Here is a 72,089-nt window from a genome sequence, read left to right as displayed (position 1 = left end):
TATTTTTAATTAGGTTTGAACTGTGTTCTTATTTGCTTTAGATGTTTGCAGTATGGATCACTACTCTTATTCTTCTTGATGCAGCCAGAGGTAAGATACATAGTTGAGATAAAATCTATAAAAAGTAAATACTGTTGTGTGCAGCTTATAGCAGAATAACTATATTGTAGAAAAAGGATGTGCTTTGGAATGGATTTAACAGATTTTTTCATTAGGAGCATTGAGTTATGTCATGCCTTTCCCACATTTAACTTATTAATTTTTAATTCTGTAAAGTTTTTTGCAGCTAGAAACAGAATGGGGATTAGAAAAGTATTTTTATACATGAATTGATACTAAAATTCTCCCAGAGCAGTTTCCCCCACCTATCCTCAACCCACACGACGATACTTGTCATGCCAGCCTAGGCACTTATTCTTCACAGCACTATGCAGAGAACAGGAAAATAGTCCCAGTCCAAAACGCCTCTTTACCTACAAGAAAGAATAGTTCAACAGGGATGGACACACACACAGAGCAGAGAGAAACAAAAAGGCACAGCCCAACAGTTTGCTGGCATCAGAGGAAAGACCCCTGTGAAAATGCCTGGATCGCTTGTGGAGTCTCTAGCTGCTGCTCCACAATTAAATCTTCTCTTTCTCTAGACATATTTCCAGTACATATCACTCTACCCATGTGTTTTGTGCAGAGTAACGAACAGAGTAAGTCACAGTCTGATGTAGTATGAATCTGCCACCTACCCTAGGTTACAACAGCGTCTCATTGTTTTCAGTATCTTTTAATAGCAATTAAAATTATTTGGGATTTCACAACTGTTGTGCTATAATAGTGGGTAAGGATGACATTTAATGGCAACACCCATGCGTCATATTTGCATCATTACTGTATTAAAGCCACAATAGAAATTGGAAAACTCTAGTCCTTCAGGCACAGACCACACTTCCCGAGTCTGTGCTTTCCTCTAGGCTTCCACTCAAATTCCACTTTATTGCTTCCACTAAAATGTTATGGTGATAAAAAAATAAAGGAGGTGTTTAACGTATTTTGTGGAGCAACCAGAGGTATCTATTTTAATGTTTTGGTTTTGTTTTGTTCCTTCATGAATTGTTGTACAAGAAATAAGAATTTAGATAATCCCTGGAGCATTAGGACTAATTTGAAGGACTTCTCTGGGCTGGCAGAAAATACTGGCTTGTTCTCTGGATCCATAAAGGATCAAGATTTTATTGTCTTTTTCCGATGGCTGTGTGAACAGCATGTTTGACAAAATAAGTCATGAGTCCACAAAACTGAGCTCTACACTATGTTTACAACAGGAATTGGTCTTGAAGTTCAAGTTCCTGCCACACGCACGAGGCACAGTAGCACAACTGAGCCCCTTAATGAAAAATGAACACAGGTGCCATCCTAATCTGACCAGCCATTTTCCACTTCCCTGGTATAAACACAATCCTGCCAGCTTCTCGTAGAGTGGTGGCAGCCTAACCTGCTACGTCCCCAGAACACTAACGTTCTTCTTTGCGTACCCCAGGAAGGCAAGTTTGCTACAAAAGGCTTGGATGCTTTACAGATAGTCCCCCTTGGTCTGGGATCCCAGGGAGACAGCTGGCAGGCTTGCCCAGCTCTCCCGAAGCTGTGAACACCAACTTCCTCCTTTACACTAGAGACAACATCAGGAAATATCAAGTAAGAAACTGCTTTGTTTTAACAACTTATAGTATACTACACATTCAACAAATTATACAGTTTCTTTTCTCCCTTATTTTTACTCATAAGTCTCCCAGGAAAAGCCTGAATTCTATATTACACACTCCATGACCAGGCCATCCTAATTTTCTTCCATCTCATTTCTTTTTCCTCATTTCAGCTCTCTGATGAGCCAGATATATTTACAACATATTAATTGCAGCCTTCTAATGCAAGTAATCGGAGATATTTTGGATATATTTTATATACTTCTCTCCACTAAGCTAGTGGTCCAAATTCAGTTTCAGGTTTAGCATTATGAAGCCAGAGGTAGAGAAGGCAGTACAAAAGGAAAGCTCAATTTTGTCTCCTGTATGTCTCCAGATTAAAAACACATTTCAGGTCCATACACACAACTCAGAGATGTGGTTCATACAGACGGTTTGTAGGTCCTCTGAACTACCTACGGTTGGTCTCAGAGGCTCTGCTTATGTGGTGGCCAACACTGAACTCTAAGAGCAGGTAGATAGTTAAGAGTGAAGATCAGAAGAGAAAGTATCCATGTTCACCAGAGAGGGGGAGGAAAATAGGACAAAAAATTAAAGGAAAGCTTAGAAAGGAAAATAGGACACTAAAGAAAAAATGGAGAGAATGAAACCATATGTGGAAAAAGAAGGAAACGACCAAAAAGAGAATGAAATGGTGATGGCTAAAGATAATCAACAAATATTAAACATTTATTTGAAGAATAGGACTGAGGAAAAATGAAGACTAAGTCTAAATAAAATTACTTGGTAAGATATACCTTAGAGAGAGCTTGGAGGTTTCTCTTACAGAGAGTTGAACCAGGTTATCCCTCATGAAAACACATCAGGTAGAGAAGCTATAGAGACAGCAGGCTGGAGCTGTATGGAAGCAAAAAAGTGAAAAGGTGAGGTTATCTACATCTGCAAACTAGCGGCAGCGAGAGGAAGCTCTGGACCGTGACAGAGTGACAAATGGAAGTAGCTAAAAGGAGCCTGCAGGACTGTTTAGGATGGATCAAATGGGAACGTACTGAAAGACACCAGCAGTGTGTCAGCCCTTGCCCCTGAAGATCAGCAAGTACTGGGGAAAGCTCACAGCAGGATGCTCAAGGTGGAGGTGTCTGGGCTGGGCTTGTCCATAGCATGAAGCAGTTTTGTGGAGCTATAGACTATTCTGATGAGAGAAAAGAAATGACCACCAGAGAGTGTGAATTTTACTTGGACAAAGAGCAAGAAAAATGAAACAAATGGGGGGCGGGGGGGGGAGAAATTTGTTGCTGTTGTTGGCTTACATTACATGAAAAAGATTTCATAGCTTTTTTAATATCTATATAAATGGCAATCACAAACAGTGGAGGTGTTTAAGGATTTCTCCTGTTTGAGTCACCTCAGAACAAGTATAACATCTCTAGCTGAGAGGCACTGTGAGGTTTTAACTTTAATCTGTCTTTGACCGAAGATGAGATGTGTGCTAATTGGTACATGACATCCCCTTTTAAGCTTCAACTGTAACAAAAAGTAAGAGCCAAGTTTTAAAACAACTTAGTATTCAGAATTTCTTTCAAAGAATAATGCCCTCTTTCTCAATAAACCCCAAAACACCTACAGCCTCTGATGTTGTAAGCCTGGTGGGCTTTCTCATAAAATATAAATAAGCTTAGTGTTGAAGGTCTTATCTTCAAAGAAAAAAGAGAAAAGGGTACAAATTCAAAGTCAACCACATGATACCTTGCAGAAGATGCTATCTTTGTATTTCTATGGCCAAGTTTGATAAAATCTTGTATTTGCATGACATGTTGCATCAGTATATCAAAGCATTGTGTAAAGGATGCCAGTATCATTAGTTCAATTAACTAAAGGAAGTGAATCATTTGTTGAAGCAATTAATTTATATCCCCAGCAAGACAGTTTACAAGTGAGGAACAAGATCCATCTTCAGAGTCCAGAACTATGCCTTAACCACTGGGATACTCTGCCCTGTATCAAAATGTACACTGGGATGGAGCAGTCTCATCCTCGTTTTGTTGTTTGTTGGTTGTTTTTTTCAACACAGAAAATTTCTGCTACAAATCCTTCAACTATCAAAGCTTCAAATTTCCGAACACACAGGAAAACTCGCTTCATTATACATGGCCATCTTGCTGGAGCGGACCTCCCCTGGATAACAAACATATGCAGGGTACAGTATGACTATTGCTTAACAGTCATTTTACTTGTATTTGAAAGTGTAAATATCCACATCACCCCATACTGGCTTAAAATTCCCACATAAAATTTACATCTCTGTTCTCTTGTTATTTCAGGGAATATGAGGGGAAAAACAACTCAGAATGAAGCTCAGTTCCCATGATCACTCTCTTGTTTCTAGCTATGAGTATAGTGCACTTCAGCCTTCTGCTAAATGCCCTTTTGCTGCATTCATCTCCGCAGGGAAAGTTATAATTAATTGATTTTTCAATTCCTTGCCAATAAGAAAAGGAGAAAAAAAGTCACTTTTCTCACCTCAGCAAAAGGTCAAAATAAACATTTCAGTTTGAGTGAGGCATTTGATCTAATAGAAATAAAATGCTTTGTTCAGCAGATTGTTTTCATTTTATTTAGGCACATTTCAAAAATGAAATTGTTTCAGAATGAAAAATCAGAATGTTCAATTGCCAGAGGTGTATAAATAGAATATTTTGGTTAAAATGTATGAACTTTGAGGCTGCACAATTCAAGCACATGAATACAAATTTGTGAATCCTTTAAGATGATCCAAGCATATAAATTTTGAAGAATAAAACTTGGAAAATAAAAAAGAAATGATACTATCCTCTTTTTCTAACTGGGGCACTGTCATTAAGAGAAGTATACCCTAAAGCCAACCAAGGCATCTGGAATGGAAAACAAAACTGAAGCAAGCTTCTGTGTGTCTTCATAGAGTGTTCAAATCAGTGCCTCCACTCTGCCTCCTTGTGTTAATTCTTCAGTACTGGTAGGAATTGGTATGGATGTGCCTTTACCAGTCACATAAATAAAGTGAATCCCCGGCTATAGCAAAACGAAATACCGTTTGCATATACCCTGTTACAATTGTAATTCATGCCTGTTTGCTTCTGTTCTCCCGTTTTCATGTTTTCCACCAGTTTATGTTTCACACTGAAGACGTGAACTGCATTTTGACCGACTGGAGAGGTGGCTCTAGTGGTTTGTACACCGAAGCAGTGAACAACGTCCGCGTTGTGGGGGCTGAGCTGGTATATCTGGTGAACCTTCTTGAGGTAAAAGTATCCATGGAACGTGAAAGCTGGCTCACAGTCTCTATGGTAAAGGCTGCATTCAAGGTAGCACTTTTAGGTTTGGTGCAACAGTCAGGAAGTACAGAGGGACTCCACAAAACAGCTGAAAATGTCATAAAAAGTCTCTAATCCTGCACAAATGGAAATACCTACATCAGTGTCAGACCACAGATAAGCATGTCTGTAAAGGGTTATAGGCCATAGTTTCTACAAGTTTTGCTCATCATGGGCTTTTTAATGGATAAGACATCAGACGGGAGACTATCTAGCAAAACTGGCAGGGTGAAGAGTGGTAACAGAGGACCGAAAGAGTTAAAACATCCCTCTGTGGGTCACGCGTGCTGCCTCCGGCAAGAGCTGAATCACGGCACAGAGAAGCGGCTCTCCTGTCTCTCATATCCCCCGCTTAAAATGCATGTTTTTTCCTTTCCATGCACCTTCAAAGAAAGACTATGGCTACTCTCCTGCCAACATTCATTTCATCGGCCATAGTCTTGGAGCACATGCCGCAGGGGAGGCAGGGAGAAGGAAACCTGGCATTGGAAGAATAACAGGTACTGAAGCCATTTCGACTGATGAAGCTTTATCTTTTCATGCAACTTCAGAGAACTGAAGAACCACTGCTGCCCTAGAAACACACAATACAGACTGCAGTGTGCTGATTTGTCCTAACTAAGAGCGTACAGCTGGCGTGACAGCACAGAAACGCAGCCGTGTCCTGCCACACGCCATGCCTTTCCCACATCAGCGTTGACAGCTCTGAAAAAGGCTCGATTGCAACAGATCAGAAAGCCTTAACTGTCCCAACTGTGGCTAAAGAGAGGTCACTTCCCACAGGTCACAACAGGTCCCAGGGAGCACACGGATATGATTTTTAATGATATAAAAGAATAGGAACAAAATACGGTGTTACATGCGCAATAACTGACTCGTAAAACACTAGCAACTCGCTGTCGTATTTGGTTTTAAAAGGCCACTCTAACATGACTTTTCAGCCGCTCAAAGGATTGAAAATCTGAAATGAAAAATTAAAACCCCTAGATCTAGTACGTCAGGATGAGACAGTAAATAGCCACGGGCACTCTGAAAAGGAAGAAAACTGCTGGTTGCATAGCTACACAGGGAAACACAGCATCATGGCACACTCACACGTCACTCTCTTTAAAGGCTCACCTATTTTCTGCTTTCCTTTCTCCTCCAGTCAGTTGCCTTCCCTGCACAGACGTTGCTTTGACTAAGATGTGTACACAGTAAGCAGTCACATAAGCAATTCAGGGGAAACTGGGATCAGAACTGTGTTGCTGTAGCCCCGAAGAGAGCTCACTGACACTGAAGTGAAAGGGTAACATTTTCAACCAAGCTCTTTTGGAAATAAATATAGATTTTTGACCAAACAAAAATTCTCAAACAAATCTACATGCCCGGAGTAACATATCAAGATTTCATATTTTTCACTAACATGTAAAAAAAAAAACCCCAAACCTCTTCTTGTAACATTGTTCCCCAAAAGTAAGCCAAGCACCCGCCAGCATTTTACTGTGCTGCAATGTCTCCAGCCACTTTCTATTAAAACCCTGCTTGTTTTGCTAGCTGCAGACCAAAAAATCGATTTTTATGTGGAGTAAAGGCAGAAATGTAATGACATACAGTGTACACACAATGTATGTGATGACATACATATAGTATTATTTACTCAATCGGATGTATCTCCATTTATTTAGGTTTGGATCCAGCTGGGCCCCTTTTCCAGTATACCCCCACAATGGTTAGGCTGGATCCTTCAGATGCAAAATTTGTTGATATAATTCATACTCACGCTGGTCATCTTTTCTTTGACTTTGGTAAGTTTTCACGTAAAGGCCGACACCAACATGGAGACATAGAGGTTAGCCGCAGAGTATCTGAGAGTGATCAGCCTTGATTCATTGCGCATTGCAGCTCCAGGGATTCTTCAGACTTGTGGCCACCTGGATTTTTACCCAAATGGTGGGAAGAAGATGCCAGGATGCAAGCAGCTTCGTGTACCTCCTGCAGCTTGGAATATCAATGACCTTATGAGAGGTAAACAGATTTTAAAGAAGTAATACCTCATTATAAACTACAGTTAGAAATAGAGACTAGGCTAAGGTGAAGCCTTTTGGATGTATATATTATCTATATAGCTCAGATTTGGAGTAGGGAGAGAATGCTCAAAAATGGAAGATTTAAAGCTGCCTGTGAAATACTCTGCAATTTTCTTTTACACTAACCAAGGCAAAGTTCAGATGGAAACTTCAGTTAAAGCATGCAGACTTGCTCATCACAACTTTTGTAAGAGCCTGCCACTGTGCTGACAAACTGACCTCAGTGGGAATTCCACACATGAAGGACCAGTAAGATTTCATTCAAGGATAATCCAAAAATGAGTATTTTAAAATCTGAGCTTCCCTTCTCCCTAGAAAGATATCAGTCCCAATATTACTGGGGTTAGACATACTCATCCACACCATTAACAGCTTTAGTGTCTTCAAAGAGAACAGCACAAGGTTTAAAATATAGAAGATGATAAAATGACTGCCCCGTTGATAGTTCATGTTCTTCAAAGAAAGCTTTGCAGTTAATCACAATTACCCTGGGATCCAGTACAATAGATCCCCAAAATCCTGTCTTCTGATCCTAACCTACAGAAATGAGAACATTTGTTATTCACAGCTAAATGTTTTGCAATCCCTCCCACTAGTGAAGTAATTGGCTTCCCTAAATGCTGTGTCTTAGAACTGGTTGGAGAACTTAGTAACAAGGAGAACTGAAAGCTGGCTGTGCACAAAGTCACTTGGAACCAAAACACTTTCCTGCACAAAAGACTGCATAAGATTGTCTGCATTTTCAGAAAAAAAAAAAAAATTTCCAGAGACATTTCACAAGGTTGTTTGCAACGTTTTGTGGTGAAGGAGAAGCTCAGCTCCATCGAAGACGAGCAGATGGAGTTGGTTGTTCATGCGGCTTCTAAAATAGAGACAGACTTAGCTCCTGCCTCTTAGTTAAACCTTACTTTGTGCAGATCTCTTCTGTTTGATAATATTTACATTTATGTAGTGCTTTTATGTATGAAGTGCTTTAGAAATGCTATTTAGTAACTTTTCTACAGCTTTTGATGCAGTAGGGAGAGGAGTATTATGTTCCCACTGTATAGATGTTAAGTGAATTTGGCACTAGCACAAAGACAACCATAAGAGCTGAGGTTTTTAAAGTTAATAGCACAGACCCTTCTGAATTAGATTCAAAGAAGGAACTACAAAGAAAACGTACTCAGGAAGCCTTGATGATGCAGATTATCTTTAAGAAAAACAGACAAAAAATACTTTTCAGTGTGGTTTTTTCTTTCCTTACGTAAAGAGCAATGTTTGTGAACTGGTCAATACCAACTGGTTTGTCTTTAATATGCATAAATATTGACAGTAGGTGAAATTCTGATTTCACTATAAAAAGTGCCAGTTGCGATTACTTCAGTGTCTGCGAGGCTTCACCCTGTGATTAGGTGAGCCTACACACACGCTGAAGCAGAGTAGAGCTTGTTCTTATACAACCTAATTTTAGTGCTTTGATAAAGGAGACACTTCAGAGGTAACGAAGACAATACTTGTTACCTGGGACCTGTAAATATAACCCAAATAGCACTTTATTCTTTCCTGCACTGAATGCTTCGAAGTTTCACTCTGATGGAAAAATGTATTTGTTTCAAATAACTCTGACAAAATCAAGGCCACGCTGCCAAACATCTTGCTTTTCAGAGCATTTCACAGAATCACCACTGTCAAATGATCACAGATTTTCTAGCCTCAGAAACACTGAAAGCCACTGAATTTAAAATAACAACTATAATTACCTTTAATTCTAGAAATGAGTGGAAACTGTGGTTTTACAAAATAACATGCTGTGGTAATGGTAAGCAAATGAAAACTACTTCATAGTAACTACTATATGCTTTATAAATGCTGTAGCTATGAATTATTCCAGTCTTTGAAATATCAGAAGGAAATTCTCCTAAATCCTCCTCGGTTCTCATGCTGAAGTAACGCAGTTAAGTACACATAGCAGGACAGGAGGCTGCACGAGGTCCGCCCTGGTGCATCTTCACCTCTGTTAACTTCAGCAAGAGCACAGGAACATGCAGATTAGAACCATTGAAAAAATGGCCATAAGTACACTTTTTACTACAAAAACAATTCACACTTTAAATGTCTTTTAATTATTACTATTTTTTGATCTGAGACATATGTACAAATGCTTTTGAAGGAAAAAAGACCCGCAAGTTTTGCTTTGGCATGGACTTTATGTTAATGTATAGCTTTAATCTTTTTTACCTGGGCTTTTTCTTAGAATATAGATCAGTTGGATGTGGGCATAAGAGAAGTCTCCAGTATTACGCTGAGAGTATTATCACTCCAAATGGATTTGTCGGGTATCAGTGTGAAACATATGGAGCTTTTGTATTGGTAAGTACCAGGTACATATTTATCTGAGCGGTTATAGCCCTGCCCTTCTTCTCTTAATAATTTCTGGGACAATTTCTACACTCTGGAACATGGGATACAGGGGGGGACTGTGGAGACCCACTGACTACCATCCTCCAGAGCACACCCAAAAACCAGGCAAAATGTAAAAGCAGCAAGCTCCGAAAAAAGATCCAGAAGAAAACGAGGCAATAAATATAAACACCAAAAACAGTTACAAAGGGAGAGGTGAATAGCTGAGTAAGAGGGCAATGAGAGGCAGTGGCTGGCTTCACCTTTGCGCAAGTCAGCAGTAGGGGACACTCTGGTTGAAGGAAGTCCATCTAAACCCAATGGGAGGACAGCCTCTGGGTTTCAGAAATGATTAAACATCTGTATAAACAATAAACATCCACAGTATATAGAGTAGGGGAGATATTTATATGGCACGACATTGCTCTCACAACCCTCAGGCGGCACAAGAGAGAAGGCAGTACAATGTCCTGGTGTTTCATGCCTGATACAACTGGGCTTTTAGTGGCCCAATTCTGGCAATGCAACTGAGGACTGGTCAGGGATGAATACAAGTCTGAATTTATTTCCATCTACTCCCAAAAAGAATGATTACAATACTGTGGAAAAGTTGTTAAAGTTTGTAGCAATGTTTCCATGTAACGTGAAAGTTTGATGTAATTCAGGACTTGAAAACCTCAACTCTGTGCAATTTAGTGATGCCAGGGAAATGTTTTTTTCAATCTCATAATAAACAAGTGATGATGACTATTTAGCCTTTTAATCTAGTGGCTATCTAAAGAGCCATCTAATGCCCAAATAACCAAAGATTCACAAATACCAGTTCATACAGAACCTCCCAAATATCAAAATTGAACTATCTAAATATAACAATTCTGTTTTTTCCAACTGTAATTAAATCATCTTCACTGAAAATATACATGCTTTTTTTTTTTTTTTTAAATGGACACCAAGGTCTTGACCTGAATGTTTGATCTATAGGTAGATCCCCAAGTGTCAGAAATCAGGAAAGGAAGGCAAAGAGACTGGCATGGCTGAGTCAATACCTGCTGGTCAAACTAAAGAAGGAAATACACAGACAGTGGAAGCAGGGACAGGTATCTTGGGATGAGCATAGGGATGCTGCCTGGTTATGTAGGGATGGGGTCAGGAAGGCGAAGGCACAGCTGGAGCTGAACCTGGCAAGAGATGCAAAGAATAACAAGAAGGGCTTCTACAGGTATGTCAGCCAGAAAAGGAAGGTCAAAGAAAGTGTACCCCCCGATGAGCAAGACTGGCAGACTGGCAACTACAGATGAGGAGAAGGCTGAAGTACTCAATGACTGGCAGTGTCTCTTCCCACACTTCTTGAGTGGATGGACTGCAATATAGAGACTGCAGGAGCAAGGTCACCTGAGGAACCTGAACATATACAAGTCTATGGGACCTGATGAGATGCATCCAAGAGTCCTGAGGGAACTGGCTGATGCAGTTGCCAAGCCACTCTCCATGATATTTGAAAAGTCATGGCAGTCAAGTGAAGTCCTTGATGACTGGAACAAGGGTAACATTACACCCATTTTTAAAAAAGGTAGCAAGGAGGACCCTGGGAACTACCAACCTCACCTCTGTGCCTGGGAAGATCATGGAACAGATCCTCCTAGAAGCTATGCTAAGGCAATGGAGGACAGGGAGATGATTCGAGACAGACATCGTGGCTTCACCGAGGGCAAGGCCTGCCAGACCAACCTAGTGGCCTTCTATGATGGAGTGACTACATCAGTGGACAAGGGAGGAACTACCAATGTCGTGTATGTGGACTTCTGCAAGGCATTTGACAGAGTCCCCCACAACAGCCTTCTTTTAAATTAGAGAGATAAGGATTTGATGGGTGGACTGTTCAGTGGATGAGGGATTGGCTGGATGTTCACATCGAGAGGGTTGTGGTCAATGGCTCAATGTCCAGATGGAGATCGGTGACCCCTCAGGGGTCCTTATTGGGACCAGTACTCTTTAATCTCATCATCAATGACATAATGGGATCGAGTGCATCCTCAGCAAATTTGCAGATGATGCCAAGCTGAGTGGTGCCGTTGCCACGCCTAAGGGATGGGATGCCATCCAGAGGGACCTGGACAAGCTCAAGGAATTGGCCCATGTGAACCTCATGAGGATCAACAAGGCCAAGTACAGGGTCCTGCACCTGGACTGGGACAATCCCCAGTATCAGTAGAGGCTGGGGGATGAAGGGATGGAGAGTAACCCTGCTGAGAAGGACTTGGGGGTACTGGTGGATGAAAAGCTGGACACGAGCCAGTAATGTGCGCTCACAGCCCAGAAGGCCAACTGTGTCCTGGGCTGCATCCAAAGCAGCATGGCCAGCAGGTCGAGGGAGGGGATTCTGCCCCTCTACTCCGCTCTGGTGAGAACCCCTCGGAGGACTGCATCCAGCTCTGGAACCCTCAGCACAGGAAAGACATGGACCTGTTGGAGCAGGTCCAGAGGAGGCCACAAAAATGATCAGAGGGATGGAACACCTCTCCTCTGAAGACAGGTTGAGACAGTTGGCTTTGTTCAGCGTGGAGAAGAGAAGGCTCCAGGGAGACCTTATTGCAACCTGCCAGTACTTAAAGGAGGCTTATAAGAAAGACGGGGACAGACTTTTTAGCAGGGCCTGTTGCGATAGGACAAGGGGTGAATGGTTTTAAACTAAACGAGGGCAGATTTAGACTAGATAAAAGGAAGAAATTTTTCACAATGAGGGTGGTGAAACACTGGCCCAGGTTGCCCAGAGAGATGGTGGTTGCCCCATCCCTGGAAACATTCCAGGTCAGGTTGGACGGGGCTCTGAGCAACCTGCTCTAGTTGAAGGTGTCCCTGCTCACTGCAGGGGGGTTGGATTAGATGACCTGTAAAGGTCCCTTCCAACCTAAACGATTCTATGATTAATTTCATCAAGGTTCTTCATGGTAATAAAGGCTGCAAAGCAGACAGAACATGTCCCAAAGCGAGACCTCAAGCTTCTGTATTCCTAAGGTTAAATATCTTTACCATATGAGTGAGACATCCAGCTAGACCTCCTTGCAAATATGGTTACACATCCTATCATAATTAGCAGACAAACTTTCAATAGACACTATGAAAGATTACTATGTTACCTGTGTTTTACAGATCAGGTCGTAAGGCAGAAGACGCATTAAGGTATTTATGTATGATGCCTGCAAGAGCATAAGGAATTAGGCCAGATTTTCAACCTGCTAGTCTCTGATTTTCAACCAGATTAAAAAAACTGACTGAGAATCTCAGCTCCTTTTTTCACCACACCGATAAATACTGAAGATATAATCTGAACTCAGAAGCAAGTACCTTTTCAAAAAACCTGGGAAAAAGCTGAAATACCTTAATTTGTTACACTTTAAGAAGTGGCATTAAAACAGATAACGTCTTGTAACACATATTGTTATTTTCCCCCAGGGAGAATGCTTCCCATGTCCGAAGGAAGGATGCCCACTGATGGGTCATTATGCTGATAAGTTTTTACATAAAACTGAGAAAGAACAGCAAAAGGTTTATTTAAACACAGGGCCTTCCCTTCCATATGCACGTAAGTGCTCATTTTGGGTGGTGAATTCTGAAGTGGCAATGATTTATGTATGAACAAATACCTTACACTTCTACAGAGAGCTGTTGGAGCTACCAAGTGGCACTCCATCCAAAAGCTAGAGTTTCAGATGTGTTTGTTAGGAACCTGCAGTACAGCATCGTCTGGGGAAAAAAAAAAAGTTATCTGAGATAATTATAGGAATAGATCAATTGATGCTGACCACTGTGTTAGAAACCCTGCTATAATTTTGTTAATTATATGATGGCTTCAAAAATTCTATAAAGCTGAAGGTGGGAAGAATGTTATGCTGAAAGTGCAAAATTTCAAATCAAAAATAGTTACATTGTTTTTATTGACAAAAATTTATAAAACTGGATCATTTCAGGATATTTTTTCAAAGGTCATCAAGTCAAAATGGCAGGGATTAATAAGAAGTATAGTTTTAATTGTGATTAATGTAGAAACAGCCACAGAACTGGGAAATAAGAAAATTCATAAGCTGTAATCCATCACAGGTGGTGAACTGCAAGGGAAATAAATGAGAGAGGATCTTTGCAGTCCTTATTCACTAGGCACTAAAATACAAAAGCAAAATTAAGGAAAAAAAAATCTTATATCATGTCTCCGTAAGAACAAAAAGTAAAAAAAAAAAAATAATTTGAGTATAGACAGACTAGTCCTTTCTCAAATCTGAATAAATACATTAATTTCAACATTTACAAACTATTGAGTCTATAGAAATTATAGCCTGAAACCAAATATAAGCTTATGAAGTGGGTGAAGATATTCTCCTTTTAATAGACCGAATTAAAGCCAGTGCAAAAACTTCCCAAACTTGTTTGCTTGAAATCAATATGTGCTATTGCATCTGAGACCCTGCTTCTGCCTTAGAAAGACACGGGCGATGACAGGATCTCCTGACAGCTGTTGGGCTGTGCACAGGCATAAGAAAAATCCTAAACGCTCTGTATATCGGGATCATCCTGGGAAAACAGACAGTCCTATTTAATATATCTTTAACAACACAGCAGTCCAGTGGACCTCACTTCATAATTGAGCGATAATCTGCTGCCCATGAGCCCCCCGCCAAATTGCTCATAAATATAAGAAATTATGAAATTAAAAGTGAGGCCAAGCGGGAGAGCACAGTACAGTATTGGCCATGGCAGACTAAATACTCAGCACAGTCAGTAGGTCAGCAAAGATTGGATCTGCAATTTAAACCTCTGTCAGGTAAATTAATACTATCAGAATCATGCAGAACTAACATTTGCCTTAATAGAGAGTGACATTTTGTTTGCTTACAGGCACATTTTTACAATCCTTTCCTCTCCCTGAAAGACATTGAAATATAAGAGAAGTTTTACCATTAGGAAAGAAAACTCCTTACAACCATAATCTATTTCATTTTGCTTTCAAAGGCTGGCGAAAAGAGATACATGTCAGAGTATCTGCAACAGAGACCATGAAGGGAAATATAGATGTAGCCTTGACTGGAACTAATGGGATCAGGAAAAAATATATAATTGACAAGTAAGTTTAACATGACTGTTGAAAAAATGGCTCTATCATTGTTATCATATTGAATTTATACACAGTTATTTTTATATGTCTTATCTTGTTCTATGTGATCTGTGATTTATACTGGTAATAAAAGTAGCTGATAAGTGGTTGAAGTTCCCCCTGCTACAGACTGTGGCCAAAATCTGCTTGCTGGTCTCTCTTGCTCCGTATTTTCTTTTCTGAGGATGTGACAGTTAGCTTAGCAAAGTGGGCAAGAGCAAATTGCTCTGTGGCTACTGCTGGACTCAAACATCAGTTGGTAATCTCTGAGAAGACAGAGTGCCGCCTGATGTACAGTCATTTAACCATTCCCTCCTCCAGGGAATATGTGAGTAAGAAAGTGGCATCTTGCTTCTGAGTTGTGCTGGAGTCTGGGACAGTTTAAATACTATAAAGCCAACCTCCTCTGTGTTTGAAGGTAGCCCTACTACTGGTCTGTACCAGGAGTACCTTTGGTTGCAAATACACTACTGCAGCGATTAATTACAGGTAATTTCTATCTTAACATCACACTGTAATGGGTATTCTGTTATAACGAACACTAATACCACAGAAGGCATGAATGTAAACTATAATTTTCAATTTTCTTCATGGTTGAGGGCAAGCAGAAACACTGAGAGAACTTTTTGACTTGAACTTATTTGAAGATAGATCTCATTTTCCAAAAATAATGTCTAGAGTAAACCCCATGGCAATACTGACGAAGGCTGGGCTAACTAATCTAGCATTTTCATCCTGCAAGGCACAGGAATGTAAGCAACTAAGTCATCTGCATACTTCTGTAGCTCCCTCTGAGTAGCCGTCTCCTCTTTAGGTACCAACAAGCCTATACATTGGGTTGATAGGCTGAAGGCCTGTAGTGGGATCCACGGTAACTTCCCTGTATAAGCAGGAACGGTGTTCCCTCTACTTTCTCAAGTAAGGTTAACACAGAGACTTTGTGGCCTTCACCAGTTTGCCTAGCTGGTATCTGCACCACGGACTTCAGCCAAAGGGGGAAAAAAGTGGCGTTTAGTCCTCAGAACTTCCTCTAGGTATTCAGGATAAATCATGTTGCATACATGAGGTAACCTCAGCACCGTCACAATAGCTTCAGGGAAGGCAAAAAATTGCAATACTGATTTGGAGGAAGAAACCAACTGAAGTATCTACGAGACATACCTTCTTAATCCTTACTAAAAAGTTTAAATGAAAAGGGGGTGGGGTGTGGGGGAGGGTTTTGTAATCTTCCCTTAAGTTTAGCCCTGTTACAATGTTTGTCAAAAAAAGTATTTGATACCTTTGTTTTGGGTTTTTTTTTTTACATAAAATGTAAGATCCAAGGACTTTATAATGAATGACTAGTCAGCAGAAAGAACAGAACTTGGTATTTCTGGACCTGAGACATGATCCCCTACTGCTCGAGCTGAAAACCTTGGATCTGCATGATGCTCTGCATCAAGAGCCTTGTGCATTCCGCAAGGAACATACTGTCCAAGAACATGTGCTAAGATAAAATTTTGCCTAACCTCCCTGACTGGTAATTCTTGAAAAAAAAAAAGTAATAAAATTATGATTATAGTATTCAAAGCTTCAACTGTCATAGCATCACACAACTCATCTCTCTAAATTTTAGGGGTTTTTTTTTCCTTATTTGCAAAGAGCACAAAGCATCACTTTGCTTTTCTTTTGTCAGGGGAACTTTCAAACCAGGCAACACATACTTGAACTATATTGATACAGAAATTTCTGGGAACATTTCAAAAGTAGAGTTTCTCTGGAAAAAGCATCTAGATCATGCACACAGAGGCTGCATGGGAGCTGAAGAAGTCACAATAATATCTGGAGAGAACGGAAATGTGTGAGTGCATAATTTGATGGTGTTCCATTCTGTGGGTCTGAGGGTGGAAAAACAATGAACAAAACAAACACACAAAAAACAGAAAAAGGAAAAAATACCCAAAACAACTTTGCATGGTATCATGACCCTTAAAGCAAGTGGGATTAAGTACTGAAAATAAGACCTTAATCCAAATTTAATGGCAGTACCTGGGTGTTTGGCTGACTATGGTTCCTCCCACCAGCTCAGCACTGCAGCCAGACTTCCCCAAAGAACAGAGATAGCAAATCTGAAATTCTGGGAGGGTGTAGCCCTGCACTTGTAAGACAGGTACAAGTTTTTCTCCTAAATTGCAGCTTCATGTGCCTACATCTCCATTAGCACCTAGCACAGCACATCAGGGACAGCTCTGCCCGGTGTACTTGCCTTGGCACGGTATTTCAGGCTGACTCCAGCCGGATCTCATGGACCAGGCACCCACTGGTATCTGCAGTACATTAGGTACACTTCTGGAGCACACCTCTCAGTTTAGTTTTAACCCAAATTAATCCAGCTGATGCATCCTGACACCACGCTGTCATGTAAACCAAAGTTTGGTAAGCGGGGAAAATGGAGTGAGATATTCCCATCAAAAGTGCACTCCTGGTTCAAATTAAAGTGCTGGTGGAGTCTGCGCATAAAGGCAAATATGTCTTAAAATTTAATAATTAGTCACTAACTGGTAATTCTTTAAAAAGTAATTTAATAACACACACTTTACATTCTCAGTCTGCTAGGACTTATGCTTTGGCTAACATGAAATAAAAATAGGATTTATATTGATTATCTTGGGCTGCTGCTAAGAAAATGTCCAATTGTGCTGAAAAATATTTCCTTAAACTCTTCCTCCCTTGCCAGGTCTGTGTTCTGTGGCTGTGGAACCGTGCGGCCGAGCACGTGGCAAGCCCTAGCGCTTTGCTGAGGCTTGGCAAGGAATGCCATGGTTGTCCCCCGTGGCAACCCTCCCCGTCTGAAAGAGGACACTTCTTCAGTCAGCGGTAAACTATTAACAAGGTTCCTTCAAGAGATTATGAAAAATTTGCCCAGCCTACTACAAAAGCTCTATTTCCAAATTAGTATTGTCAGCTTTTACCTCTACAGGGGAGTTACACTTCTGTGAATTCCAGGGACAATGACAGCTAACAAGTATTTTACTAGTAACACACACATGCAGTGTGATTATGTTTCAGAGTCATGGGGGAAAAATAATAAAATAGGAAAAACAAAGTCCTAGCCAATTCCCCTTTGCAATACACTTAATTATCTTAGGAGGAGCATCCAAAAAGAAACAACCAAAAGAAAAAGAAGGAACAAAAAGACAGAAAGAAGAAAGGAAGATGAAAAGAAAGAAAAGTGAAAGAAGAAAGAAGAGAGAAAATAAAGGGGGGAAAAAAAAGAAAAAAGGTGGGGGGAGAAAGGAAAAAAGGAACATAGACAAATTCTTCAATAGGGCCCAAGTCGTTCATGAAAAAGACATTTGCATGCTTTCAGAAGAATCTGATTGCTCCTATATCAGGAACCTGAGGAATAATTTTAAATATCAAAATAATCAGAGCTTGAATGGCGTTGCCTGATGTGTCCTTCCTTCCTAAACAACACATTTAAACAACGTTTTAGCAGCACTTCCAAAAGACTGCTTAGGAGCTTGCACTGCTTACAGAGGTGTACAGTAGACCTTGAAAAACTCTACCATCAAAGTTCACCATGTGTCAAGCAGGATAGCTTAATGAATAGCAAAATATTTCATCATTGCCTTTTTCCTGGGGAAAAACTCCATGTGCTCTCTTCAGATCCGCTGAACACTGGTGAGCTGGCACTCTTTCTCTATACCTGAAATAGGCATCTTCTTTACCAAAACTATGTTGCACTACTGAGGATGTTCAATTTTCCAGCAGCCTTCAAAGTAACAAATTTCTCTTTACTGGTGAAGCTGAATTTTCCACCTCTACCTTGTCTGTCTGAAGCCACTGAAGTCAGGGCTGAGCTGCATTATTTGCATTACCCTAAAAAGTTTGGCATTTTGATTACACTGGTTAACATAAACAGACTACTAAGAGTTTTCAGCATCGACCAAAATAGGCTAAGATTGTTTCTGTTTCAATACAAGCTACCCACAAAAATCCTTTTGGTCTTTAATTGCCCACTGTGGTCTAAGACATTCCGCTAATTTTTAAATCTAATGTGAGGTTTATCATTCGGGTGCAGAAATCCTGTGTGTGAATCATGTTGGGCAACTCTGTTCTGTCCCATCCTAATGACAAGCTGTTCCAGAATACTTCCAGTCGGTTTACCAGAAGGTGTTAATGAGATGCATTACACAAGGCTAAATGCGAGTGATGAACAGGTGTGTTTCAAATTATGCAGCAATAATTTTGAGATTCCAGAATCCAGTCACATCCCATGAAGTTTGCCAGAAGAGCATGCTTAGGAGGTTTGCAGCAAAGTTGACAAATCAGCTGTCTACCTGCTCAGACTCACTGCTTCGGTACCCTTACCATCTCCACCCGTGTGGGGTAGGATCTGGAAACCACCCCAAGCAGGGAACTTGTCCTCCTCTGCCCCTTAGGCAAGACCCCCTTCTCGCCTAAGTAGGGACTCCCCTCTTCTGCGCTCCCCTGGAGAAGTACGAAACAACCCCCCAGGTACTTCCACGCAGTTGGGAAATACCTGTAGCTAGTACTTACACCATCTTTGACGTTCTTCGTAAATCAGTCGTGGTTCTCTGCCCCAGAGTTGCACAAATAAAGGAAACTCAGGGAGGGGAAAAAGGAAGACTTATTTTCCCTTTCTTACAGTCAGGAACTGAAGCAAAAGAAATGTAAATATTTTCCTCAGGGTCACCAAAAAAGTGTGAAGCAGGGCCAGGTACTGGATTGGGTCATCAGATTTAATGACGTGAGACAGCAATGTGACCAGCGCAGTGTAAGCCATCGATTCTCACAAGAAGGAAGCAACGTCCTGTTGAACTCAAGACTTCTATAAAGCCTGTCCCCTCCCGCCTCCAGACTTGGTTGTGCCACTTTTGCAATTCCAAAAATTAATTTGATGTTTTTATGAATACTAAATTATATTCTTGCTTTCAAAAATACAAGCTTTCATTTCGTTTAATTTTAAGCTATTGATTTCAACAGCATTCTGACAAAACATAACAGCTCATATGGGCTGATGACTTCTGTTACAAATGTGGTCCAGCTGATTAGACCACTTAAAAATGTGCATCTTCTCACCCAATCAGTTCAGCTAAAAATAAAATATTGTATTAATTTCTTCCCCTGTATTGTCCTGTTTTGCATTTTTCTCATATACTGTTTCTTGAGCTAATTTTCATTCTTTGGTATAGTAAACATCAACACTGCACATCTTCGTGACTACATCTATAGACAGAGCAAGAGAGATTTCTTTTTATGAGCTAAAGGTGAAAAAAAACTTTGACAGCAGCTCTGTATTGCTGGTAGCAAATAGTCTTCCTCCTGTTTCTTTCTGTATTTAAAAATTAAAACTGTTACTTGTATTAAATCTTTGGATACTATCATTTTTGTATTAATGGAGCCAGTCTAAAAAATGCAAGGGTTTGATATTTCACAAGACAATCTGCCTTTGACAAAGAACTGGAACAGGTAATTCTTTCACATGCTCACAACAAAGTAAGCCAGATTTTTAGAACAATTAAAATTGCATCTTTAAAATGTCGGGTGAGATGCACCATTCTATATGTTTGACTGTCATGTTGAAAGGTAGTGCTTTTTTAATCAAATGTGCTTCATTTGTCTAGGTTTTTTAAGGACATATTAAGATTTGCATTCAGTCTTTTACATTATTCAAATATTCTGCAATACTGTGAGTGCTTCAGAATTGCGATACAAATTTCATTTAATATTCCTTTAAGCATTTGTTCTCTGCAAAAATTATGCCAGAGGTATATTACTAACAAAGCCATTATAAAGCATTCAGCATCAGTCCCTTTTCTCTCTCATGACATTCTTTTGGCAACGGGGCAAGGTAAAACAAACACACATAAAAACCAACCTCTTAAGTCTTTTATAGAAGGGAACAGCAATAATAAGTAATCCGAAATACTAACTCTCTGCTCCACTTACTTCATCTGTATTTACTTTATATGTAACAACAGGAAAATAATTTTAGGAGAAACGGTATCCTTGTCGTAAAGTGATACAAGCAGGTATTCTGATGAGAAAACAAGGACCATTTTTATCAGAGCTCTCCATTAAGAGGAATAAAATGCTCTATTGCGTAGCACAGGTGACTGCCTTCCTTCCAAAAAGCACAGACTGTCAAAAAGTCTTTCATAAATATATGTGAGTCCAAAACCAAGAGATAAGAATAATTAAAATTAATTAGACAATTCAATGTTTAGTTTAGGCGGTCATCTCTATTCCCACTTTTGACCCTATCTATTTTTTTTCTGTGACTATTCCATTTTTTTCATGCTACTCTAATATTCTAGAATGTATTTATAAAATCCTGAATGCACCACAAATTTTCAGGAAAAAAGACTACTGGATAAGTTTATTCAAGAAGTCCTTTTGGTCTTTCAACTTTGTTAGAGATGAAGCTTGACAAGGTGACTGACTTGTCCACTGACTCCCCAGTGCCTTCATTCTGCCTTTAAGACTACCTCCTTTCTGGTTACATCATTTTATATCCCAGTCACTTGCCAGCACCTTTCCTTAGAGAAACTCCATGGGAAACTCCATGATTTTCTCCATGAAAAATACATCATGCCTTTTTTTTTTTTCTTCCTTCTCTAGATAATCTGCAGGGTCTCTATTTCACATTTTAATTTAGTTTAGAGTCTTTATCTTTGGCATACCAGAAGTGAGTGAATTATTACAATGGATCAATGTCTGAGAACATGCATCCTGAAGGTACTTCTGCTAGATCTGAGATCTGGTTTTAATTTTTTCCACCCACAGTTGTGTCATACGAGTTACCAACCCACCTGTAAGATCACATCGCCTGGGAGCAAGTCTATTTTCCCAGTTAACGTTCTTGCAGGGGCATCGCCTCACTCCCTTCTCTTGCATTGCCTCCTGAATATTTTTATAGCAAAATTATTTACCTAGGGTTCCCCCACTCTCTTCCCCTAGTGAAAATTACTGATTTTTTCCTACAGCGGGCTCCAACTCTCAAATGTCTGGCTGTTATACAGAAGGTAAAATAAAATCTTTGGAAAGTGATTTTGCTGAGACTTTAATGCAGTCAGGGTATTCTTTGTAACCCCTGGCTCTAACAGTTATGTTTGGCAGGCTCCTGGGACAAAGGCAAAAATTAAAATCTTTGTGCATTCCCAATATTTTTTGAGTGATTCTTCCAAAACCAAAGCTGACTGGGGTTGGAGTTGCCACTGGGAGGGTAAACAATTTCTCACTGAACTATCAGCAAATCTATCTACATGGACACTCTACAAAACTTGGGGCTCTCTTCTTCTTTTGTACTAACTTCGTAATTTCAAATGATCTCCAAGATGCTTTAAGTTGTTCTGTTTCCAATAATTAGGAAGCTGAAGTTGATAGCATACCCAAATCTATTTTTATGGCGTATTTCCAACATAAAATAGAGACAAGAATCTGTTCCTTATCTTTAGCTATCAAAAATCTAAAAACTTCCGGAAAGAACATGCATCATCACCAACCTTCGCACAAACAGAGCACGCCTACATTGCTGTGCTGCAGAAAAACACACCTCTCCTCCCAGCTACCGCAAGGTTGGATGGGGCAAGTGTCTTGCAACACCGGAAGCATAAGCAATATGTGAAAATACAGGCTGGCATTTGTGTCAGTCCCCCTTTCATCCCATAATTTTTCCTTTTTTTTAACACTGAGAAAGCTTGGGACCGAACGTAGATGTCCAGAGCCCTAGATAGCTAACTTTGTTCTGAGCCACCGGCCTGTATCCAAGCTGTTCAGAGCCATTCTTTTATCAATCTGTCGTGGTTTAGCCCCAGCCGGCAGCTAAGCACCACGCATTCAAGAAGATTTGCATTTGCCTCTCAATCTCAAAGGCAAAATCTACAGTTATTCCCTTTTACTTCAGCTGCTTCTTTCAAATGAGTTTAGTATTCTAGCATTAATAGGAGATCAAGCATTCAGAATAATGGACTTAACCCTATTCCCTTGAGTTCTGTCCATTACTTGTAAAGAAAGCCTGACTGTCCCTGCTGACTCCTCTCTGTCTTTGCTTACTTTCATCATCTGCTCTAAAATTCTGCCCTAGTGTTCTTTCCTTAAAATGCTCCACCAGTCTCCAGCTCACAAAACCAGAAGTTAACATTATCTTTGCTCGCTTTGACTGATTTAATTAGCAGATAGCATGTATTATAGAAAGTCATAAAAATTTATCATTTCCAAAATACTCCTTGTATTGCTGCTGTGCAATACCGGAAAGGATACACCAAGGCAAACTGGGTCTGCCTCTATTCAATATAAGATTTGTTCACATGACCAGAATGAACACAATGGAGTTAGACAATAGAAATATCAAGAAAGTATTTTATTCACGGCTCTGCCACTCAGAAGCTAAAGGTAAGATTCTCCGAGAAGGTGAGTGGTTTTTGTCTATACGTATTAGCAATTCGCTAAGGGATGGAATACACAAAGCTACTTCCAGATGACCTCCATCCAGGCTAAGAATTCATTAACCAGCTTCAATGTAAAATTGAAATGAGAGAGAAAACTGTTGCTTCTACAATTTTAGTCTCATATCTTTCTATGAAAGTCTTGGTAATTTATATATCACTGCATTTGAAACAGTTGCTGAGATGCATTTGGAGAACTGATTCGCAGTGAGTGTTTTGATCCTCTTTTTCCTGTCTATGTGAAGGCCACTACTATCAGAATGCATTTATGTCCTTGATAATTCTCAGGCTGGCATTTATAAACCACCTGGATGTGTTCACTTGCATATTGTCAGAGGCAACTGCAAAAGCCAGCTTTTTCTTACTGTCCATAAAAACTTACTGTTTCTCAGTAGGAAACCAGACCCAGAAAGAACTGACCATTCCTAAAAGAAGCTAGACCTCAGAATCCTGCAACATGGGCTAGAAATTCTTTTCACTATTAATTCTGACTTGTCATACTGGCCTACATTTAATCTGCACCACTGTGTCTTCCCTCTGAAACCCACTGACAATGAAACTCTGTGTTGAAAATGTATATGGGCCCCTGTATCGACCAGGTTGCCACCTATCAGCATACAAAGCAGATCAAAAAGTCAACTAAAGAAATTAGTGAACATATTCTTGCCAAATGCAATTTTCAGCTACTTGTGTGTATTTGTCTCCAGCGGTATTCTTGCAAGAGTGTACTTCTGCTTCCATTTGTAACCAGCCAGGGGCAGCGGGGCTTGGTGGCACTGCTTTAATACTCACATACAAGGACGTAACTCTGTGGAAAGTTCAGCAAAATATTTGAGCATATCCAGCAATCCTGGACCCCTAAAAAAAAAAATATTTCAAAAGGGTCTGATTTTCAGACAAAGATGTTCAGCAATTTCTGAAGATGTTTCATCATTAATAGAGTCACCAGTTTCACCATCCGCTTTCCATTTAACCTGCATGCCAGTATTTTGGCAAATGAGGCACATGACATTCCTTATCTCTTTTCCATGGCTCCCTAACCTCATTCCTCCCCAGACTTATCCAATGAGTTACATCATCTGAGGAGATACAGGTCCCATAACTGCTGTCAAATTTCCATCTTCCAATCAATGAACATAGACTAGACTGTAGATAATTTCTTATTAGCTAGATCTGTTCTGTCTTATCTGAAATTACATACATGTCTTCAGTGTAAGCAATAATTAAGTATGAGATCCAGTTGCTGCCTAGCCACTGCTTCCTCCAGATTCCTCTGAGACGTCTTTCTAATGATTATCATCATATACAGCACTGGCTCACACCACTTTACCAACAAGAACCAGACCCAGATCCGAACATTCATGTAGGTGTCATGTGCTACAAGGATTGACAGACACTCTTGACCTGGTTTTTACAATGGCTAGGTGGCTGAGTGCACTATGTACAGCTCAGCTTATGGAAAAATATATTTTTGGTGTTATTTCTGAAATTATATCTTCTCTCGGGCAATACATGTATCTCAAGACCACAAATTGGCTTCTTATATGAACCGTAAATTCAACGCAAGTTACTTCCTGCCCTTAGGCACTTGAATCACTCCTTGCATAAGGATGACAGTCAGTCCTATACAGTTGGCTGAACAAGTGATTATGGCAGCACTCATCCTGTAGATAGCAGTGTAGTGACTTGAGGTCTTGCCCAGGAACTGAAAGACTCGGGTTGTGACATAGTTGTGACCCACAACCTCCAGAGCACAGAAGAGAACCTGGGACTTACATGGTGGACAAGTCACAAAGCCATTACAGAGAAAAAGATGAATGGCATGATTATCACTATCCTATCCTTCTCCTCCTGACATAAGTTTGAATTTGAATGGCTGTGGTTTTTCTGCTCTAAGATGATCACAATATTGTCAGTAGATGCCAGTTATATTCAGAGTATGCCAACCGATGAGAGAGCTCGGTACGGAGACACCTAATCTGTGAAACCCACATGGCCTAAATGGACGTAGGTTAGTCAAAACGGTAGTGGGTAGACAGAGCTTGAGTAACTTCACTAGAAGAAAACTAATAAATTCTCAGACACCTATATTCTCCCCTAAGTTGTAATGTAATTTTTCTTACTCCCCGCTTTTTAAAAGAAACTAACCCGCTCTCTGTAAAGTATATAAACAGGCTTGACCATATCAAAACGTACAAGGTTTTGTTCACAGAGCACGTACATGGGACAGATAACAGCTAGCTGGTGACTTCCGTGGGTGACACAGAGCAGAGAAATTAAGCTCCTGTTCTGAATTGTGCCGCAGATGAGGCTCAGCCCATTGCCTGTAACAGGAGCTTACAGGTAAGCATTTCACATTGGCTGCATGAACGTTGCAGACTATAAACCCCTTCGCAGGTTAAAATGGCCTCGACTTGCTTTTCTTCAAATCCATAACAAAACTTTAAGAGGTGAAAATTTTGATGAATTAGATATGACAAGAGACAAGTAAAGGCAACATCTGTTATATCCAGCAATAAGGGTATCATTCTTACAAAGGTTCTCAGTCACCCACATGAAGCCTATAATTAGACACCGTGTGGGCAGGTCCGCACCCACCGTTGTAGGACGGATTCCAAATGAAAAGAGCCGGTAGCAACCAGGACTCGACAGATAGCTGGCTGAACAGAGCGTGCAAAGCAGCAACCCTTTCGGCATTCAGAGAGGTAAGCGGCTGAAAACTTGGTAGGGTTTCTGGGCAAGTGTCCTTATGTAACTGCTGGGCTGGAGGACCATAAGGATCCCTGCTTAAAAAAAAAATGCAAGGCTGAACAGTATGGTGTGAGTCAACAGGGCAAAGCGAACAGCAGTACTCAGAGCGATCCTGAGGAGACCCTGGCAGCAGCTACAAGGCTTAAAACTTTTCAATTCCAGGAAATCCCAGTAGGAGATGAGAATTTCTGGTCTGTGATAATGTAACGCAGCTAGGAAAACAGGGTGGATTTGGTGGGGCTAAGGTATTTTAAGACTGAATACATCCCTATGTTTTTGAAGGAAGAACAAAATGATAATATTTGCACATGGAATCTGGACTTTTTTTTAAAGGGAAAATGCATGGGAGCACAAATAACAGCTGAAATGAAACAGGAGGATAAATTAGGTTACAAAATCAAGCATTATTAGGAGCACTGCAAATTTAAAGGGAGAATGGGAGCGGGGAAGGATTACAGAGCTATTACATGGAAGAATGTGGCATATGAGACATTTTTTGGTAGACTACAGTGCACAGGGAAGCTTGAACTAGGGATCAGCAAGGGTTATTCTGCACTTCAGAAATGGCAAAAGGCAAATAGTGTTGGTCTTAGAGTTGACTAAATTTAACAGTAGCCTAATCATGAAGAGGAACAGTGAAGGTTCTCCTGGAAAGACAGACAAGTGGCCAGATGGTGGCTAGAAGTCAGCTGAAGGCTCCCTAGTAGGCACAGAACTGGTACAGCCACTTCCTAAAAATTAATTTTTTTATAGCGTTTGTAGTCACATCAAATGATCATAATTGTCTCTGTAAACTTAAATGTACGAATCCCAGTGTAGGGTAAAGGTAAGAACCCTATTATTTAGTAAATCAGAGCAGATAATGCACAAAGTCCTGAAGTAGGAAGACAAGGACTTGTTATTTAATAGGTTTTCTTTAGATTGTTCACCATTTCTAAGCAACTGACCTAAACACCTTAAAAGCCCAAATCCTACTGTATCCTCCAATGATGAACAAATATGCGTACAACTTTGCATACTTACTAACCTTTCATTGGAGTGCTTCCCACATTTAATGCCTCAAGAAAAGAGTTTCCATCACTTTTCTGAGTCATTATTTCAGGTTAATGCCCTAGTTCACTGTTTCAGATTCAGTTTAAGGGGTCAGTAGATACTCAGAAAACTCTATTATGCAGATGAGACAAGATATGTGAGCCCTGCCTTGCCTTGGTTATTACTTCGTATTGGGTGGTTTGGAGGAAGGAAATCTACAAAAGGTTCTGGACATCTTTGCTCCACTACAAAATTGATTTTTCTAATGTTAAATTTGTGGGTTTCAGAGCTATTCAATTAAGATCCATTTCTTCCTGGAGATCTTAACTATACCTAAAAGCTGATGAGCCAGCAGGAAAGGAGACTGGCTAATGCCAAGATGCTCTTTTACTTATTATTACTAGTTTGTATTGAAGCAGTGCCAAAAAGCCTTCATCCAGAATCAGGTCCCTGCGATGGGCTGTCTATGGGGAGGCGCTGGAGATGAAATTAAGTCTTTTATCAATTACACCAATTACTCTGCTACCTGCATTAGTACACTATATCACTAGCACTTTGTCTGGTACTGTGCACATCAGTTTTAGGTATTTGATAGTCTGGACAAATAACCCTTTAACTTCCCATTTGGCCTCTTTGAAACACAGGATGAAGAAGTGGAAGGCACCATCTAGGTCATCGACCCTTATTCATGTCACTTCTTCCTGTCACGTTAAAATGTGATAACATTCTATCTTAAAACTAGCTGTGTTTTTTGTCCGATGACTCAAGCTGGATGGCTATTGCAGGACAACACAATAGACTTCATCTTTTCGTGGCTAGTTCTTGTTCTACCACTACTGCTTTGTTTAAGTGTCACTTCTCCTCTTCTATTCTCAGGTTATATCTTTGGGAAACAACCATTTACATTTCATACTCCTAGGCTAAAAAGTCCTCTCTCCACTTCTTGCTCTGCATTCCCTCTTCTCCATTCTCGCGATAATCCAAGAACCACCTTCTCCATTTTCTCAGTATCTCTTGAACTGTGCATGCAGCACCAATGAAACCGCTGTACTCTTTAAATGATACCCCCACCTATATATTGAATACAATATATATACTGAAAATACTATTCTCCCATCTTTATACGTGGAAACAAAGACTAACATGTTCCTTGGCACTCCAAAAGTCTCTAGTAATACATTAGCAAGACTTCAAAGGCCTTTTTAGTTATTACTTCCTCAAATGCTCACCTCCATTCTGTATGACATGCAGTGTGACAGCATTTCCTTTCCCAAACCGTAAACAATAATCCAACATTCCTGACCTGTACTTTTTATTTACTAATCCCTTAGTCTAGATGTCACTATTTTTCAGTATGAGCTCATGTCCAGCAATACCGGTGTTGAACATTGGCATGCAGTGCCATGCCAGGAACTGATTCCTCTAAAACCCTAACCAGTGGCGATCCATCAGCAGCAGTGAGTAACTATAGGGTCAGAAAACACAGCTAAAAAAACATGATCACAGCTTGACCATGATGTGATGTGATGGTGCACGGTAGCAAGAACTGTATTTGTAGATCCAGGAGTTGCTTTCTAGTCCTTTGCCATTATAGTCTGAGATGCAATAGTTATTTGATTTTTAATCTACTTAATCCATGCATTTAATTTTTAATCTACTTAACTGTTGTAATCACACATGTATATAATTTTAATCTCTTAAACAAAATATCAAGTAGCAGAGCACATCTTATTAAAATCTGAGTATCATGAGGCTTATAAAGACACTCTTATAAGATCTGCATGTTCGTTTGTCACGTCATGTAACTGAATTCAATTACACAATCTTTTAACAGTTTTTCACAATTTTTCTTTAATGACTGAGTGTCCTGTGGAGAGTTTATTCTGCTTCAGGCTGATATTGGACTGAAACTCCACAGGTCTGAAATTCCTCTGGTGATTCATCCTATTCTTTTTACCTCTTAGCATGTCAGTTTTCTTCAAACCACATCTCTGGAATTTTCTCACTAATCAATAACAAAAAATTGTCAGTATTTTTTAATAGATTTTTTTTTTTAAGGATCTCAGTTATAAGTTACCAAAGTCCAATGATTTTTAAATACGTAGTTCCAACACATGTTCTACAGCAGATCTAGAATCATTGTCTGAACAGACTATCACCATGAATACTTTTTTTCCTGGTGTGAACATCAGCTGATTTTGGTAAGGAGAGAAAAAGAAAAGTATAAACATCTCACTTCAGCTGCATCATTGCCTTTTGCTCCATTTTATCTAGTAATGGACCAAAAGCATTGCATCTTTTTAATTATTCTATGCATGTAACATTCCTTCTTAATTCATGTCTTAGTTCTACTGGCCATAAACATAGATATTGACATTGCCATGTTCCTGGTGAAATCTGTGGTACTTCTAGCTGTTAATTCCCAGTTACCAATACTCCCCTTTTTCATCCTCTTGTATTCATCCAGTTTCTTTCACTTTACCAAGTTGGCCTGTAGGTTTTTAATCTCTTTTCTATTGTTTTTTTATCATGTAAAGCTACCCAATCTTCATTAAAGAAAACACTGGCCATTTTGTGTCCTGTTACTTACCATGGAAAGAGATAAGAAGGGTGATAAGAGAATGGTGAGTAAAATTCTTAGCAATTAGATAAATAACGTATCTTGTTTTAAATTAAAAAAAAAATAAAATAATCTATTTACTGCAGTGAGATTATTAGGTTAAAAATGCTGAAAATTAAAAACCCTGAGATTTGGGCTTGCTTCTCTTGTATGGAAGTGTTCGTGTGCATATCCTGAGGAAGGTGTGTGGGTACATGTGTGGGGCTTAAAAATACACTGCTAACAGCCATTATGCAGACTTTCTCATATCTCCCAAACCATCCACTAGTGGCCCATGAATCACAGGTTGAGCAACAGTCTGGAAGGCGATTAGATGGCTTACTGTGAAGGACAGCTACTGCTCCAAGTGTAGGTTTTATACGTTAGGATGTCAGTCTATGAATATTTGCAAACTTTTTTTTCTTAAGCTGAACAGCAATTTGGAAATATTTAGTGCTGGTTTTGCTTCAGAAGTGCATGTCCTCTGCCCATTGAGTCTAAGAGATGAGCTCAACATTCAGCAGCCGTCCTGCCAGCAATACTGGCCGGGCTGAGATCACATTCACAAACAAGTCATTCCAGTTCCTCTTGTTCAACACTAAGCCTCTTAAATGCCCAGTGAAAGAATTTTCCCCCATCAAATTGTATGCTGCCTGAACTCTTTTCATAAAGACATAATTTCTTAACCTCTCTGTCATCTTTTTGTTGTCAACACAGACCAATATTAGAAAGCCTACGCACTAAAAACATGGTCTCCTACCCAAACTACACCTCTCTTAATAACAGAATGAATCAACATTCCACAAAGAAATTAAAAAATAAAAAATGAAACTTCTGTATCTCACCTAGCTTACTTAGCGACATTGTTCGTTTCTATTTTCTGCCTTTAAAGGAAGAACCTCTGAAAGGAAACTACTGATCACTTCTGTTTGGCAACAACCTCCCACATTTTCTAAACTCATTAATCATTAGCTGTCTTTCAGATTTTGAGTCTGAAAAGAAATTATATGTAGTGTTCCCGACATGGACTATACATCTCCTGAGTGTGGGAGCTCTCCATTAAATATAAACAAATCCCGCTGAGCTCTCTAACTAATTTGATGACCCACATCTCCTGTGAATTTCCTGCACTGTCATCAGGTTCTCATCATGATGATGGGTACTTCTTGACAGATATTCCAGCTGAACAGAGGTGTTTCTTTTGGCTAACAGTTAGGACCTCTCTGTTCTTGTTTGTCACCAGCTGCTTAGAATAGCTCCCGATTCTTTCCCTTCTAATCTTACTGGCTGCCAGATTTACTTTCCACCTTCCACTCTCCCTGAGCACCTGGTTTTCTTCTCTGTTGACTTCATCTGTGGATATATTAGAACTGGAAATAGAATTGTATTTCCAAGGAAATTTCATGATTCCTCTCAGCTCTGCACTTTGCAACTCCAGCTCATTGCTTAGATATTCAGCCTTGCTCCTCTACCACATAAACAACAAGCTATTACCACACAGGGCCGTCAGAGTTGATTAGACAGAGACACACTCTCTGCACTCTGACCTATCCCATTTGCCTTGCTTAGGAAACCACGCAATCCCAGCCAAGTAATCCAACTTCCACCAAAAAAAGCACATAGGTGGATCACATATGCCTCTCCTGTCTGACATGTGACGCGCAAGCTTCAAGCTTCTCTGAAATTCCTTATTGTTTCTGAGAGGATTCGGTAGTGTCAGTGACCTTTGGAGCGTTGGTTTTCTATCTTTTTCACATTGCCAAATCTCTAAAAATATCCCCTGGAGACAATTGCCCACACACCATAGATTATATCTACTAAATTTAGCATTTTTTCTTAATTACTTCTGATGAGTTATCTCAGTGTTCAGGGGCCATAGCTCAAAATTTTTGCTTTACAAGAAAAGCATTATGTGGAAAATGGGAGGCGTGTGCCTTAAGAAACATCCAGAAGAAGAGGAAACTGAGAACAGCGAATGAGGTGAATGGGAGGGAAGGAGAGTAGTGAAATACAGGGAACCCCTGCCATGGGAAAGCCACATAAGGAAAGTGTAGAGGAAAGGAATCTGAATACAGTCAGGGATACGAAGGTGCAGAAAAGCAAAGAGCCCTGGGTAAAAGCAGCACAAACAGCCCGAAGATGCTGTCAAGCATGCAAACTTTACCAAGTTACAGGTATCACTCTCTTTGTTCTACCACACCTCCCACCTATTTCCTCACGGCTGGCAAAGGTCAGGACCTCATGATCCAACTCGCCCCCTCAGCAACCTGCGTGCAGCATTGGCTGTGCATGAAACGCAGTGAGCAGCAGAACTGAGCGGAGGGGAAGGATGACCTCCCTCATCCTGCTGGCAACACGCCTTCTAAACAAAATGCTTAACCTGTATATTCCATTTGCTTTAGGTGGTTGGAATGTGGATTGTTGCATTTTATCTCCTTGGCACTGTAGCAGGTGAGACACAATATCTATAAAGTCTACCACTAGAAAGTGAATTCAGGTGAAATAATATAAACATGATGACTTGTATTTTCCTTTACATTGAGGTTGTAGTATGATTTGCGTGTCATTGTATGAAAATGTCTATTACTGTGCATAGAACTCATGCTAAAAGGCTCTGTTCTGTTTAAATTTTGTTATGAAGAATACAAGAGACATAGCTCTGTGCTGAAAATTCAGAGATATTCTAGAAAATTCTATCCAGACTGTACACTAGCTGTCTTTACATGACTGCTTTAAACAAAGAACCATTCAGCAACAGGGTGCTTAGCACAACAGACAGTGCTAAAACATAAAAGTTGAGCATGAGTGAGCAAGAGACCGGTTTGATCTAGAAAAAACTACTATATTGAAAGAAATTATCATTTCATTCACAGTACAAGGTTTACTGCATAGATATCCTTCATTCCTACGAGCAGAGACACAATGCTTTGGAGCAGGAAGCATGCATGAGCAATTCTAACAAGCACTTCTTAAAATACTTTTATTTAAAAGAAATTGAATTAATCCTTTACAAGCCTAGAAAATGGTGTCAAAACAGTGTCCGGATCTTTACTTGGTTTATCCTCAAATTATTTAGCTCCCCTTGTGTTACCTGCTTCAGGCAATATCCATAAAGGAAACAAGAATGAATCTGTTTCAAAATTAATCATAAAATGAAATCGTTAGTTTTCTCCTCTTCAGACTGTTGTCGTCTCAAACACATCATCAAGCATAAGAGAGTCCAACATATAAACAAGTTGTTTCTTCTACTCTAGGTAAAGAAGTTTGCTACCCCAGGCTTGGCTGTTTTACAGATGATCCACCCTGGTCTGGTGTACCAGGGAGACTTCTGACAGGTTTGCCTGACTCTCCTGAACATATGGGCATCAGCTTCTATCTGTACACCAGAGAAACAGGAAATAACTCGCAGGTGACATTTATTTTTAACGTCAAGAACTGACTAAACCTACAAATATTGGTTAACTTGATAAAAAGTCTGCATCAGTCGTCATAGGCAAACAAATGAGAATGAGAAGGTAGTTTGAAGGTACTGTGATGAATCTACTTTGGGGTAAAGCATGAAAAAACGCATTGTGAATGAACTGTAGGACACAACAGATTTCCTGGCATCTTCCTGCACAAGGATATAGGTTATAGCAGGCTACCTTTTGACTGTAGGACACAACAGATTTCCTGGCATCTTGCTGCACAAGGATATAGGTTATAGCAGACTACCTTTTACATGTATTTAGGTCTCTGAGGGAAGTTGAAGACTCATTCAAATAAACAGCCTTCTGAGCATTTGGGTAGGAGAGCAAATACTGCTGTCTTACAGGGAAGCTGAGCTAAGAAAACATTGGGATTTTTAAAAAGAAAAGTCTGAAGAAGACTGTTTTCATGCAATTTCCAAACCCACATTCCACCTTGAAATCCAAATTATTTTACATTCTTACCCATCTCTCTGAACTCTGAAAATAAGACAGAACTACTCAAGTTGCTTATGCCCTGAAATACTGAGCAGAGCCCTGTGGAGGAACCTGTAAGGTCAGGAGCTGGGACCACATCACTTCAGCAAATGCTTGTGAAGCTGCTGAATCCCTTCCAGGCTCCCAAACCTAGTGTCCTCTGGAATGTTCAGGATCCGTCTGGCATGCTGCCTACACGGACATCATTGCTTACAGCAATCCTGGTTGCCACGCTGAGAATCCAACTCAGGCTCTCTAAGGATGAGAGGTTATACCTTTAATAAACTTTTACAATCTGCAGAGCAGGGACATGCGAGCAAACCATATACATTCAGCAGCGGGTTACTCAGCACTTCTGTTATTGATAAAATAAGTCAAAATACACCTTGCACTACTTCCCAGCCACTAAACCTAAATCCATCGACGATCTAGGGTGCAGCCCTTCCACACCCAAACTCCCTGAGCTCACATCACAGACCCTGTATTTGTCTGAAAACAATACAGACAGTCAGATATCATTCTCAGAGAAAAAGGAAAATATACAATTAAGATGTTTGCAGCAATGTGTGAAGATCAGCTTCACTCCTATTGCACACAACTCTTCCATGAAATTCTTTCAGCCTTTCTGGAGTAGCTAATGACAAAAACAGGCATAGAAACGTCACCTATCCAGAAAGAAAAAAAGAAAAGCTGTTGCTTAGATGCAGAGCAGCACATTGAAGCCGAAGGTCAGGTCAGTAAAAGGGCAAGCTGAACCAGGAGATGTGGAGCTGGTGGGCTGCTCTCTAGAGCAACTCATCCAACTCAGGCCAACAGGCGTCGTGCGACACTGTGGCCCTTTTAGGTTGCTACATATTCCACATAAGAGGGTTCTTCCTGCATTAAGCAAAATAGATAGGAGCAGCAGAAACCACATGGGCACAACTTCTTGGGAAACCATAGTGGAACTGAGAAAGGCAAGATACAGGGGTACTTGAGATGATCTAGCTGACTTTTTTTAAATGCTTGAAAGTATGAATAAATAAAACTTTTCTTTTTTTTTCTTACACACAGGTGATCTCAGCGATAAACTCCTCAACCATCCAAAACTCACATTTTTCCTCACGTAGGAAAACCTCCTTCATCATTCATGGATTTGGCAGCACTGGAAAAAAAGGCTGGGTGGTAGAAATGTGCTTGGTATGAGAGAGTATCCTCTGATTTCCATCAGCAGTTGTACCTACAATCTGTCAGTATTCTTTAGGCACTAACGTTCACCTTCCATTTTGCAATGCATTAGGTAGCAGCAGATACCAACCAAGAAGTAAATTTCACAAAAGCCAAAACATTCCCACTCTGGAAGATGCAGCATAGTCAAGGCTCCTTGGTCATCTCTGACATTATGCTTCTCTAGAGTTTCCATCCCCAAATCCCGCAGATCAGATCAAAGCAGCAAACTGAACACCCATGTCCCCAGCCTCTACACCGCTGTCAGAATGTTGGATTGGACACACCAATTCACTGCTTCTCCCATTAGGGGCAATTGAACCATCCTTCAGTCAAAAGGCCTTCCTGAGTTGTAAAGCTTAAGTTTCAGTCTACAAGTACTATGCTGGCTCACCACCATTCAGTTCTTATACAAACAAAAAAGAATCCTTTTTTTTTTGATTACAGGGTACCATGAAAAAAACTTTTCAAATATGAAATGTGGAAGCTGCCACAAAACCAGCAGAGTGTACTGTGTCAGTGGCAGCCTTGGCTCTGTTAGATAAGCAAAATCTACTCTAGATTCTGCTGCTTCCATGCTGGCAGGCAAAAAAACAAGCTAGAAAAAGACCACCACTGAATAATAAGTCACAGATCCGCAGCATTATTTTTGTTCATAAATCTATGACAACTATTGATCTAGAATATTAGGCTCCCAACTTTTTCATCTGGAAAGAAACAGCAATTATATCTGCCTCTCTACACTACAAACTTATGGTGCCTACAGAGACGAGGGAGTCCAGGATGCAACACGCTATCACTTAAATCTTCTGTTTTCCTTGCCATTCACCTTCAGCTATTTATCATGGATTAATTTCTGTTTCCACTCCTTGTTCTTTCTCAAACCTTAAGTGACCCTTAGTCACAGAAAGCTACAACTGCAGACTTTAATACGTGATTCTTCCAGTGGAAAAATCACTGATCTCAGCAAGACTGTGACTAGTACTGAAGTGACCAACGCATCAGCTTTCTTTGCTGAAATAGAAACTTTCTACTCAGCTCCAAACCTTCCCAGTCTGACGACTTTCTCAGTTTTAAAGGCCCTTGCTAAATAAGTCTACTTTCTATGCTATTCAGTTCAACTATCAACATCCCTCAAAGAAAGTCACATACTGCACATAGAAATTACTGTGCAGCTGTGTGGCTCTTCCAAGTTATTTCAAATACGTATACGAATGGCTTATAGAGTAAAATATTTTGATTACGGTCTTTCATAATTAATACTTTTTGGATGAATGGCTTGTTATATTCCATTTTGCAAGAAGATGCATGTTTCAGCGTGCTACAGGCTACAGTGAAGAGTCCCATTTAGTAAAGAATGAGAAATTCCATTATTATATTACCTTTTAATGTTTATTCTGATTTAAGTTGAATCTCTGATTGTTATTTTCTTTCCTTAAATACTGTGCTTTATGTGTTTCCCACATCAGCTGTTACTGGAAGTGGAAAATATCAACTGCATTGCTGTCGATTGGCAAGAAGGTGCAAAAGGCACCTACGTCAGTGCAGTGAACAACATCCGTGTGATTGGGGCTGAGGTTGCTTATTTCTTAAAAACTTTACAGGTAAAAGACAAAGCTACAATTTTTAAGTGGATGTAGTGGGGTTATGACGCTGCTGCTTTGATTTTGAACCTTGTCCACTATGGTCAGCCAGTGCTTCAGGAAGAGCTGTACAACGTATGCAGTTGAGATTCAGCTAATTATACTAATTATCGACTCTGTAAGGAGTTCTCCCAGCCACAAAAGACGCAAATTAAGCTTATGTGGTTGAAGAGATGCCAATTAATTAACGACCAGTAGGTGGCAACATTTCCATAGATGATACGGGCAAGGAGGCATTCCATGGCAGAGGCAGGGCCTAGAGTTCAGTGCCCGCAAGAGTTTTGCCAGCATTGCATCTGCGTGCTACAAGTAAATTAGTGTCTCAGTTTAGCACCACGGAAATGAGCAGGAGCTGGTTCACTCGATGGCGCCACATTTGCTGTCTACGGGCACAATAAACTGTCCAGTTTAACCAGAGTTATGAACTCCGTGTTCCTGAAGTGCTCCTGTTTACACGCGCTGTGCAGAACTGCTCAGCTGCACAGTTCAAGAGTACTGGCATTTCCCGCTGACTTCAGAAAGACTCATGAGAACGTAGCACTGTTGAAAGTCAGATCCCTGCCAGGCTACAGACTTGATCCTGGCCAGTAGATGTTCATCTTAAAGTGTTGGAAGAGGTAGTTCAGAGCCTACAAGGCAAAAGGCCAACTTCGTGAGCACCTGAGTATCAAAGGACACTTCCCCAGAATCTGCTGGAGTACAATCTTCTGTTTCTACCCAGGAACTACTTGTATCTATCCCCACGCGTTTGATTCTGCATCTTTCATCTTTGCAGACAAACCCACAGTCACTTGAAGATGGGTTCAGTTTCTCATTTAATATCTCTATTACGGCACCATTTGCAGTCTAGGCCTCTCTTTCTTCCATTAGAAAAATGCATAAGTGATCCTTTGACTTCCTTTTCTTTTCCCCAATTTACAAACTGCTGGAGTTTGACTTTAGGAAAAGTTAAGCTGTAATGTAAATGGAAGTACTGCAGTAAAGCATATCCAGAGGAATCTGCTGTCTAACACCACAGGTAGACAGGCCAATACTACAGATCTGCTTTTATTTTGGTACATACATTACAAAATAAAACCAAATTTTAGCGTAAAAACCTCAAGCAATTAGCAACCAATTCTTGTTGCCTCTGGTCATTACAAAACCCAGCAAACCCCCGGATGAAATGTGACGCCTGAATCAGCCTACATGCTGATTAAACTCCATTTCCACCTTCAGTGCATGTGTAATATCTCAGCAGTGCAGGTCTTGTACAGGTGACACTTGGCAAAGAGGAGAACGAACGTTGCCCCATCTAAGCTTGCCAGTGAAAATATTATTGAGTTATATGATCACATATTCTAAGCAGATACACGAATAGACATGTGATTAAAAAAGGGCTCCATAATAAGGTAAATAAAGAAAAAACAAGATCATTTTAATGGAAGATGAAATTAGGCGTTGATCCAAATGAGAAAGAAGGTTCATATTTTGTCACCAAAGGTAATTGAGTACGGTAACCACATGCCAACACTACAACAGTGAATCCACTGTCACTAGGCATTTAAAATTCCAGACTGGATGATATTTCTATCAAGTCTTAGTGCGATTTAAACAAGAACTCAAGGAACTCACACCCTGCTCGCTATGCAGGAAGTCGGTCTAAATGTTCCCAAAGGCCCATAATGTAAGACACCCTCTTTGCCTGCTATTTAAAGCCTGTGTTCTTGTCTCCCACCACCACCACCACCTTAATGATCAGAAAATCTTCAGATACTCCCCTTGCGAAACCCATTTAATCGGCCACAGCCTGGGAGCACATGCTGCAGGAGAGGCAGGAAGAAGGATCCAAGGCATCAGACGGATAACAGGTAGGCTGCTCACCGAGGCACAGAGCTAACACAGCGCGTTTCTAAAGGAAAGGAACTCGCAACACCCTGGTCTGGAATTAAATTATTGGCAGCGCTGGAAACACCTTGCATAAGACCGGGCAAACTCTATGCTTCTCAGGAACAAGGGTAATTATTACATTTTCTTTCTCTAGTTAGGTTAAAAACTCTTTAGTGGAAGACTTTAGTGGAAGGACAAATATAATTAATACGTTTGTAACGTTACTGTCATTCACTGGGTTACATCAAGCCCTACACAAAGACAAAGCAACGTACCAAGAGTCCTCGGTTTTTCCTATTCGTAGCGCTTTAGTAATAAAATGCCTCCTTCATAGTAATACGCCATTATATTGGAAAATATTTTACTTCTGTTGGAATAAGTTTGCAGAAAGGTCCACGAAACCATATTATTGCACATCTTTTTCAGTTTAGCTTAGAATCCACATCATTATTATTCAACGGGCCTTGTGCAATACTGAATATCTGATGTTGTAAGTTGGCAAAAGAGCTATTAACACATGCAACACTTCTCTCCCTCCCTCAACCAATAAATTTGGGGTTTTTTTAGGTTTAGACCCTGCTGGGCCCTATTTTGAAGGTACTCCTCCTGAGGTGAGACTGGATCCTTCAGATGCAAACTTTGTTGATGTTATTCACAGCAATGCTGCTCACTTTCCCGCCATAGGTAAGTGTTCATGTGCAAGTAAACATCTGCAGGGATGGGCATGTCACCGAGACACTGACATCCTCACATGTGTATCTCAGGGCTTGGAATGTATAACACCACCGGTCATCTGGACTTTTACCCAAACGGGGGAACTGTGATGCCTGGATGCACTGATTTAATTCCAGAGATGAAACAAAGTGATTTTGAAGTTATCATTGCAGGTAAGTATACATTGACAACATGCATAGTACTTTATTTTTGTTCAATTTTGAAACATGAACTGTGAAAGTAACTGTCCTTTTGGGAGAAAACAGCAAAACAAATTGGTTTTTTGCCTATTTACTCATAAGTTAGAAAAGGAAATAAGAAATAATAAAGGCTGGGTCAGAATGGTGCTCCCCAAGGAACACTATAGGAAGAGGAGGTTATAATTCAGGCCTAAGCTTTGCTTCTGTAATTTGAAATTGGACCTGCAGAACACAAAAAGGCAGGGAAGAGGGAGACTGCAAGTCCAACAACACAACCACCCCAGCAGGAGGTTTTCCAGGCTGATGTAGTCCAGTGTCATGACCAAACCAGCAGCATGACACCACCACCTTTGGTTTCTTGCAGATGCTGCAAAGAGCATCCAACACTCATAAGGCCTCACCTCACCACCTGAGACTTCTCTCTCTTCGCAGGCTTTGGAGAGTTTGGCAGAAGGCTGGTGGATTCTCCTTGCTCTATAAAGCTTTTTAAAACTGTAATTAATGTCATCTTGCTGTGACATCTCCTATATATGGCTGTCTTCCTAAAAGGGACTATTATTCCATAGCAGACCAATGCATCTCACTTAAAATCTTGGGGTAACTGGCACACAGTTCTCCAGATAAAACACAGACAAAACAGTAACTTTTACTGCACCTAGAAACAAGTAAATTCAGATGAAAAATTATTACAAGACCACGCTGCTGTTGTGTTCCATGCCTCAGCTATGGTGAGGCAAGTGCAACTCTTGTACGGGAGAACAGGAGGTTATTTCACGGATGCTCATAAACTTTGTTCCAACAGATGCTACAATCATTGGGGGGTGCCATCACTCACGCAGCCATGAGTTTTATTTTGAAAGTATCCTCTATCCTACCGGATACCTTGGATATCCCTGTGAAACGTACAAATCCTTTGAGTCAGTAAGTATATGAGCCCAGGAACGGGTGAGCTGTAAAGAAAATAATCCAAGTCTCTGCACTCAGGATAAGTCTGGCTGTGTGCACAGACCACTTGGATGCTGGTGGCTGTGATCTCATGGTGTGGCTTGGTAGGAAGCAGTGAGGCACAGTGCACAGTGGCTCCATCAACTATTCCACTCTGGAAAATGAACCCTGAAGCACAGATGATCTCACCAAATAGGAAAAAAAAACCCCAAATTGAACCCTGTACAAATTAAACTCTCACCCTAAGCCCTTATGCAAAGAGCACATATGTTAGATGTATCTACCCTACTAATTCCTGGCTGGAAGAAGAGATATTTGGAGCCTCCAAAATCATTGGCTCTTCTCTAATTTACACTAGGCATTGATTAGAGCCCCTAAATAAATGCACTTATGAATGATATTCCTTTTTTTCCCCTCCACATTGTGGTGCAAAATGGATGCAGACAAGTTGCCTTCCAGGGTAAAACTGGCTTATATTTTGTCCTAGACGCTAGCTGAAAAGTATTTGAACTAGGGAGTTTCAGACCATCATCCACACAGGTATTAAACCTGCTCATTCCACACCCACTTGGTATGTGCATGGGTGCAGAAGCCATTATCTGAAAGAAGTTTCTCAGGTTTTGGTGGAAAAATACGACACCACACAGCATTGCCACAACTTTGCAAGATTCAAGCAACATCTTGAGCCTTCGTTTTGCCAGAGCTAGGATGAAAAAAATACTCCTCATTAACTGATGCTCTTATTTTCCCTAGGGAGACTGCTTCCCATGTTCCCAGGAGGGATGTCCGATGATGGGGCACTACGCTGACAGATTCCCAGCTAAATTGAAGAGGGTAAACCAGAAGTATTTTTTAAATACGGCAGCAGACCCACCTTTTGCTAGTAAGTGGAGGAGGTTTGTTACAGTTGATCATATGTTTGAAAAGCGATTGCCTTGACATGATTCACAGCCGTGCACTTCTGTTGCTTCTATAAACAACTGCTAACATCTCTGACAAAAAATGCTACATTACTTATCAAGCTCATTGACTCTTTCATTTGCTAATGAATTCCAGTTGGGAGGGAGGGGGAGGGGAGAGAACTTTCCGGTATACTAGCATTTGTAGATCTCTCATATCATATCAATGACAATCTAGTTTTATTTTGCTCTTCTTTATGCAGCTTGGAGACAAAAAGTATTTATCAAACTTTCTGGTGTAAAGAAAATGCGGGGAGACATAAACCTAGTTTTCCATGACACAGCGGGAAACACAAAAGAATATGAAATCGCCAGGTAAGATAAATCAATATTTCCTTATAGCATTTAATGCTGCTAACGTTAATCTACACCTTTTCCACACATTTAAGCAGTGCAAATATTTATTCCTTGTTGCAGATGTTCTAATTAACATCAGATAATGAAAAGTGTTATCACGTAGGTAAGACACATGAGGGCAGACGGATGGTTGTAAAAAGGACATGGAAGTCACTTCCTTTTCATGAGTTCTGTGTTTCTCTCTCAAAAAAAAGAAAAAAAAAAAAAGGTGCACCTCTGGAATGCACATAATTCGTACAGCACTCACCCATTTCATACACACTTCAGCACAAACCCTCCCGCACCGGCATGGCAACACACACGTCAACATACTCCACGTGCTGACAAGAGTCTCTGCCAGTGACCTGCTATATGATCTCGTGCAAGGCAATCCCGTGCCTGAACTCGTCACGGTTGCAAAGCCGATACCTCCTTCCTCCCTAGGATATATTAAAAGCCAACACTACTATATAAATGGCACATTTATGCGGTTTGGCCAGGGAGCTTTATTCTCAGCTCATCATCTCCCACTGACTATCAAAATAGCAGCTCCCACTGCCTTCTGCACCTGCCCCGAAACAAGGGCTTCCACGCGTTCTCCTGCCCGCCCCTGTGCACGGGCAGACCGGAGCCCCCGGTGTCCTCCCGCCCATGGACATTTGAAGTTTTCAGTATTGTTCTTCATCCCCTCCCTGTTCAGAGCGTAACACGCCGGAGTCCTGGTCCAGTGTCCCGTGCTGTTGCAAAGAACAGCGTCAGTGCACATTTCTGTTGTGACAAAGGGGAAATCTCAGATCTCGTGGAGAACATGATTTAGTTCATTAACCTCTAACTGTCACACTTAGCATTGATGTCTCGATTTTATTTACAGTGGAGCCCTCTCTGAAGACCAAGTTTATACAAAATACCTCGATGTTGAAATTAATCCAAAAAATACTAAAAAAATTGAATTTCTCTGGAATAAAACCATATTCACTCTGCTCTGGGCAAGACTGGGAGCAGAAACAGTCAATATAATTCATGGAGAAGATGGACACAGGTACATATATCACTTTTACAGGTCAGAAGGTATGGGAAAGGTGTGCAAAAACTCTGGGAGACAGAAAAATGTCATTGAAAAATGGTCTTGATATATTGAGCACATAGTTTGCAATCAGCAGAGTGAAATTCAGTAACAACAAGGACAAGATCTTATACTTTGCATGGAAAAATCAAATGTTCAAGTACAAACCAGAGAGTAACTGTCTGGAAAGGAATACAGCAGTAAATTTTGAACATACACTGTTTTACCACAGCAAAACAATTACAAACCAAGACAAAGTGAGTCTCATTCCCAGGTGCATTAGCAGGAGTATCGTATAGAAGATCCAGGGAATAATTATTTTAATAGGAATAACTGGAGTGAGACTGTAACCATAAGCAGGGTCATTTTCAAGTTTGGAAGGTGTACTTCAGGAATGATGCGCATAGCCTGAAGTCGGAACAATAGCAAAAGAGATTTAGAAAACATGATCTGTGTAGACCAGGTGAAGGAAATGTGTTTCTCAATAAAGAAAAGCATAAAAACATATGCTTAAGCTGTCTGTGAAGGGTCACGGTCAACTATTCCACATATCTACTGGGTTTGATGTATTTTACAACAGAGGAGATACTGGTTAGATATTAGGGAAATAACTTCCTTATAGTTTGGCATTGACGTGGATTATTTAGAGAAGCTGATGAAATCCCTTTCAGTGGGAGCTCCTAAATAAAAGCTGCAAAGCTTTGACTGGGGCAATCTAGTTAAGCACTTAGCCTAAATAAAGGGAGCTTAACAAGATGCCTTTCTGACTTTTTATATAAAGCTCTATATTTGTGAATCTAGAGTTTGAGCTTTAATACATTAATAAAATTTAGATTTTACACCTGGTGCCCAGAAGAAGGAAATTCACCTTGTTACTGTTAATATGCAGATGTTAATATTCTGTACAGCAGGCTTCTTAGGAAGGCTTAAGCGGGATTATGGATCAACCTAACAATTCTCAAGGCGACAGCTGAAAAACTTTCATTTTTCTTTGGGGGAGGGGGAATCTTGATTCAATTGTTTTTTTCTCCCCAGGTCAACTTTTTGTGGTCGTGGAACTGTGACATATGGAGTTCCCCAGTTACTTACACCTTGCTAGAGGTCACCAAGTACAACTGCTCTGTACACAGCAGCTGAGCAAACCATCAGTCCTGTGCATGGGAAAGTTGGTACAGAAGGCTATTAAAGAAAAACTCAAACTGCCTGTTGCTTCCTTTATTTTTTCAGTTCTTTGCGAACACACGTGTCAATGTTTTTCACATTTAAACCAAGTTTATTGTCCTCATAACTATGGAAGCAACTGGAAATCATATATGCTAAAAACCATTTATAACACTGCACAGTCTTACTCTGCTACTGTCTCAAGAAAAGCAGGTAAGAGCTGTTTCCCACCACATTGATAATTTGCCAATTTTCTGCCTGTCGAACACTCTCAAGGCAGCACATTACAGCAGCATGCCCCTGGGGCTGGAATAGTCCCAAACACCGCCTTTCCGCAGCCTACGCTGTTGCTCAAAACGTTCCAACCCCACACAAGAGCACTGCTGAGAAGCACTGCACAGGAGAAGATGCTGTGGCCACTGACAATCCTGGAGAGAAACTCTGACTTGTAATAACTCCAGGCTTTGCAAAACCCGGGATTGACTATTTCACATTAAAATGAACACTACTGCTCTGCAAAGCATGGCATGAGTGACCCACCTGAAGCTTTAAGAGACCAAGGCAGTGGATATTTTTCTAAGTATAAAACCCAAACTCTAAGTTAATGAATAGGAAGAAAGGGTTAATAATTCATTCACCCCCATTTCCCCATGTTTGATAAATTTTGTACAAACACTCAGGCAGATAATAGTGGATTTCTACTCCTATTTCTAGAGAAGTTTAAGAACATATTTATAATGATTATAAATATCTGAACTAAATATGTGGGGTTTTTGATTGTTTTTTGTTTTGTTTTTTTAAAAGAACAAGTTAGTGTTGTATCCTTGACTAAACACTAACCAAGCCTGTATGAAATTAGAAGCATAATTAAACACAAGTCTGAAGTTCAGCCAAGAGAGAGCTGCCGTCCTGAGTACTGCAAGTCCCCCGGGGACTCGGCAGGTGGCAAGGGAAGCGTGAACAATGCTGGGAAGCACCACGCCATGTCCCGGGAGGCAGCCACAGCGTCCTGCGGCGCTGGAAATCCAGTCCTCTCCTCTGCCTGCTTCCTATTCCAGACTACAGCTTCTTCAGGACTGCAGAAACATAGCAAGGCCCTTATTTGTTGCTTGCTTTCTTGACAGCCATCTTTCTTCCAACAGCCCCTGAATGTGATCCCCAAGGACCAGAACGGATCCCCCAGGCGCAGCGCGCATCCTGCATCGTACTGAAGGACACGCTCCCAGCCTCACCCCTTCTTCCCAAGGGACGCAGGCAGGTGAAACCCGTCTGACCACAGCCTAAGGAACCGTCTAGTTATTCAGTTTGCCCTGTGTTGTTATTGTGTTGAATACGACCAACAAACTCGCCGTCATAAAATCCTAACTCAAATCTTTTCCACCAGCTCTTAAATTAGATAGGAACGACTGTTGCTCCCTCATTTTGAACAAGTCTTAAAACTTGTCAGCGTACTAGGGCGTGTGCCGATTCTCCTGTATCACTGATATGGACATATTTACAAACTCAAATGCTACTTCAGTTAAGGACGGTAGCGCTGAGCTCTACAGTAGTATCAAAGGTGATATTTTAGGAAAAATTAAAAACTTCACTACTATTGAAAGAAATAAAGCCCGTTAGCATTGATGATAGCAATGTGATACCTTTGCACACAGCTGGTATCCATTTTGTCATTCCCAGAGGTGGAGATTAGGGAATGTCAGCTCTGCAAAGGTATGTGGCCACAGCCAAAGAGCATAGCCAAGCTGACAAGGCTTTCTAGTTGAAGAGTTAGCTGAGGTCTCATTTCTTCTAGAGTCCACTTACAGCCTTCTCCTAGAGATGAACAGCACCAAGGGGTTCCCAGACCTAGCCCTGTTCATTTGCACAGGCTATTTTTCACCCTTTAGTTGACGTCTTTAGTAGAACGACCTACTGAGTTCTGTAACATTGCTACAAAAAGCAGCCATGTCGCTACTTCTGGGGGAAATTTGTACTTATTGATATATATTTCCAGCACATTTTCCCTCAGATCATCATTCAGAGGAGAAGGACTTTCTCAAAACTTTGGTTACATGGATAGCATAGAAAGGATCCAAAGGGGTAGACCACTGTCCTTCTACATCTAATTATTTCAACAAGGAAATGAAAGGGACACCAGGAGAAGATCAGAATCTTACTATGAAAAGACCTACCAGTCCCACTGAGAAGTTTTCCTGAAGGCTAAGGCTTCATCAAATTGAGCTGATGTCAAGAAATGGGCACAAAAGACGCAGAAGCACAGGAACTTTCCACATCCAAAGCACTTGATGCAGGGCAAGGGAGGGGACTTAAAGACGATGCAGTTCCCTACTAACTCCTCCCGTAGACCCCCTACATCCCAGCTATGCAACACTAAAAAAAAAAAGCCTTCCTAGCCAAGACAAGGCCCTAAGCGCACTGCCACACAGAGCCACGTAATTCTCTTCAATGTCCCACTCCCGATGCTGCCTGGGAATTACCCTACCTCTGGAGCTCCAGTCTTACCCTGGGCTCCAGCACACCAATTCAAAAAATCTATGACCATGGATTTTGGAGTTTTCAGAGAAATCAACCACTAATTGGTTGGCTATAAACTATAGCTTGGCTATAAACTATAATCTGAAATAAATGTCCCTATCTTTCTGGGAACATTTCCAAGGATAAAGCAGACTATAAAAGTACATGCTAAGTTTGCACATTAGCCCATGGAGCTTCAAGGCTGCATTGTAAGTAGCTCAGGGTTTGGGATTTTTCCTTTACCTCATCAGGTATATGGCTTCCCAATAACGTTGGAGACAAATGAAAGGTTTGTGGGGGGGGCAGGTCAGTAGGAGACAACACAATTAAACAAGATTAATGTACCCAGACTTAGTGGTCAAGAAGATGAAGAAGTAGTTGTACTTAAGCAGTAAACCATGAAGACTGAGTTGTTCTTTTACTCTTGGAAAAAGTAACCGTCATGAGGTCAGCAGAATCCACAGTAACTGCGGTAAGGGTAAAGGCGGCAGGGGGAGATCGCGACCACCGACTCAATTGAGGGACTATGCAAATTACTCCCCCACCCTTTCTAGGACCATGCGCAATAATTTAAATATGTGTAACCAATAATAATCAATGTGGTAATTACTAGCCAATGAATGTAAATTTGGGAGGTTCTCTGTTGTTTTCGCTAATCATGTAACAGGATAAATACGTGGCGATTCCTTCGTGTGCTGTGCCAGCTTTGTGGAATACCACCTAGCACCAATATTTGCACAAATATGCTTTAAATAGAATACCTCTACTCTGTGTGTATGTTGGCGTGGTGCACACCAGGTGTACAATCCTGCTTTCGGGACAGGACGAAGAACCAGCAGCATAAAGGGGAATAGCAGCTCACACAGGCATTCTTGCGCTAGTTCTAAGGCAGCTACTATACATCCAATTAGCAGTGTAGCCTCAACAGGACAAAAATCACTCTGGATTTAAGCTATGCTTTCATAGGTATATTAGCAATCATAAAGCTGACTCATACACGTCTCACATATGCGGCGGTCACAGATACACGTTGCAGAGAAGACAGACACAGCACCCGTTTCACCTTGGGAAAACGCAGCCCCAGAAAGCTAAGTGTGCTTGCTAATCAAGCAGGTTAGCAAACCCTAGCTGCTTCTTTTTCTACTGTTCTAGATGCTTGGAATTTGGATACTTGCACTATTTCTACTCAGCATAGCAGAAGGTAAGCACACGGGGTTAGTATTTACATAGCTTTTCCATGCTGCTGTATTTTGTGAGATATTATTCTACACTATGGTGCCTATAAACTTACTGATTGAGGTTACAAGGTTCACTTTCCTATACAAGAATGGTGAGACGAGCCTGTGTGCATGTTTTCTTTCCTCTTCTCCACCCCCGAAATCCCACCCTAGGAACCCGCAAGAAGTGCTGGTGTTTTGTACACCAGAGCAAAGCTACTGCTCTACCAAACCTAGGAATTTATTTGCTGTGTTCTTCCTTACTGATGGAAATGGGGAAAAAGCCTGGGGCAGGGTGGGGGCAGCAGCCTAATGAAGGTATAGATTTATATTTAGCAGAGGCCACTGGCTTGTACAGTGTAAGACTCGTGTACAGCATAGTCAGCTGTTCAGCACGGTCCCAAGTTATCGCTGATCATTTGCAGTATCTTGACTTGATATAGAGGGGAAACTCAACAGCTGTCTTTGCCTTAGGCGAAACACAGCACAGGATACCCACAGGGGAACTCTGCTGAATACTTTGTTCATGAGCAATAGGGCTGCTTCTTTCCTTGGCGTGAACCGTAGCCTTTGAAGATCTGAGAGAGGGCAACTGCTGGTCTTTGCTTCCTGTAAACTGTAGGATTTTCAAGAGACCTCCAGAGAAGAGATGCTATGAGTTATGACTGGCCTGCTCCACTACTTGGCTTAATCACTTATAATTGATCCGATCTGTGTGCTACAGGCAAAGAAGTTTGCTATGCGAGGCTTGGATGTTTCTCAGATGATATACCGTGGTCTGGGACCACGGAAAGACCAGTCCATAAACTACCCTGGGATCCAGAAAAGATAGACATTCACTTCCTCCTGTACACAAGAGAAAATCCTACTAACTTTCAAGTAAGAACTACTGCAGTTTAAACATTAGTAAATCACATGCAAAAAGAGCAAACACAGATTCCAGCTGTGTTCCTGGAAAGTGTTAGAAATGGCCAAATCTCCGCTTTATTCAAGAGACAACCAGCTCCATGGCAGGGTCTCTGGGGGCAGAACTCTCATCCTCCTCCCGTCCTTACAAAGCAGCACTCCCCCATGTTTGCTGCATGGCCACTGAGAAGTACTGGGAAACTGCGCATTTTTAAAGCTACTGGGTAGGTTTTTTTCCACAGATAAGATGAAAATACATTAAAAGTAAAGTCTTGGCTGCTCTAAGGTGTGTCAAAGCTTGCTTTGAATGGAGATACAGATCTTAGGCCATAATCATGCAAACACTTGCAGATGAGCTTAACATTACGCAACTTTTAAATGCTTGTACAGATGAGCTTAGTTCAGGTCATTGCAATTTTTATACTTACAGAAAGCAGATTTAAATACTTATTAATCTAATATCTACAACAGGAGATCTCTGCAGTTGATGCCTCAACAATTGGGTACTCAAATTTTAACACAAGTAGGATAACCAGATTTATCGTACACGGATTTATAGATAACGGAGAAGAAAACTGGTTGTCAGACATGTGCAAGGTATGTACCACAGGGAAATCCTGTCCCTCTGAAGTTCCTTAGTTTGCATTTATAAACACATTCCTATAAATTGTCTGTTTTCTCTATTTCTAAACAATTTCTCTCATGGCACTTGCAGTGATAAGAAGGGGGGTAAAAAGGCCACTTATTTTCAAATTGTTAGCAATTGAAATATGTAGGTCTGCACCTTGATGAATATATCCAGTTCTTCTCTTTAGTGAAGTGAGTGACAACAGGATTTGTCTCAGTAAGTGTCCTTTTTCTTGGTAAAGGCAACACAAATCCTGGAGCAAGATACTGCTTAGAAATGAGGGCGATGCCAGAAATAATGGCAGACTCATAACTATTGCATCATAGTTCTTCAAACAAGAGTCAGGGTTCCAGGTGTGGAAAGTCCATCACAAAGGTCTGGGCTGCCACACAGGTGTTGGAGGTTGAGGCCATGGGTTGACCATTAACTGAAGCAATAAAGCTGTAGGAATGTACAGCCAGAAGGAACCTCAAGGGGATCATGTCCAACAAAGCTCTCAGTCTAGGACTAGCTATGAACAGTGAATGAAGTAGAGCGCTCTGCTTTGTTGCTTTTTGTTCTAGTTCTCCAATTTTTCAAGCTATTTCTTAATCCTATCCCCATACACGGTTGCAATTCCACCTTGCGGTCTTCTCAAATTCTATAAACATACTTTCTATTGCAGCTGCAGCTAATGACAACTACTAGTCATAAAACATATAGAGCAAAATACCAGTGGATGGCATACGATGCTTTTAGGATGAGGTTTTTCAACTAAATATTCACACAACTATAATTTTGTATAAATTCTATATTCCTACATTACTTATGAGAACACTATGAGAAACAATGTTAAAGTCCACTAAAATCCAGGTATTTCTCATTTATTGCATCCCTCTTACCCGGTTCTCTTTCATAAGAAGTCAAAAGAAAACATTAAATTTATTTGACAGTTTCTCATTGAAAAAAAATCTATGTTGATTATCACTTTATGAACATCAAGGAATGATTGTTGGATTTGTTAATTAAAAATTTGTTCAAAGTATCAGAAGCAGATTGATGTTTTTGTAATTTTCAGTATCTCATTTTCCACTCTTAAAATAGAGATTTTTTTTTTAGAACCTCACAATCAACAAGATAGCTCATGTTTTGCTTCAGCTAGTCCCTTTTAAATCCTTTTGCTCAATTTTCACTAGGATGTAGAGACATGAGATAAATCTTGAAAATCTTTCTCTATTATGGTGGCCTATGTTTTATCACAATACTTCAATTTATTTAAAAAAAAAAAATTGGCCTCAGCAAATCTTCAGTAAGGAGTAGAGCAAGCGAGATTGTGAATACATCAGCCCTCCTGTGTGGATCTGTTATTTATGCTCCTTCTCATTAAGTAAAAATCCTGTCTGCACACTTATTTTTACCACTTCTAACATAGTCACAGACACTTCTATTGCCTTTTCTGTCCTTCGACAGTTGTAATTTGTTTTGTACGCTCTTCTATGTCTGAACACGAAACGAAGAATAAATGAAAAAGAATTAAATTTAATTAAATTAAATGTTTAATTAGCATAATTAATTAAAATGTAAATTAAGTAATTAAATTAATAAAATGAAAATTAATGTTTAGTTAAATTAAGACAAAGAAGAATTAACGGTCGGACTTGATGATCTTGAAGGCCCTTTCCAACCTTAGTGATTCTGTGAAATACACCAAAGCTGCTAGAGCAAAATACACTTAGCCAAACAATCCAGCTCATGAGCGAAAAGCAAAGCTTCAGATTCCCTGGCAGACAATAAAATAACTGCCTGTATATGCATATTCCCAAATAAAGCCATAAATCTGAAACGAATGTTCAGTGACAGCAGTGATTTACGCACCCTCTTATAAAAACACACTTTCTTACAAATCTGTATCAAAAAAACACTCTTGATTTTTATCATCAAAAATACGAGCTCTAACTGAATTTGAATTAAAGCAGTTTTAAATCACTTATGTGAATCAGTACCCAAGTAGTGCTCTCATTTAGTGTTGCATACAAAGTTTGATTGAAATTAAAACTTAGAAGTATTGGTATTTATATTGTTTTCCCTTCTGCAAAATATACTGCTATAGGCATTTGAAATGATGGTGTGGCCATTACTACAGCGTACGACCCTATTACAGTATTGTGTGAGCACGGATACGCCTGTGTGCGGCCATGACCGCAAATACGTGCTCAGGTTTTGGTTCTTAAAATGTTCTCATACAAATTCACGGAACATTTATGACTTGAGCTGTAATAAGCAACACGAATCAATTCCAGATTGTATTTACTGTGGGACTCTTTGGTTTTTACTTTTGTTTTACAAACCAGAGGATGCTTACCGTGGAAGATGTGAACTGCATCTGCATAAACTGGAAAAGAGGTGCAAGATGTCAGTACACCCAGGCATCAAACAACATCCGTGTTGTGGGCGCTGAAATAGCTTATTTTGTAAATGTTCTTGTGGTAAGAATCTTCTGGTTATAAAGCTCTAGTTGTAATGCCGATTTGAAAGAAATAAGATTCAGGAACTTTCATTAATGTGGATAACGGTTGGACTTGATGATCTTGAAGGTCCTTTCCAATCTTAGTGATTCAGTGAATGTAACCAGGAGAAACTTCTTCTTTACTCGGTGATCATTTTAGAAGTTGTGCTGAAAACAGAGCAGGGCGAGCCAGCTTCGGGGTGTGAAGTTCTGCCAGACATCCCCATAGTACAGGCAAAGAGTTACTCCACAGACGGTAACAGATGCAAAGTGCTGTGCAGTTTTAAATGCGCAGAGAAAACAGGCACTGGCCAACTGCTGTTTCACAGTGACAAAACCTACCCAAGGGCTCTTAAGAATGCCGGGACGGCTGGAGGACAACCGCTCTCCGGCGAGCAGCGGCGCCTGGGGAGAAGCAGGAGCCACCCAGCTGCCTCAGGGGAAAGCCCAAAGCCCTCGTGCGCAGTGCCTAGACCCACAGCACGTGCCACGTGCCCCCCTCTTAGCCAGCTTCACACGGGAAGCGATGCTTGCTTTGAAGCCTTCTTTTAAGCACTTTGCCTGCTTTCAACATACATTTCCCATAAAAGAACTATAAAATTACTTAACTAGACAGCATGCTGGGTCTAGAGTGCTCTGACCCGTGTCTCACCCTCTACAGTGGCAATGCAGCCACTGAATTACTGTCCAAAAAGGCTGAAGGCATCTCTCCTCTCATGTCCTCCTCCAGCTACCCGTGGTGCCTGACCTGCCAGGTCTAACTAAGAGTTCCTGCCTAGCTGAATCTTGCAAGCCCGATGAGCATCCTGTGAATCTTCATGGGTCTAGGACGTAAAACGGGTACAGAGCCTCTCATGACTGGTGACTGAGCTGTCTACAATTTTAAGAACCTCCAAGTGAGGGCAGCACCTGAATAAGGAGTTTTGGGGAAAAAAAATATTTAAAAAAAAAAACAAAATATGTATTGGACAAAAGTACCTATACTGGCAAACAGATGCTGAAATCCTATAGGAGTTCCTGAGCTTGTAGTCAAAATAAAAGTAGTTTTTCAGCCCTCTTTTACTCTTCCCTGCTGCTGCTGAAAACAGATGTAGTAATTATTCATATTGCTATTTTCTCAGGAAGAATACGGATACTCTCCAGCCGACGTTCACATAATTGGCCACAGCCTCGGGGCACACGCGGCCGGTGAGGCTGGCAAGAGGCGGCCGGGGATTGGGAGAATAACTGGTAAGTCAGTGACTTAAGTCACAGCTCATTCTAAAGACATCACGGCTTAACGGAGTGTTGCTGTTCATTTTCTTATGATTCTACCTGACTGCGGGCTGCAGTTTAGTCAAGGGTAATCTGGATTTTGTAGAACTTAGCCTCTCACCACAGTACACCAAGGACCGGTGCCCTCTAAATGTGGGAAAACAGTCAGCCTGATGATTATTTTGCTTGCATACGTTTACACAGCAAAGGAAAGGCTCCATACAGCTGGGAGAGCCAGAAGACCCCCGCAGTACGTCAGTTGACTTGTTGATACACATTAATGGTTGTGGCAACCTCTACAGAGCTGGCTTTCTGGTGCATCAACCTAGTAGTGTCACTGCCCGGACCAGTGCTAGTTTGGAGCACGACGGGAGCGATGCTGTAACGTAACCATATTCCGTCGTCGCTGCTAAAAACAAACCCGCAATAACTCACATACAGCCAGAACCAGGTTTAGCTGCCACGGTTGTTTTTCATAATGATTTGTCCAATGCTAATGTAACAAAAGAGACCAGGAGAGTAACCCCTACCTTCCTCGTCCTAGCAGTTTTTCTCCTCCTGTGTTCATCTTTCATTAATCTGGCCTGTTATATAGCAGCACATCCGAGGCACAGCATCACCCACTGCTTTGCATCACCCTCCAAAGCATGCTAGAAGCAGCACAACAATGACCAGCTAGTTATTTTGTACTGTAGTTTTGCTAACAAATAGAGTTTTCCAGAAAAGGATTTATTAAACCTGCTGTTTCAGAAGCAGTAGGCTAACCTTCCTGATACATCACCCATTTCACCTTGCTTGGCTATGTCTGTGTAAACTTTTCATCTAGGAGAGTACGTTAACAGTAATTAAATAAAAAAAAAAAGATAATTTATTTCCAGCAAACCTTGTAAAGTTTCATTTCTTCACTTAACTGTTGATACACTAAATATCTGTGTTTCCTTGGCAGCAAAAATTGAGTCACATAGGATTATATAGTCTGTCCAGACCCAAGTAGAATTACTAAGAAACTGTGCTGATGCTTAAAGAAACAGACAGATTTCAACTGAATCTGTTTGCTTGGGGTTTTTTTTCCTGACGGAGATCACAGGCATTATATTTATACAACCTGTATTAGTTTGAGCTACGTGAGCTCACTCTTACTTTCCAGATAACGTCAGAGCTGACTGGTCAGAAAGTGCTCCCCATTTTCATTATATGCCTAAGTAATAGCTTGTCCCTTTTAAGCACCCTACATTCTAGAGTTTAGACATTTTTAAGGGATGTGATGTTGTTCTCTTAATTTTCAGCCAGCTGTACCGATTCATTTTTCGCCTCCCCAGCACTGACTTGCTCTGTTGTCTTTCGCTGTCGGGCGCCGCACACTGGGAAAGCGAGGAAGCCTCTCGCTACTGCTGAGCCAGGTTTCCCCGCTCAGTTCTTTCAGAGAAGGCGTTTCTGGTTCTGGTGTGTTTTATAGCTGTCCACATGTCACTCTGAATACGCAGACTCTGGGCATCCTCCACTGGTCCCGTAACAGTGTCTGTGTCTTGCAAGACATAATGGACCAAGCCTCTGCGGGTCTTGGCCAACGGCGCTTCCACCTCCCCTTTGACCCAACAGCAAGTTCTCAACCTGCAGCACCCTTTGGCTTGCAGGCTGCTCTCCGCCCACCTTAGCTGGGAGCAAACGACTCTGGAAGGGACCATTTTGCAACACTGCGAGACTTAAATGGTGAAAACGCCTATGGCCCAGCGGCAAAGCGGGGCTCCGTGGAAGCACGGGCGTCGCCGTGACACAGCCCCCGTGTCGCCAGCCGCCGTCCCCCGCGCCGCCCCTCAAGGGGTAGCCCTCATCTTCCTTAAACTGTTTAACTGACGCTTTAAAAAAAGAAAATGGCAACCAAATAGGCATATTTATCGCAGTACGAATTCATTTCTGAAAAAGATATTCCGGAGACCTCACAAAGCAGAGACGCCATTTCGAGTAGTTCCAAGCCTCCAATACTCTCCCAGAGGACAAAACTGCAAGGAGGTATTATCAGCCAAACTCGTGCTCAAACCACTCCTTTCTCAAGATGCAGGTAACTCACCCTGCAGTCTGCATTCGTCAGCAATTTTTTTAACACGTTCGGCACTTCCAGAATTTAAAGCTATGGTCTTGGTCTCCTCGTTCGCCTTGCAGGCAGCGCGAGGGCAGTGTGCATTAAGCGGAGTGACCTTCCATACACAAAAGACAATTTTGGATATTATTAACACAGCCTTTTTCAATTGTTACTTTTCCTTGGGGATTTCAGGCTTGGTGAACCTTGGACTAATAGTCTACAAAACTCAGTCTAAAAGCAAAACCGAATCTGCTGCCCAGGGATAATAAGAGATGCAAATATAAGGTAGCAAAAATTGTGCTACTTGCAAGCTCCTGAAATTGCTGCAGCAATTGGGGAAGCAAATGAATTCTGTTTTCTGCTGGGATTAAAAGCAAAAATCACCACTTCAAAGCTAGATATTTTTCCAAAATGACTGGAGCCAGAAGTAGAGAGGCTGGTTTCAACATCTCCAAGCACTGGGGTGCTATCAGCATCAATACCCGTTTGAGTACTCTCAAACAAGGCACTCTGGAAACCAGGCAGATAGATCAGTTATACGGGATGCAGACGCAGCAACCTCAGTTTGAGCAACATTATTAAAGGGAAGTTCAATTCGAACAAAAACCAAACAACCCAAGTATCGAGATTTAATATTGATGTAAACCAGTAAAATTTAATAGGCTTCACACAGGTAACCCTTTCTCCATCCTGGGAGAAAAGCTGCTCGGTAAGGGAGAGCACACATCAGCATTTTATTAATGCCTGTACTACTTAGCTATAAAGAACCATAGGCAACTATATATGTGATATTTATTATATACTGTCATGATGTTCTGTAAAATTATACATCTATATCTCTTTACCTACATGTAACACTAGCCTTTTTCTTTCAGGACTGGACCCTGCTCAACCTTATTTTCAAAGCACTCCAATTGAAGTCAGACTGGATAAATCTGATGCAGAGTTTGTTGACGTTATCCACACAGATTCAGCTCCCACAATCCCCTACTTAGGTGACTAACCACCTCTACTGTATTAATACCAAATTATTTATGTCCTGGGGCACCCTAATTGTTCATCCTGGTCACTAACAGATCATATCCTAAAATACCAAGCACAAACTTTAAGCCAACAGCTAGAGATATGAGACGATATTGATTACAAAATGCTCTTACCTCTGCTTTGAATGCTTCAGGTTTTGGCATGAGTACAGCTATAGGACATCTTGACTTTTATCCAAATGGAGGAGAGCAAATGCCAGGGTGCGGGAAGAACCCTGTTTCACAGATTGTAGATCTCGACGGCATCTGGGAAGGTATGTCGATTACATTACAAATTCAGGGGACGTCTCTCCTCACAATGTAGCCACTGAACTTTTCTTAATTCAGGTGTTTTGCATTAGCTTTTGGTGTGTCCCCCAGCAACGGCAGCTGCAGAGTGCAGTTAACTGTTAACATGCTCAAAACACACCATTCTCCAGAGCTTATTCAAAAATAAACAAGATAAAGGGTTTGCCTCTGGAAACTATGCCTCCTCTAAGGTATCTAACAGCAAAAACAAAAGTTATTGAAACCGTGCCAAAAATTTTGAAGGGTCTGTAACAACACATTTCACTGTTTCTGTTTAGTTGCCCAGCAGCGGTACTGAGTGCAGTAGGGCAACGATGCTCACAGCTACTTCTGTTAGGGCATCTTCAGCTGCAATTCTGCTGAGAGCAATTAATTTAATTTTTTTTTAATTACCTATTACAATCTGGGTTGCATTAAAGCAATGTCATTGTGTCTATTTTTAGTCAGCTAAAAAAAGATTGGCACATAGCTGCTCAAATACAGAGTGTTTTGTTGTTTTACATGGTTCTAATAAAAGCTCTAGGTATTAGAAAATTTCTATGTCTCTTTATAAAGTTAAATTGCACATAACGTTAAAAAAAACAAACCAAGATTTCTGCTGTAGAGATTTTTTATTATATTATCCAAGCTCTTCCTTACATTACTGCAAACACCTTAAACTCTGGGAATCCATGAACTTGTTTGTGATAACTAGATTTTTTCTCCAAGTTTTATTCAATGCAGCTAGAGGCATTATTTTTCTTTTTTTTTTTTTAATAGAGTAAACTCGTTATCAATAATGGGGAATTAAAGCACAAAGAAACAACTGCGTTGTATATGAACTTCTTTTTAACCTAAAGTCAGGAAAACAAAGCCACACAAAGGAAAATAATACCTTCATTATTTTAATTTTAAGAGTCTCCCTTCCTTAAGCACCCCCCAGATAATAATAATTTTGTTTTGAAGTCCTCAGCTGGAGCAAATCAGCATTGCCCTAGGAAGTTCACTGTTAAATACTTTTCATTTGGTTTTCTTTTGTTATGGTAATGCAACTGTTGCCTACAAAAGACCTGCTTCATGCAATTCTCATTTCTATTGTGAAAGTCGGTCAGATTGCTTGAATGAGTGTTTGTGAGGGTCGAGGAGGGCAGGGGCTGAGCTCAGCTGCACAGTCAGTCTCCACAAAGCATTTCAAGTCTGCGTTTTATACCTGTTGAGTCAGTGACAATCCTTAGAACATCAATTAATTGCAAAAGCAAGCTTCGAACCTTGTGTTTGATACTCCAAGAACTGTGATGAGGCTTTCGAGGAGGTATGATATATCCCAATGACATGATAACGTCTGTGCCAGTATTTTTTTTTTCCTCAAATGGTAACAGAAAGGAAGAACTAACTTGGGAGCGTCTTCTTCACAGGTACTCGGGACTTCGTGGCTTGCAATCATTTGCGGAGTTACAAATATTACTCTGACAGTATTATCTACCCTGATGGATTTCTAGGCTATGCTTGTGCCTCATATGATGTTTTTGAAACAGTAAGTATTTCCCAGGGCCTCAGGATGGACCATGTCAAAAATAGTGGCTCTGATTTATACATCTGAAACTCAATTTATTTATGCTAGCTTGCACCCAGTGAGTGCATCTGTAAGAGAAGTAAGTGTCAGGCATCTTAAAGTATTATAGCTCATGCAGCTGACGTGGGTCAAAGTAGGAAAAGGCAACAAAAAAACAGGGATGCCCCTGGTTCTATGGGGCATCTATGCTGATGTGACAGCCCTGAGGTGCTACTGGAGCTGGTGTGGCTTCCCCAAGCCTGCTCTGCTGCATCAAACGGGGGAAGAGAGCCTGTCCCCGTAATCGCCAAATGTATTTATCAAAAAGCAGTGAGTGGAATCCCATACTGTAGCGGGTGAGCTTTCAAAGACAGCTTAAATGTCGTCTTTTCAAAACAACAAGAAGTAAAATAATGTGATGACCTGGTGGGGTCAGTCCATGATCAAAGTACTTTGGTGACTTAAGATGGCCTCAGGGACAAAGCACAACAGTTTATGGACCAAGGTCAGGAAGCCCTTCCCTGTCCCAGATTGGGAGATGGGGAACTACAGCCTAAGAGCAGCAGGGAGGTAAGAGGCTCGTCATACCCTACAGGCAGCACAGACGGAGGTATAAGCTTATACAGTGCTTAGACTGACCTTTATGTGTTCTGAGCAGGCAGGAGAGATCACACTGCTCAGATCACTTTGGGAGCAGGTGGCTACCTGCGATGGTAGAAAGCTGCTTTCACGACAAAAATGAGCTTTGTTTTCGAGACAAAGCCTTTCTTGACCCAACCTGAAGGCAAAAGGAGACATCGTTCTTCCTCATCCATTGCTGGGGAGGACACCTCCTCCTTCTTGCTCCAGTTCAAGAATACTCAAGGAAGTCACTGGTGTAGCTGGATTGAGCTAAATGGCACAAGAAAAAACATAGACCTCTGAAAAATCAGAGCCTTTGAGGAAGTTGGCTGGCTTATATCTTTCTCAAGTCACAGAAAGGGTTACTTGAAATTTGTTGCTGTGACACAGAGGAGCAGTTAGGTGGGTATGTTAAAAATAAGTCCTGTGACTATTTTTTTTTTTCTTGGCTGGCTGGGTATTTTTATTAACAGATATATTTGTTTTCCCTAGGGAAAATGTTTCCCATGCCCACGAGAAGGATGCCCAAATATGGGTCACTTTGCAGATAAATTCAAAGGGAAAATTAAAAATAATTTCCTGAAACTTTACCTGAATACTGGCGAGAACAAGGATTTTGCTCGTGAGTTTTGATTTCTTCCATTGCTACCTACTCCTTGTAAACAAACCTTTTCATTTTCCTGTTTTACAATTAATTTTAACATATGAACAGACCTTATAGCAGTGCAATGGCTCTTCAGGCCTTCATGCCTTTTCCTCTTTTGCTCCAATAGCAGTGCCCAGTTTTGGGCCCTCCAGTACAAGAAAGATGTTGACAAACTATAGGGTCTAGTGGAGGTCACTGAGGTGTTCAGTGGACTGCACTACAAGGTGCAAGGAGAAAGGAGGATAGGCAATGAACTGAAGTTGCAGCAAGGGAATTTCTTACTAAATAGTATGAAAATTACTGCCACAATGACAGTGGTTAAATGCAGGAAGAGGGGCCCAGAGAAGCTGGGAAATGGCCATCTTCAGGGATGTTCAAAACTTCATTTGACAAAGGTCAAGAGCAAGCTGATCACAGCTGGCTCTGCTTTGAGAAGTGGATGGACCAGATGACCTCCTTTATCAACCTCAGTTATCCCAAATGTCGGCGCTCACAAGGTGGTTTGTCCATCGCCTTTGTAAACAAGAATCGGAGGGAGAAGAGCTGCTTTCGCAAAGGGCGTGCTAAAAGAAAGTTCCCACCCACAAATTTTTGTTTTACACTCCTTTTATATGGTTTATATTCTAGTGTGTATCAATATTTATTCCTAACATCTCCTTCTTTCCAGCTTCACTGTATATAAAAAACTTGGTGGTCAAAACGCTGAGACTCTGTTTACCATGATATGGACTAGCTTTTTTTTTTCTCCTCACAGAAAGTAACACAAATGTCTACCCTTTCCTCAAGGTGACCTCACCAGGACATAATGACAGATCTGACTCACTGAGTTTTGTATTTGTTTTGCATGGTTATAACCCAAGGAAGAGCAGGGAGCACCAAGATTCAGGTGTGAGAGAGCATTGTGTTAACCCCTTTCAGTCCAGACAGCCTGCGATGTAGCCTTGAGCTGAAGGTGAAAGCAGTGATAATTTTCTTCTGCTTTCAAATACACTGTACAGACCAAAAAAACAACACTTGATATTTTGGAGACTGTTTCTCTCTGGGTACAATCTAACTTACTGTATTTCTTCTGTGTAGTTTGGAGGTACAAAGTAACTGTGACCCTCTCTGGAAAGAAGAAAGTCAAGGGATATGTAAATATTGCCCTGTATGGAAGTGGTGGGAACACAAGGCAGCATCAGATCTTCAAGTAAGTTCAAAATTCAACAGAAAAGAAACCAAAATTCTAGAATATTTAATATTTTTAATTAATGCTTCTGTTTAAATTGGTCCTGTTTTACAGATCACATTCTACCCCCAGGTACAGCTCCCTGATGCAGTGATAATTCACTCGCTCTGGATTTGAAGGCAGAAGTTTAGAATGCAAGATTTTAAAATGTTAGAATTTGGTGTCACTTGGTTGCTGTACCACCAAGGTCTTGCTGGACCTACACCAGTTCTGATCTCTTTGTCTTTCACAGGCTTGCAAAATGTTGCTGATAAAGCTACCTCATGATTTACTTTGTGTTGCTCATAACTTTGCCTGCTTACACTGCAGCTGCTTGCTTCATGTGATTTTTGTTTGCTTTTTTCTTGTTTCAGCTAGAATATCTGAAAGTATGAAAAACCGGGAGAAGGCATTTCGATGTGGGTTTTGGGGTTTATTCCTTGGGTTTGGTTTTTGTTGATTGACAACTATGTCACTTCCACTTTTCCAAGAAGGACTTCAGGTCTTCACACTGGGCAGCAGGTGTTTGCTATGAGTTGATCCCAGACATTCATGCATTCACCTGAGATCAGCCCGCCCATACTGAATGCTCTCCAGCACTCTCTAGCTGCTATTTGCAGGGCCTGTGTCAATTCAGTCGCTGGAAGTGAACTTTTTTTCCCTGGCAAATCTTGTTCTAACCTACCAGGCACCACTGGGGATCCGGCAAAGAAATAAAATGCAAAGGGATTTTGTCCTGTCTCTCATCACTTCCACTACCATAAGCCTTATAATATAGAGGAGGGTAAACACGCTCCTCCGAAGGCAGATGAATGAGAAAGTACAAAGCTAGGGGGGAGGAATAAAAATCCTGCCTTCCACATGAAGCTTATTAAAATTAGAGAGGTTTTTTCTGGGTGGTTCTGCTGGGTCCTTTGCTTTTTCCCCCTTCCTGTATCTCTCATGTCATGTCTACAATAACAGGTCTGCAGTCATAAAGGCATCACACATTCAAATGTCTCTTGACTTCATACAGCAGGGGTAAATTTTAGAAAGTAGCCCTTCACCCTCACAGCATGGAGGTGGGAAGGGGAAAGGAAGAGGATCGAAGAAACTTTGGCTCGTATTCCTTAAGATGCAGTAGCTGAAGTTGTTACCAGTCTCAAACTGCCGTTCAGAGCTTGCTATATGATGCAACATGAAATCAGTAGCCAGATTATAAACTATGGTGACCCAAGAGTGGATGCACATTGGACTTGGCCACAGTGCTTCAAGTGTGGGAATCTCTGCCAGGCTTAGCAGCTGGTGCATAATCCTTTTGGCCATCCCAAACAAATCCAACATCTGTGTCATATAAATTAATTAACATTACATGAAAATTTCACTTAAGTGCGAAAAAACTCCCAAACCTGCCTACATAAGCAACAAGGAGCAAGCTCTACCTTCTCCACAGGATTTGTCCTGTAACTGGGTCTTCACTGTGAGGTGTGACTGCAGCACATCAGGTCTACCTTCTTCTGACAAACGGGTTTGAGATGTGCTACGTTGGAAAATTGGCAAGAATGTTGTTACCATACTATAAGCGAAATATTGTCTCTCTGCTAAATTTCTACTCACTTGCTACCACAGCCAACCTGTTGACCAGTAACAAACATTAAATGCCAACATGCCTCACATCCATAAAATGTTATTTTTCACAGGGGAACCCTCCAACCCCACAACACTTACACAAACTTCATTGATGTAGAAGTTAACATTGGAACAGTTACAAAGGTGAAATTTCTTTGGAACAACAACTTGTTAAATCCAACTTTTCCTAAACTAGGAGCTGCAACTATCACGGTACAATCTGGAGAAAATGGAAAAGAGTAAGTTTATCCATTGTGAAAATCTTGAAAGTTACTTGGGAGGATAGGTGACAAAATCATATGTGGGGTGAAAGCATTTTCACAAGAAAAGCTATTTAAAGCATTCAAAGACTCTCAAGAAAACCTTTTATTTCCTTCCTTTCAAGTCACTGTTTATGCATAGCTCAGTCACTACTACTTCAACCCTTTGCCTTAAATAGCTTCAAAGAAAAACATAAAATATTTCCATGCTGCAGAAGAGCAAACTTCCTGTATAACCCTTTGGGTGAGAAAAATTAGCACTGGCTGAATTATCAGCATCATTCTTGCCAAGTTCCTACTCACTGTCCACAAGAATTGGTTACCGGGCTGTCTGAGCTTGCATTAGGGTGACTGATTCACTGTCCGCTGGAACCAGTGGAAGTTTTCCATTGATACTGATGTTCCCTGAGATCACGATTGACAATAGAGAACGGTGATAATAAGCCTACCCTCCCAAGGAGCAAGACTAATACTTGGATGCTGTGCTTAAAAGGCTAAATCTAAAGTTGAGGTAAACAGGCTAAAACTGACTTCTGTAGGCTTCATGGAATATGGCTTGAATCCTCAGATTACAGAAACATGATTTACTGATCCAGTTTTACTCATTTTCTTGGACTTTTTAACTCCTTCATTTGCTTGATCAGTTGTTATTTCATCCACACCATGATTAGGTATCTAGAAAAGGAGGCACAGGATACATTTTAGACTTATATAGAAATCCATAGTTAAAATGCTATCACTTAAAAGACAACATGGGAGATGGAAACAGTTTCAAGCAAAGCAAAATTATTACAGCCCAGCAGCATTACGTTTCAGCAGAGCTCCTAAGCCCAGTTGTAGCTCCTATTCACCAAAACACATTGCTGATGAAGCGCATTTCTGTAGATACGCACTCACGCTTCTGTTGGCTCATGCTCTTTGCACAAGTAGTTGTGACCGTCTACGCAGTGATAGTAGCACAAAATCTGGAAAAAAAAGAAACTGTAAAAGAGAAGGAAGGCAGGCGGTGAACCAGAATGAATATAGTCCATCAATACTTTCCCCAGCAGTAATATTTCAAACTTAGGAGCTGAAAGTATGTTGTGTTCAGTTGTCTCAAATGACAAATTAGATTGACTTATATTTAAAAAAATCCACTTGTATAATCTCAACAAATGTTGACAACTCAAGGTTCTTTTTTCCTTTTTTCTTCAGATTCCGTTTCTGTGGTTCTGAGACGGTGAGGGAGGATGTTCTGCAAACTCTCGTTGCCTGCTAACAGCACATACAGATGCCCAAAACCTTGCTACCAATAAAAGTTAGTCATGCATAAAACACTGGAGTCTGCAGTCACTGCAGGTATAATACTGGTGATGTGTGTTGGGTTTTTTTGCTGGCTTGGGGCAGATGGGGTGTGTACCTGTGGATACCTGTCTATAGACAGAATTTATAGAGTAGCTTTAAGAGTGAATGAGCCAAAGCCCATTGAGGAACTCCCCTGATTTCAGCCTGTTTCAAAATAATTTCAGACTGAAGGCTAAGTCCAGAAATAGTGCGAAATAAAGATGAAACAGAGCTAGGAGGGTGAGCGGTTACAAAGTGAGGCTGGAAGTTTAATTTTAATTACCTGTGAGAGAAGGAACAGTGAACATGATGGAGAACTCATAATGTGTTTTGGTGTGTCAATGCTGAACTAAGCTTGGACCATGTGATCTGGACAGAATTAATTTGAGAAAGAGGCGTGGCAAATTTCAAATGGTAGTCAAGTTTCACTAACATGCTTATAGTCACAACAATAACCAAAGTGTCCTGAAATCCCATGTGCTTGGCCCTCAGCCTTGAACAAAACTGTCTTTGCTTTTTCATAAACACATTCAGCTGAAGTCTGGGTAGTTCACAATTTCATTTCTGTCCCTACGTAATCCTGGCTCAGCTCCCTCAGCCTGCTGATGGAGAAGTGGTCTGCTGCTCCTCTGCTCCCAGAAGAACCCCACCCGCCCTGAAAAACCCACAGAACTGCTGGGGCCTGGAGATCTACCGCTTCTTGGGACCTTTCCTCTTCATCAGTTTTTCTTGAGGTTCCCCAAGCTGGGTCACTCTGTTCTTTCTGCCTCTCTGTGTGACCTTTCCTCCCCTGGAGTGTCTTGTCCTGAAGGACACCAACGCCCTAGCAAGGCTTCGGATTCCCCTTGCCGAGGTGGAGGTTGAAACCAATTTATTCTGTGTTGGAGCACTACTCTTCTAATACAGAAGAAAAAGCAGTTCAATTAACTCAGTGCATTCTGCTGGCTCTCACAGGGTGATGGGAGGGAGAGGGGGCTGTAAAGAGTAGAAAAAGAATGGTCAGCGCTGAAGATTGGCAATCTATGGGCATGCTCAGAGCTGGAATAAGAACCTTATGTGAAAACTAAACTGTTCCTTGGTTTAACCCAACTGAAGAGAATATCCCCCAGCAATTACAGTGGTAGTCAGAGATGCACAGGCTTGCTTTTATCTTTAAAAACCTTCTAAATTGCCCTTGTGCTTCTTGCCCAGATTAAAAGGCATTGCCCAAGTGCGCTGCCCCAGGAGCATAGTATGAACCAAATTTTGGTCTGGAAAATCACCGTTTTCTGAGTCTGTGAAACCTTGCCCTAGGGAGGATAACAGGAAATAAATACATGAATTAGTAAAGGAGACACCCCTTGCTATGCTGCCATAGATGCGTGGGGTATTAAAATGCTAAGGCAGTTTCTTGTCCAGCTTCTCTCAAGAGGGACAAACAGACGTTTTCCACCCTCGTGACGTGGCTTCCCTCCCCGTGCAGCTCCTCACGGCGGCAGCAAGTGCAGCAGGCACACAGCAGAGAAGTTTTCTTTCTGCGTTTTCTTCCCAGCCTACGCTGTCGGTGAGGGGTATAAGCTAACACTTATTTAGGCTCCAGTTTTTCCCATCTGTGGTCAGCCTTATAGCGGTAGAATAAGAGAGTAAGGCTTGGTAAGTTCAAGAATGCGAACTGTTTGTCCTGCATCAGGCTGTGCTAAGTCCAGTTTGGGGTTGCTCCTGCAAAGCCTTTCTCCGCTCTCCGCAGCTGCACGGCCGCAGCCGCGCAGGAGGCAGAGGATCCAGCCGCAGGACTCTACAGCCGTTCACACTTGGCCCATCTCACCCAGTCCAAGGAGGAACACGCGTCCCCTCTCCAGAGAGATGACGAGTCAGGGGCTGACCCAGAGCACGCACGGCCACAGAGGCAGGAGCTGGCTTCTGACGTCGCGTTTCCGTGCGCCCCGCGTCCCTTTGACGTCGCCCGCTTCCTTCTGCCTTGACTACTTGCCTCTTCCAGAATTTGGCTTCCTGATCTCAGTACCTCCTGCTGAGGAAACCTCAACAGGGCTATTAACTTCCTAACACTGCAGAAGAGTTTCTCCTTTGTCTTTTGTTCCTTTACCTTGGTATAAAGCAGTTTCTTGCCTACACAATTGTTTTGACAGCCATGATATTCTCTGCATTATCCTTTGTCATAGCCACTTCAGCAGCCCATGTAATTTTAACAAACACCTAACAGAATCAAGACGTTAAAGTTGACAATAGCATAATAAAAAATCTCCTTTTAATAATGAACTGGAGCTGCCGTCATCTTGTTTTAGCGGAGTAAAATCTCTCCCCCACCCCGCGAACACTTTACAAAGCTATTACATAAAATGCAATGTTAAATGAACAACAAATTACCTTCCCTTTAGCTAGCTTTTAATGCTAATGGTGCTATTTATTCCTGACCTTTTGAAATATTAGATTTTTTAAATGACAACATAAAAAGAATTCTTGTTTGAAAACGCAAGCGACTTTAAACCACATGTTATTACTTGTAAGTATAGCATGCACATGCATCATGCATTTCAGTGTCCCATTTATGGCTAATTGGTATATATTTCAGTTGACATATATTGTTCTCCTGCAAACGTGTCAAATTCCTTAACGATGTTGGTGACAAAAGCATAGTGCTTGAGATATATAAATTACGCTCTTTACCATATAATCATTCTTATCTATTGGGAACGCTATTTGTGACAAATCATGTTCAAAAATACACGCTAAATTGATTATTTTTTTAAACTTTAATATCACACCATTCATGGCAAGACTTTGATTGAATCTTTTAAATGTAGAAATGTTTTGATTTTTTATCCACATCATTTTGTAGCTTTTGAAAAGCTCATTTTATTTATTAAAGGAAGAGTAGCACAGCACAGATCTTAAAACGTATCTTTTGTTATCAGCATAAGAAAACAAATGGGCTGTAATTGTGGATACGGAATGAGCAATTTGGTGAACAACGTTTTGTACCGTAGTTTGGGTTTTATAATTCCTGCCAGAAATTACTATTATTTTGTTGGTGGGCAGCACTGCAATCAGAATTTTAAATATGGGAGCAACTTGGGCCACATATTGTCATTACATTTTAGAGTTCCATGTGCAATGTATTTCTCTCCTATATTACAAATCATCCGAGAACAATCAAAAAAAATTGAAGATTTCATGTGACTCTAATTATTACTGAGATACAGCAGTGCTCATTGTTGCCTTTAGACAATGCTGGCTATAGTCATTACTTTGCTCCATAAATCAGTAGGATAATGAGGTTTTATCTTTCAAGCTATATTTGAGCGTATCTTAATTTGGCATTGATGAATTCTCCTTCCTGAACCTCTTGAGGTTTTTTTAAATCTAGTTTGTCGCATTAGAGCTTTCATCACCTAGCCACAGCTGACAGTGTTTATGTACGCGTATTTATTTCTGTAGCTTTCTGGGATGTGTCCTCAAAGGTTGCAAATGGGAATTTTATGATGTTATGCCTGAAGGCTATTTTGTTCTCAGAGTGTAAATCACAAGCTATTTTGCCACACCCTCATATTTCAGAAATATATAGCTGTATTTAATTGTGGAAAAACAAGGCTAAACTTGTTAACATCTCATTACTTTTAAAACTGGAAACAGTTTCTTTGGCAAAAGAGATATTTACTTGAAGAAAATACTGTCTTTTGCCAAAAAAAAAAGTTCAGATACCCATTTTTTCCTCTGCAAACCCTCTCAAATTTGTAGACAATGAACGGGTAAAATGTATCAGCATTTTTAATTGTTCAAAATGGAAGGCTTCAGTGGGGGGCAGAGGAAGAAAGGAGAAGGTTGATGTGATGTTCCCACAGCCCTAAATGAAAAAATACTAATTACTTCTAAACTGTGCCTATATACAAATAGAAACAAGAAGCAAAGTACTTTTTAAATTCGTCTGAATGTTGTATTCAGTTTCACAATAACAACTGAGTGGCTACTACGCTTGCCAGCATACTGAAGACAGGTATTACGTGAGACCCAAAGACAAAAGTCGAATTCAAGTCCCTCTCTGTGCTATGGTCCATGTAATTATTGTTGCGGTACATACCCTATGAAAAACCGTACTTTTAATTGCATTAAGTGGGTAATTGCTTCGCATCAAACCAGTTAGGGAGGCGAAGGGGGAAAAAAGGGGATGTAAACCTCCAAAGCAAGGCACCTTTTTGCATAGTAACTCGCATTATTAGAGTTTTGCTTATAACTTTATATAAACATAAGTCTGACTCGTTAAAAATAACAACCATGAACAATACCGGTGGCTTGGGTGCCTCAGTTTGGGGTGTGCAGTTTCAGAGTTTGGATTCCCCTGGGAGAGCTGATTTTCCTCTTTGGAAAGTGAGGTCTCCCGTGAGAGCGGTACCATTTCTCACTCAGAAGAGGTTCTTCATGGAGGAGGAATATAGTCATCACCTTAATTAGGTGGGATGCAAAACACACAAGGAGCACGGGTATGTCTTGCCTGAGATGATGGAAGAGCCCCCTCCTTCTCTGCACACTGAGCTCTGTGTTTGCTGACCGCAGCCTGAGTCGGACTACAGAAACTTCCAAAGGAGCTGCTTAAAAATAAACCCAAACTCTTGTTTTAGATGAACAACCTTTTTCTTACTGTCCTTAATTCCTTACTCAAACACCCACCATCTCTAATTTGCTGAGGGAATAAAAATCAACGGGAGAGAAGCGTGAAAGAAGTTCTCCACCACCTTCAGCTCTCGCCAAGGCTGCCGTCAGTCCCTCAGGAGGGTCTGTGGCCTGGCCTCACATCGCTCTCTAACCTTTCTCATCTCCCCTTTGCTCGCAGTTTGGAAACCGGTGCCATCTGACCGTTTTGTAGCCCTGCAGAGGCACGGTAAATTCAGCGGGGAGTCAGAGAGGCAGACGTGTTCGCTCGCCTGCCGTCACCCGTCTCCAGACCCGTGCCTCCCACAGGGCGGGGAGAGAGGGTTTGGGAAAGGAGGTTTCTCCACTTCGTTAAAGAGAGGCTGTAGATCCTTAAGCCTTTGCTTTAATTCAGAAAGGCGTCAGAATGTCTTCGCTGGGTCAGGAAAATCAGCCTCCGGTTCCTCCCGCCGCACGGGAATTGCGGCCCTCTCCCGGGGGCTGCGGCCGAGGGGCCGCCCCAGCAGCGGCGTGCCGCTCCTTGCTGGGTCTGAAGGGACGGCGACACGGCAGCAGAAAGGGGCACGTTATTCTTACAAAGGATGATTGTAGGGGGTTAACAACTTCTTTATAACTGAGGAAAATGTTAGAAGTGAAAAGTGACTGCACTAAAGAATAATTCTCCTTTTGACCCGCAGAGAAAGAGGTGCCTAATGAAAACGCGATCACGGGCAGTGTGAAGATAACTGTCTGATCAGATGATAATGGAATTGTTTTCAGTGATAAGAATGAATCCATTACTAATGCAAATAACGATAATAATTATAATTTGCAATACAGTAAAAATCACCTAGTCTACCTCCTCCTCTGACAGGAGACTGTATAATAAATTATAGGCTGAGAAAAAAAAATTCAAAGGGATAAAGGTTAAAAGATTAAAAAAAATTCTGAAACTTAAATGCTTAACAGGGAAGTCAAGACCTGAAAGCAGAAATTGGTGCTATTAAATAAAGCAATTGTGAAGAATGAGATATTATGGAACTGATTAACAAATCAGAAACCAAACCTTTCCTCGTATCACTACCTCTTGTCACAGATTTCAATAATTTTGAAAGAACAAAAAATTAAGAGTTGGTGTATAACAAGAAAATAAATTATTTAAATGTAGGTGAATATGCTAATAGTACTCTGGGAAGACGAATATAAGTTTACACACAAAACCCCCCAGAACGGTTCAATAAATTTGGGGAGTTTCACCGGTTGATTTTGCACTGCTTTGGTACCCGAAACAGGTCCAGGTGTTCGGTCCCTCCCAACCAGGCCATTTGCAGCCCAGACACATTGATAGGGCAGATCTTTTGGGGTTCTCTGGGTGCACCAAAATGCTCATACCAATCCCATAACCTTCTCTGTTCATGCGAGGGCTTTTGGGTATGGAGACAATGTGAAAAATGCTTCACCTTTGTGGAGGAGTAGAATAGGGCAGATGAAACAAATCTTGTATTACAGAGTTGGCACTACAGTGAGCTGTTTTACTGTTTACAGCAATTCTGCTTTCTCCATCAGTTAAGCAGAGCAGCAAGTAGTGCTACACGGGACTGACTTACCATATATTGCTGGCATCATATCAGTCATATAGATTTAGGTAATGGAACACTGGGAATCTACCAAGACATCATGTGATTCTTCCACACCCACCAATTCTGAATAAAATAGCAATTAAATGACTGACTTCAAACCACTGTCTTCCAACACTCTTCATTTAGATCCTCATTTTCCAAAGCACAGTATGTGCTGTAACAGCCCCATAAGAAGAGCCGGGGATTTTAATGACAATGGGTGTGTAAGGGAGACATAAAAACAAGAGGTGCTGACACCTGGTCAAAAGTAGGGGTGGCTACCAGATGAAACTAGTTTTGAAGCTCAGAGTGGAGCCCAGTTTTCTGCAGTTGGAGCATTTTATTGCATTTTAAATTCACAGTTAAAAGCTCACTATACCCTGCCTAAACTTCCCCAGCAAGTCATTCAGGAAGTTCGAGATTTCTCACCCTCCTTGAAGCTTTTCATTGCAGCGTTTTTCATGCAGCTGAAAAGCTCAACACACTTCAGGTCAGTAGAGCACAAGCAGCTTATGAGAACTTCAGCAGTATAAGAGTTCAAGGAAAATGCTTTAACAATGCAAATTCTAAAAGCAAAATGACTGCAAAACTCGCAGTATGTTTCATAACCATGATCTGTGGTTACCTCATAAGTGCAACTTATCAAAAACACACCCAGCTAATATAACTATTGTAACAAGCTCCTAAGGTTTAAACACGCACCCCTCAGATTGCGTGAAAGATGGCCTTTAATCAGTGTTTGCAAAAGCCAAAACCACAACGAGCCTCAACTACTCACATCTCGTTTCGTTTGTTGATTCTTCTCCAGGGCTTTCTGCGCTGTAGTGGGATGTGCATAACACAAGTCCTCCTTGTGTGCATCCACAGAATGATTTCGGCATCCGTTTCCAAATGTACTTCCAGCAACAAGTTGCTTACCTGCAAGAAACCGGCATCCGCTGTCTAATCCTCAAAGCTGCCAACAGAGCCAGAAAAAAAGATCACAGGTCTACAAAATGGGATTGAAAGACCTGGGGTTTAATTAGAGAGTTAGATTCAGGGTAAGCATGAGACTAGTCTTCAGATATGTCAAAAGTTGTCAGAAGTAGGAATGAATGGGATGAAATATTCCCATGTTCTGTAGGGGTAGGACAGCCACAGAGAGTCGGAGTTGACATTATGTAAAACTTTAGAAAGGTGACGACAGCAAAACACAAACAAACTGCCTGGGTAAGTAACACCATTGCAGCATCAGAAGGTTTAAAACCAGATTAAACAGAAGTCATGAGTATCTTCGGCAGAATTTATACCATTTTTCCACAGGGAAACGGCCTGATGTCTGAAGTCCTTGCATCTCCTGTGATGCTCTGACAGAGCTGCAATTGCAGTCAGCAAAAACAGTGGATGGATCTGCACAGAGAGGGAAAAAAAAGGGGAAAAATCTGATGTCACAGTTAATGCCATATGCTACCTGACTGAGGTAGCATATATATATAATTCCTCTTCCGAAGGAGAGGAATTATAAATGCTTCTGTGGGATGTGATCAGTGTATTTTGGCGTACCCTTGGTCCTCTAGAATCTTTGATAAGCATGTGACACTTTTTGTACTTCAGTCTCATCTGTCTCATCCCTAAGACAAAATAAAATAGCTACCAAAATAATTAAAATGCATTTTGGTATACCCTCAGTCATGTTACCTGATTATTCAAACACCTTACACAATTATCAGACTTAAATGCTGACCTTTTTGCCCTGAGCTGGCCAAGTATCTACCCTCCTGTCCACCTATGTACTACTTGCTACGGACTTTTTCACGGACAAGGCAGCTAGCTGGGTGTTCCCAACACCTTGCAGATACTACTGCCATCTGGGATCTCTGCTTACACAAGAAACACAGGGAGAAAATTATCTGAAGGAGGATGCTGTAACGTTGTTTGTGGAAAAACACAGTTAAACACAGTAACCCTTGCAGATGTCATGCAGGAGAAGCATATTTTCTGCTGGATTCAGTTCTTCTCACAGTCAACTTCCTTCAACTCCACTCGTTTTGAGGGGTCGATAGTCATCTAGATACAGTGTGTGTATGTTGGGGGAGAATGGGCTGAGAAAATAGATCCATTGTGATTGTTACTAGATGAAAAGTAAAAGCTCGGTGAACAATACGTAGTACTGCAGTGCTTTAACTGCAACCTTGGTATGTGTTAGCAAATAGGCAGTGATGGCACATGTACGGTATGCAGTGTGCTTGTGTGGGGGAAGCGTCAGGTCAGCATTGAGGTTGTCCTTTGTACTACAAAGGAAGAGGATATGTTCAGTCTGGTGTCTGCTCTTATCAGCTGATGGCAGACGGAAGTTCCTACTAGAGGTGCAGAGCTTACTCCTCAGAGGTAAGGAAATACTCTTTGTTGTCCTTAGGAAAGGGAGAGTCACCTAACTCCTTAGATCACTATGGTTTAGCAAACTTTGGCATTCACAGCTGTCAGTCTTACCACTACTTTCTACTTTGAAACCTTCCCTGATTTTCAGTTACTGCTGGAGCACACCAATGCCTCTGTCCTCCTACATCCAAACCCTTGCTACACCTCTTTGGATGATTCCTTTGGTTTCCTTGCACTCAATCCAGTATCATCCTCCTTTTACTTGCTGGCTCTGCTGTAGCATGCAATATTCCCAGAGTAAGCTTCCATTGAATTTTTTACTCCTCCATGTTTATGTAAGCTCAGCTGTGGACACTGATAGA

General features: G+C 41.0%; 3 protein-coding genes across 3 annotated transcripts in view; all 3 read left to right on the top strand.

Moving 5' to 3' along the window:
• Positions 1 to 7,074, top strand: part of LOC104622558 (pancreatic lipase-related protein 2-like) — a 7,942-nt gene extending 868 nt beyond the window's left edge. The window contains exons 2-8 of the mRNA XM_010289382.1: positions 42 to 90; positions 1,532 to 1,686; positions 3,766 to 3,891; positions 4,838 to 4,972; positions 5,436 to 5,544; positions 6,712 to 6,831; positions 6,929 to 7,074. Coding sequence (XP_010287684.1) covers positions 42 to 90; positions 1,532 to 1,686; positions 3,766 to 3,891; positions 4,838 to 4,972; positions 5,436 to 5,544; positions 6,712 to 6,831; positions 6,929 to 7,074 — 840 coding nt within the window. The remainder of the gene's footprint in view (positions 1 to 41; positions 91 to 1,531; positions 1,687 to 3,765; positions 3,892 to 4,837; positions 4,973 to 5,435; positions 5,545 to 6,711; positions 6,832 to 6,928) is intronic.
• Positions 7,075 to 31,887: 24,813 nt separating this feature from the next.
• Positions 31,888 to 43,454, top strand: LOC104622555 (pancreatic lipase-related protein 2-like). The gene is made up of 12 exons (XM_010289380.1): positions 31,888 to 31,927; positions 32,731 to 32,885; positions 34,474 to 34,599; positions 36,096 to 36,230; positions 38,011 to 38,119; positions 38,706 to 38,822; positions 38,903 to 39,025; positions 39,855 to 39,973; positions 40,751 to 40,880; positions 41,160 to 41,271; positions 42,164 to 42,331; positions 43,391 to 43,454. Exons 1-12 carry the CDS (start codon positions 31,888 to 31,890, stop codon positions 43,452 to 43,454), a joined length of 1,398 nt encoding a protein of 465 aa, XP_010287682.1.
• Positions 43,455 to 47,182: 3,728 nt separating this feature from the next.
• On the top strand, positions 47,183 to 63,062 carry LOC104622554 (inactive pancreatic lipase-related protein 1-like). The gene is made up of 12 exons (XM_010289379.1): positions 47,183 to 47,231; positions 47,972 to 48,126; positions 48,625 to 48,750; positions 51,112 to 51,246; positions 52,388 to 52,496; positions 55,476 to 55,595; positions 55,778 to 55,897; positions 57,326 to 57,444; positions 58,576 to 58,705; positions 59,807 to 59,918; positions 61,616 to 61,783; positions 62,999 to 63,062. Exons 1-12 carry the CDS (start codon positions 47,183 to 47,185, stop codon positions 63,060 to 63,062), a joined length of 1,407 nt encoding a protein of 468 aa, XP_010287681.1.
• The last annotated feature ends 9,027 nt before the right edge of the window (positions 63,063 to 72,089 follow it).

This window comes from Phaethon lepturus, unplaced genomic scaffold, assembly GCF_000687285.1.
Source record: "Phaethon lepturus isolate BGI_N335 unplaced genomic scaffold, ASM68728v1 scaffold206, whole genome shotgun sequence".
In the NCBI taxonomy this organism is placed as follows: domain Eukaryota; kingdom Metazoa; phylum Chordata; class Aves; order Phaethontiformes; family Phaethontidae; genus Phaethon; species Phaethon lepturus.
Note: the sequence above shows the minus strand (reverse complement) of the source record. Positions and strands in the feature narration are given on the sequence as shown.

What these genes read in the sequence shown, in the direction of transcription:
- LOC104622555 (XM_010289380.1), top strand. Translation starts at nt 31,888, where the DNA reads ATGTGGATTGTTGCATTTTATCTCCTTGGCACTGTAGCAG. An exon ending in AGCAGACCCACCTTTTGCTA is followed by an intron (nt 40,881 to 41,159) that starts GTAAGTGGAGGA and finishes TTCTTTATGCAG; the next exon opens with CTTGGAGACAAAAAGTATTT. An exon ending in CATGGAGAAGATGGACACAG is followed by an intron (nt 42,332 to 43,390) that starts GTACATATATCA and finishes TTTTCTCCCCAG; the next exon opens with GTCAACTTTTTGTGGTCGTG.
- LOC104622554 (XM_010289379.1), top strand. Translation starts at nt 47,183, where the DNA reads ATGCTTGGAATTTGGATACTTGCACTATTTCTACTCAGCATAGCAGAA. An exon ending in TCTACTCAGCATAGCAGAAG is followed by an intron (nt 47,232 to 47,971) that starts GTAAGCACACGG and finishes TGTGTGCTACAG; the next exon opens with GCAAAGAAGTTTGCTATGCG. An exon ending in GGGGATTGGGAGAATAACTG is followed by an intron (nt 52,497 to 55,475) that starts GTAAGTCAGTGA and finishes TTTTTCTTTCAG; the next exon opens with GACTGGACCCTGCTCAACCT.